This window comes from Microtus pennsylvanicus, unplaced genomic scaffold (assembly GCF_037038515.1).
Source record: "Microtus pennsylvanicus isolate mMicPen1 unplaced genomic scaffold, mMicPen1.hap1 Scaffold_48, whole genome shotgun sequence".
NCBI lineage: Eukaryota > Metazoa > Chordata > Mammalia > Rodentia > Cricetidae > Microtus > Microtus pennsylvanicus.
The window spans coordinates 1,601,349-1,673,437 of NW_027460982.1; positions in this window are offsets into that span (position 1 = coordinate 1,601,349).

Here is a 72,089-nt window from a genome sequence, read left to right on the forward strand (position 1 = left end):
TATATCTGTTTTATCAGCCAAAAGTCAGCATGATGCTCTTCCCATGTATCTTCTGAATAGAGAGAGAAAGGGTATTTAGCATCATTTAATTTGAATGTTAAAACAATAAATGTCCTTTCCTTCTTTGCTGTGGGAAGGTGTTCTAGGAGCCAAGGTCTGATGTCTCACATCTGGACAACAGCTTTTTAGTCAAGAAGAAAATGTTAGTGAGATTTGTTATCTAAGTAACATCTCATATAGACTCATATCTAATGTCTGTGGAGTGCTATCCCTTGTGTTGTTACCAATTCTCTTAGTCTTTGATTAAATTTTCTCCTTGAGTACTGAAGAACAATGCAGGTTGCCAAAATTAATCTTTCTTTCTCTGTTGTCAAGGCCAGTTGAGCAACTAGTCCTCAGAAGTCACTTGGGCTTGGAAGGGATCTCAGACTCTACAGGTCTCTCTTTTATCGTGTGTCCATAATTGTGAGAATAATGCAAAGGCTTTGCTTTATTACTGTGGCTTCCTTTGAAGCCTCGAGGAAATATTTCCCACCTTGATCCTCCATTTTAGACTTGATAATGTTTCAGATTTGTTGAGTGGGTTCTCCATGGCCTCCATGAACTGAACAATAAGCGATCAATGGCCCTTGTTCCTAGGGACCTCATTGACCTTGTATGGAAAGGGGAGGAATATTCCCCCTTTTGATCCCTCTGACCACATTAGAATGGCCTCTAAGAATGATTATTAAACACCCAGAAGATCAGTTTTACACCAGTTTTGTACTTTTAACTACTTTATAATATTTCAATATTATAAACTTAATAAACTTTGTTTGACATACATTTTAGCCAGTCCTTGAAATAATTGATATCTGATCTTTCCAACTTCAATAAATATATGATCTCTAAATCTCATCCTTTATATACCTTAAACAACTTACTCAGACCCTCATTTATTCTAGAGCCACTCAGTCATCATTATCTTCGTATAGTTCTTTTTTTTCACTAAGGGCATTTACACTTTTATGTTCTTCTAACATATTCTTTTATGTGCTGCTATTTTCTAGTATCATGAGAAATAGAAACATTGACAAATATTTTTATGATCTGTTGTGAGATATTTCTCCCCTGTGGAGGGGAGGAAGCAATGTCTTTCTCAAATGTAAGTCCCAGTGAAGATGCAAAGTACAATTTCACCAAAGTCCATCCTGAAGAACCAAGAATTTTGTTGAGTTTACTTACTGAACATGGGTGAAAAGATATAAAGATTTTAATACTGCAGTGATATTAGTCAAAATGACCTCAATGTCCCATACAGAGTAGCACTATTAGGAGGTGGCCTTGTTGGAGGAAGTATGTCATAGTCACTTTCTGCTATATGTTGATCTGAATGTAGAACTCTCAGTTCTTTCTCCAGTACCGTGTCTGCCTGTATCCACCATGTTTTCTGTCATGATGATAATGGACTAAACTCTCTGAAACTGTAAGCCAGCCTCAATAAAATATTTTTCTTTATAAGTTTTTGCTGTGGTCATGGTGTCTCTTCACAGCAAAAGCAGCTCCACAGGAATGTTTCCAGTGTGTACAATGGCTCTTCCATAGCTGCATATGTGGAGCTTATCTTCTCTCTACTCTTCCACTGCCCGTATACTCTCTATTATATTACTTTTCTCAGTGGATGTAGGAAGTAAGCCTGTTAGCACTCAAGTTAAATTAACACTTTTAAAGATGGCTTTCTCATAGGTTCATACACAGAATCTACATCCTCCCAAATCTTTCCCAGGCTGTGTACTCTAGCTCATCCCTAGAACCACAAGGTCACATATCATTGTATACAGTTGCCTGGAAAAGAGACTACATACTTGATGGAGGGTATACCTTCTTTCATGATAGAATATCAACAGTCAGCAAAAGTGTTGGTGGTCATCCTTTGTAAACAGGTATAGTAATAGGAGCAGCGGGGCTGCATCCCCAGCACCCCGGCCGCCTGCTAGCTTATGCCCCAAAATAACAACACACAAACTGTATTCATTTAACACTGGTTGGCCCATTTCTATCTAGCCTCTTCTCGGCTAACTCTCGCACCTGGACTAGCCCATTTCTTATAATCTGTGTAGTCCACGAGGTGGCTTACCAGGAAGATTCTAGCCTATGTCCATCCTGGGTTGGAGCTTCATCGCGTGCGTCTGGCCGGGTGAGCAGGGCATGGCGTCTCTGCTCCAGAGAGCAGAGCTGTCAAGTCTGAGCTCACTTCCTCTTCCTCCCAGCATTCTGTTCTGTTTACTCCACCCACCTATTTTCTAACCAATGAGGCCAAGCAGTTTCTTTATTACTTAACCAATGACCTTCCTCCATCAAACAGGCACAGCTGATCACAGGAAAGTACTGATTGTCTTAAGATAGTGCTGAGTAATAACAATTAAATGAAAGAAAGCTGAATCAAAACTAAAAGATAATGTGATAAATTAATATTTCTTAGGTACAAACTGTTCAAATAAGCCTTGGATAAAACACAAGACACTCTTTGTATGATACATGGCATCACTACTGTATCCATGCTTTTGGATTTTAATGTGAGTATGTAGTTGATACCAAGAAACAACAAATATATAACAAACATCATGGAATTGATGTTTACAACATCCAGTACAACACAACTAAGAAATCCCTCTTAAAACTAGTCATGCTCCAGCTTAATCTAGAGTGTCCTTTATACAGGGGGTTTCTCATTTGTTGTTCTCACTACAGATTTGTATACATAAAAGATAAACATTAACATTTTAGCATTCAAATCTCTAACAGTCCTCTTTAACATACTACTTGTCTTTGTGGTATTTCAGAGGCAGCCATCCCTCAGCCAAATTCTACTTTGTGTGACTTACTAATTATTGGCCAATCCTTTTTATCACCAATTTTACTCTTCTGTGTTGCAATTTAGTAGTGTAATACACAGTACATGAGATGCCATTTACAACTCCCACAAATTACCTCCAAATGGACCTTACACCTAAATGTCAAATGCTAAGTGCAGAACTTCTAGAAGATACTTGAAACTAGGCCTCTCTGAGTTTGGCAACCTGCCTTGGCTTTGGGAGGTTTCTCTAAGGCCCTCATGTATATAGCAATAACAGCTGTGTCTCTAATCTCGGGAATATGCTTGAGAGAGCTGGTAAAGATGGGGCCAGGGCCTTTGGACAATGGTTTTTCAGATCCTCAGAACCAATAACTTTTCATGGAAGGGTGAAAACTGGTTATCAGTCCCAACACCACTGTGGACTTTGTTTATAATGTTCTTGAGTTACCCAATGTTCCTCTTGTGCAACATTGTCTGATTATCCTCTTTCTGAATTTGTATACTTCCATTTAAAACCGAACCCATTGTTTTACATTAGCAAGACATTGATGTTAAATTTGGCACAAATCTCCAGCCAATCTGGGATATGTCTGTCTTTAGATTAACCCACCTGTTCTGTCACTCAGACCTCACTATCCAATCAGAGCCTCCAGCAGACCCACCAGTCAAATGGGAGGGTTCTTTCTGAAGTCAGGCTTCTGGTTTAGCTCTTCCAGAAGGAAAAAAATCACAGTCTCTCTCATGCACTGCACCTTAGACTCCCTTGTGGGAAGAGAGCCTGTCAGCTCGGCAGCTGCACCATGGAGAGTGAGTGGTTGTTCTCCACAGATGGGAGGAGCGGTGGGCCAAGGTGAGTGAGGGGCCAATGTCCCCATGTGCGGAGGAGTGGCCGGCCTTGGTATGTGAGGGGCCGTTCTCGCTGCTGGTGTGGTGGGACCTCCCCTGGCTGGGTGGGAGTCAGTGGACAGACACAGAGTTTAGTTTGTTTCTGCCTCATCCTAAGTAGTTCTAAGTGATCTCTGCTGGCAGCCTCTGAATAACTTCACTGTCTGGGCTGTGTCTGCACAGAGCAGAGCATAGGGAGCCTCAAGTGGTGGTGCCTGTAGTGCTTATATTGTCGCATGTGGAGAGATACCACCAGATTTGCCAAACTTGGAGACTGGTCTCTCCAGTATCTTCAGAAGTTCTGCACTTTTAACATTTAGGTTTAGAATCCATCTGTAGTTAATTTTATGGAGCTTGTAAATGGTTTCTCCTGTGTAGAGTATTACTCCACTGCTAAACTGTGATGTAGAAAAGTATAATTGATAATAGAATTAATGGTATAAGGATTTACCAGTTCTTAGGAGACATTAAGTCACACAAGGTAGAATTTAAGTAAGGGAGGACCACAAAAACCTCAAAGATAAGTAGTATGCTAACCATGCCTGTTAGAGATTAGTATGATGAGATGCAAATGTTTATTCACCAGTGTAGATTGCTGCGTGGAGCCGCACCTAATGGTGCTGGCTTCTGCCCTCCACGATCCCAAAAGCGAGTGCCCTCTATGATAATCAACTCCTATTATTGGATAAGGCCTGACTCATCCTATTGTCATGCAATGATTGTCAGCTGCTTGCATGTGCATGGACTTATGGGCAGTGCCCACCTGGCATTCCAGGGTTGGTGGCCCATGCCTTTTTCATGGCTGGGAGAGGTTTGCCTGGGGAGAGAGGGAGATATCTTCAATTGTCAAAAGGTCCTGAATAAACTGCTTGCAGGAAGAGCTCTGGTGTTGCATCTTCCCTGCTGTTCGAGGTGGGCGTGACAAATGGTGGCCCCTATGGGGAACCTCCAAACCTCTCTCCATGGAGCTCAGAACTTGCTGCAGTCAGGGGGTGCACCGGTAAGTCCTCAGGTAAGGCTGGGGATCCGCGACAAAAGCGGGTTTTCCGCTCTCGCCAGTAAGAAGGGAGAGCAGGGTAGTGAGAGCTGCGACTAAAGCGGGCGGGTCATGTCTGCATTCGTTTATGCTGCTACATTTCAACCCAGCCGCCTGCCCCTATTACTACAGGGTCAAAGTGAGAGCTGCGACTAAAGCGGACGGGTCAAAGTGAGAGCTTCGACTGAAGCACAAGGGTGAAAATGGGAGCTGCGACTAAAGCGCATGGGTGAAAATGGGAGCTGCGACTAAAGCGCACCTGTCAAAGTGAAACTAAAAGAAAGAATAGGATTTTAGAATGGGCACTTCAACATCACATAAGATGCTGGATAGGGGTTTATCAATCTTGTTGATTTTTCTCCAAGAACCAGCTTTTTGTTTCAATGATTCTTTGGATTGTTTTCTGTGTTTCTATTTTGTTGATTATTTCCAGTCTTCTACTCCTCCTAGGTGAGTCTGCTTCTTTTTTCTATAGCTTTCAGGTGGGCTGTTAAGTCTCCAATGTGTGCTTTCTCCATTTTCTTTAAGTGGGTACTTAGTGCTATGAACTTTCCTCTTAGTACTGCTTTCATAGTTTCCCATAGGTTTGAGTATGTTGAGTCTTTATTTACATTGAATTCAAGAAAGACTTTAATTTCTTTCTTTATTTCTTCCTTGATCCAGGTGTGATTCAGTATTTGACTGTCCAGTTTCTATGAGTTGTAGGTTTTCTGGGGATAGCACTGTTTTTGAATTCTAACTTTAATCCATGGTGATCTGATAAGACACAGATGGTTACTAATATTTTTTGTAACTGTGGAAGTTTCCTTTGTTACCGACTATGTGGTCAATTTTCCACATATTCTTTCCTGTTTGGGTGGAATGTTCTATAAATGTCTGTTAAGTCCATTTGATTCATTACCTCCATTAATTCTCTTATTTCTCTGTTAGGTTTCTGTCTGGTTTACCTGTCCATTGGTGAGAGAGGAGAGTTGAAGTCTCCTACTATTATTGAGTGTGGTTTAATGACTGCCTTGAGTTCTAGTAATGTTTCTTTTACATAATTGGGTGCTTTTTTATTAGGGGCATAGATATTCAGGATTGAGATTTCATCCTGACGAATTGTTTCTGTTATGAATATAAAATGTTCCTCCCCATCTCTTCTGATTGATTTGAGTTTGAAGTCAACTTTGTTAGAAATTAGTATGGCCACACCTGCTTGTTTCTTAGGTCCATTTGCTTGATAAACCTTTTTCCAACTGTTTACTCTGAGTAGATGTCTATCTTCATGGTTGAGGTGTGTTTCTTGTGAACAGCAGAATTTTGGATCCTGTTTTTGTATCCAATCTCTTACCCTGTGCCTTTTTATAGGTGAGTTGAGTCCATTGATATTAAGTGATATTAATGACCAGTGGTTGTTAACTTCAGTCATTTTTTTTTGGTAGTAGAGTTTGTGTGTTTCGCTTCTTCATGTTGTGCTGGTGAAGGATCATTAGATGTTTGAGTTACTGTGGGCATTGTTGGACTCCTTGGTTTGTGATTTTCCTTCTATTACTTTCTGTAAGGCTGGATTTATGGCTATGTATTATTTAAATTTTTTTTATCCTGAAAAATTTTGTTTTCTCCATTTATAGTGAATGAAAGCTTGGCTGGATATAGTAGTCTGGGCTTGCATCCATGGTCTCTCAGTTTCTGCAGTACATCTATCCAAGACCTTCTGGCTTTCAGGGTTTCCATAGAGAAGTCAGGTGTAAGTCTGATAGGTTTACCTTTATAAGTTACTTGAACTTTTTCCTTTGCAGCTCTTAATATTCTTTTTTTATTCTACATGTTATTAGACCATCAAGTGTTTTATACAGCCAAAGAATCACAACTTCACTGAGTTATACAATTGCAGCATAAACCAAAGCAACATGCCTTAAAATAGTATTTCTCAATACATATTACAACCAGGTTATAGGGTGTTGGGGGTTGAACTCAGGGCTTTGTGTAGAGTAAGTAAGCACTTATCAACTAAGCTACAACCCCAGCTAGAAAAAAATTTAAAGGAAGCCGGGCGGTGGTGGCACATGCCTTTAATCCCAGCACTAGGGAAGCAGAGGCAGGCGTATCTCTGTGAGTTCGAGACCAGCCTGGTCTACAAGAGCTAGTTCCAGGACAGGCTCCAAAACCACAGAGAAACCCTGTCTCGAAAAAAACCAAAAAAAATTTTTTTAAAGGAATAAAACTGGGGATAAAAATAGCTTTGAGTATGCTGCTTAGGATTAAAACCAAACTAAGATAGGAAAAACATATTCACAACTGACTGATAACATTTGTTTGTGATTTAATATGAATTTCAAGAGTGTGTTGGTCTCAATGGAAATATCTCCCATAGGCTAAGGCATGTGAATACTTGGTCTGCAGTTGTTGGCGCCGGGAGGGTTTACGAGATATGGTTTTGCTGGAGGAATGTTATAAGCCACACATTGGGGTGACACCTGTCATGTTTCAGCCTTGACAATGTTCACACATTCCAGGGTAGGGGCATGAGGATTAAAACTATTAAGCAAAAGGAACAGAGATATGAGAGAAATAAGAGACAGAGACACAGAATAGCACTGAGAGGGAAATTCAGTGAATATTAAATCTTCCACATTTATTTTCCACATGCTTATTATATACTCCACTCCAAAAGGGGAGAGGGAGGCAAGAGACTTCATTAACATGATATAAGGAATAGACCAGGTATCCTGCAGGCAGCCACTCCCTGTAACCTCCTGTCAAACCCCCACCCACTTAAGGAACAGGAATAGATTTGAATTCTCCAACCTTTGGTGAAGGTGGAGCAGGCCCACCTTTGTATTCAAACTAGTAATTAACCACACCCTTAGTCAGGACCTCTTATTTGGAGCCATACCTGTTGTCAACACCTTTGAGAGAACAAGAATAAGCTCAAACCCTATGACTCAAGGTGGAACTGGACTCACCTTTCTGGACCCTGGCAGAGGAAGTAAGTTTCTGGAGTGGGCCTTGAAAGCTTTGCCACTTCCAGTTCACTTTCTGTTTCCAGATTGCAGTTGAAGAGGAAAGTTCTCTGCGTCCTTCTGCCACCATGCCTGCTGCCTGTTGCTTCTGCCTTGCCATTATGAACCCTAACCCTCTGGAACTGGAAGCCAAAATAAGCTTTTGTTTGAATTGCTTTGGTCATTTTATCACAGGGAGAGACTAATTAACTAACTAACTAATACAAAGGGCTTTTTTTTTTTTTACTTAGTCATTTGTTCTGGATAAAACCATGCTTAAAAACAAATCACCAGCAACCTTTTCAATAATTCCTTCTTCCAGATGCCAAAATGTACTTTTATTTCATATTAGACATAGACGAACTTCTCCCTTCCTCCCTTTTCTCCTGCCCGACTCTGTCCTTCCTTCCTATCTGTGGTACTGGGAACTAAACCCAAAGCCTGTCTATGCTAGGTTAGGCTTCTACCTTGAGCTACATCTTTAGCTCCCTCCCAACTTTATGGATCATATATTTTAAAATCTTGATATTTTGGGTCACAGACTGAGAGATCTGTTTGTCAAGTGGTTTTATTCTACTAACAAAACCAAAGTTGGGGTATGTATCAGGCTTTTTCTTTTTTGGGCCACTAACCAGCTCCTGAATCATGACATAGAGGCTTCTTATTAGTTCTGAATGCTTGGCCTAGCTTAAGTTCATTTCTGACTAGTTCTGTTAACTTAATTAATCTGTTTCTCTTTATCTTTTGCCTCAGGGCCATTTACTTTTCCTTCCTTCTGTATATCTTACTTTCACTGCTTCCCACATCTGACTGGCTGGTACCTGCCTGACTGCTGGCCCTGGGTACCTCCCTCATTCTCCCCCTTCTTCTTGTTCCTCTTGTTCTCTCTCTCCCCTTTCTACCCCCACCTAGATTCTTCCTTCTATTCATTCTCTCTGGATGCCAGTCCCACCTCTCCTTTCTCTGACTAGCTGTAGGCCAGTTATTAGACCAATCAGGTGACTCAGACAGGCAAGGTGAAACAAATGAGACACATATTTATGTAGTTAAACACACTTCCTTACATCATTAAGTAAACGCAGCACAAACAAATGTAGCACACCTTTATATAGTTAAAGTAATATTCCACAGCATAAACAAATATTACATACCTTTACATAGTTAAAATAATATTTTACAACATGTAAAGTTTGTGCTTCAGGGATTCTGTGAACATACTAGAAAAATAGAAGTGGTATCTAATGTTATCTACCTATTCAAGCAATAGTCTAATGTCAAAGAAACTGCTTGGATTAATTCTAAAATAAAGTGGTTGTATATAGAAATATATCAAGGCTTTTTTCTGTGTGCTTTACTGTATCATTCTAGGTTATTTTAAGAATTTCTCACTGGGCTAGAGAGCTGGCTCACCAGTTAAGGGCACTTGTTATTGCAGAAGACCTGGGTTTGATTCTTGGTGTTTACATGGTAGTTCACAACCATCTTTTACTCAGTTGTAGAGATTCAGCATTCAGTACTCACTAAGTTGCTCTCTTGGTATTATCCCATGTCTCTGTGTTTCTTTCATATCTCTGTTCCTTCTACCTCTGGGAAATATGAGTCTCTAGAAACAAAAGTGAGTACCATAGCACTTTTCCATGGACTTGCACTTTTGGCATTATTAACCACAGTTTTGGAAAATAACATCTTTATTTATGTAACTATATATGTTGAGTGCTGTAAAGATTGAGTATGAAAGGATAGCAAGTTCTCCTTGAGGAAGCAACAAACGAGAAAATTGCTTCTCCTCACTCTGTTCCAATCTGGATATTTGCTATGGGGCAGGGACAGGAAAGTCTTCCTGAACTCTGTATGTCATTTCCCATTAACATTTAATGGAAAACACTTGGATTTATGATCATTAAAAGTTATGAAATTAAAAACTGTGCTTTGTTTCAAAAACTCAAGTCTACGGTTTCCAGGCCCTTCCACTAAGAAACAGTTACTTCATCACTTTTACTTCTTTCTGGGAGAAGTGCTTGGCACACAGTGAACAGAAATGAAAACATGAGATAGCAGATCTCCAAAATGCTTGCAGCCTAAAAGGTCTGTAGGCATCTTTTATGTAATAAGTAATGGAATAGCTGGAAAACTGCCTTTCAAAGTGTAAGCTTGAGGCCAAAAAAGTAAAGACATGACAAGGCCTTTGAGAAATAGAGTAACATGAGATGAAATTGGGAAATGTCAAGGCAAGGTTGTTGGTTGTTTTTTTAAATATAAAGCCACTTAGTGGAGTATTTAATGAAGTTTTATTTAAACAGATTATACCACTTGAACATTTGCATTAATCTTTCCTGGGCAATGTGGCCTTGAGGAGAATAAGAATGAGTAGGGTGCCAAAGACTGTTCTAAATTACATTGCTAGCCTGGGTGGCCCAAAAAAGAAGTGTGGAGAACAAATAATAGTTCTTTGCTTTGTGCCAAGATATTTCTACAAGTTTCTAGAAAATTCTTGTTGCAGATTGTCAGTGAAATTTTTGCATTCACTAGATAGTCTGTGATTATAAATTACATACTAAGAACAAAAAGGAGTCATATCTAATGTGAAAGAGGGAATATTTTGAGATTTAATTTCTTGAAGTGCCTGTAACTGAGAAATGGAAATGTATTTGAAATATTTCCCTCAATTTTTTATTCAAGTAAATGCTAGACTAAAGGTAGTTACAAAGCAGGATAGAGAAAATTCACAACCAAGAGAGAGATAAGGTCAACTTGCCAGCTTTCAGAAAGTGACCTAATTGCCAGACTGTCTATAGCAGGTGAACAATTAGCACATCAGACTGTGTTTCTGAGAAGGAGAAAATCCCAACAAGGGAAATCCTAGTTTTAAACATCTTACTGTAGAAATTCTACAATTTTGTGAAAGAGGAAAATCTGTTATGGTTCAATAAATTTTAAGTCATAAAGCAATCCAGATTAATTAGTCGTTGCCTCTTTTAAAGCCTACCTGCTCCCAATTTGTTTGCATCAGAACTGGAATGCAGGAACATACTGGGCAGTGAGGACTACTGAGAACTCAAGAACAATGGCAATGGGTTTTTGATCCTACTGCATGTACTGGCTTTGTGGGAGCCTAGGCAGTTTGGATGCTCACCTTACTAGACCTCGTTGGAGGTGGGTGGTCCTTGGACTCCCTACAGGGCAGGGAACCCTGACTGCTCTTCGGGTTGATGAGGGAGGGTGACTTGATTGGGGGAGGGGGAGGGAAATGGGAGGTGGTGGCGGGGAGGAGGCAGAAATCTTTAATAAATAAATAAATAAAATTTTAAAAAAAGATTTTACATTTATTTACTGCACTGTATGCCATGGCATGCATGCAGAGGGCAGAGGATAATTTGCAGGAATATATGCTTCCCTTCCACCATGTGGGTTCTGGCCATCGTACCTAGGCCATCAGACTTGGCAGCAAGTACCCTTACCTACTGAGTCATCTTGGATGCCCATGGAACAATTTTTCCCTCTACCTCCATGAGCTCTCAAGTTGTGGCCAGCGAGGTCTTGATCTGTATCATATTCATTAAATCTCTTATGAAAAGTGATTTGCTTCGATGGTATTGAAATTTGTGTTCCCACCCATTCCTGTTTCACGTGGTTCCAGGACTCCAGCTCTTTTGACATCCTACCTTAAAGGACAGTTTCCCCATCACCACTGAAGAGCCAGGTGCTGAATCATTAATTTCATGTCAGATTGGGGCCAAATGTCTTTGAGCTTCAATGTCAAAGTGAAATAACTAAATACGCTTTTATTGTGAACCACACACCGCTAAGGAAAAGATTTCTGCATGGTAGATGTTTGTCAGTCCATTTCTATGAGTTCAGATTGAACACTTGTAGAAGAGCCCAGGGGTTCTATTCTCTTCATGAACATCCCCAATGGTGGGACTGATTAATGCCTGTCAAATGGCAAGCTTTCAATAAATAGTTGATTAAATCGACCTTCCCCAAACCAATAATTTCTAGTCATTTATTCATTCAAAGTTACTGGAACTAGCGCGTTAGCAAATCTTCATAGCAATTGTGAAGAATTTTCCTCCCAAAGGATCTCTAAATAAAACAGTGCATGGGTCGTTTATAAAAAAATAAACATCACGTCTAAACCTAGTGATATGTTTTTGTATTTCTGCCCTAGGTTGGCCTCGGTTCCCCCTGGAGAGGCGGGATAAGGATGTGCTTGCTGCCCTTGAGTCTCCTTCCTTTGTAGTTTTTGGCTAGCCTGGTTACACTAGCCACTCCCCCCCCAGCTGCTGAGCACGCGTCCACGCCCGGGAGCACGCAGCTCCCGCTGCCTGGAGGGCGGGGCCCCCATGAAAGGTCCAGCCGCTCCTCAAGCCGCGCCGCCCTCTTCCTCACCACCTCCCTCTCCTTGCGGTTTGTGGTATCCCAAGAGTGGTAGAAGGAGTCCTCCCGGATCCAGGCTCTGCCAGGCGGCCGCGAGCTCGAATGCCCGCAAGCGTGCGCCCGTGGGAGGAGGCTGCGCTCTTCCCTCAGGGGCCCAGCGCTGCGTGAGGATCCCCGGTCAGCCTGGCCGCTCACTGGCCATGGACAGGTCCTGGCAGCGGGCGAGGTGGCGACGGGAACCCGGGACCCCAGGCCGCGCGACACAGCCCCGAGGCGCCTCGCCCACGCTCGCGCTCCATCCCATCCCCTCCACTTCCTCCATTTAGCGCTCCGGATAGCGAGTGCGGGCTGGACGCGAACCAGGGCAAGCCTTGGGCCTTTCAACTTAGTGGTTTCTGGCCCGCTGCCCGCGCGCTATTTGTGAGGCGTGGCCCGGCGAAGGAGGCACATAGGGGGCGTGGGGCTCCCCAGCTGGTGGCGGTGACGGAGAGGGTGAGCGGGACAATGAGCTGGGCATCTACGAGCTGCCACCACTTTTAGCTGGCTGAGCGGGCCCACCTGCAAGCACGGCCCGCGTGCTCGGGCCAGGTGTCCCAATGCTTTAAGGCCAAAGCGCCCAGATCATGGCGCACTGCGGCTGGGGCTGTGGGGACGTTCCTTCATTAATTTATTTAATGTGGAGAGCTTTCTCTGAGCAACCGCGATGGCCAGCACCAGGAGCATTGAGCTGGAGCATTTTGAAGAACAGGACAAAAGGCCGCTGCCAGGGTTGCGGAGAGGGGCTCCCAGCTCCTCAGAGGGCAGCATCATCTCTGGCCCCAAGGGCAATGGGCTCATCCCCCAGCCTGGATCACAGTGCACACTGCAACTTCTACCGCACGCGGACTTTGCAGGCCTTAAGCTTTGAGAAGAAGGCCAAGAAGGCATGCTTCTACTGGAATGGGGACTGCTACTTCAATGGCCTGGTCTTTGCCATCTGCAATGATAGCTTCAGTTCCTTTGATTCGCTTCTCACAGAGCTGACCCTGTGACAATGTGAACCTGCCTCAGGGCGTCCGCACAATCTACACCGTAGACTGCAGTCGGAAGGTCACCAGCTTGGATGAGCTGCTGGAAGGTAGGAGGGGTGGGCAAGGCTTGGCAGGTGCAGGCAATGCTTGGAAGGTGCAGTGACTGTGGGCTGGGTACTTCCCCACCTAGAGCAGGGCAGGTGCTTTCTAGGCAGCCAGGGGTATTAGAGCTACTCTGTAGTTTGTGTTGGGCCCGGGTGTACACATTCTCTGTCCTTCTCAAGAGATTTGCCTTTTTTTTTTGAAGAAAATTCTAATGAGTAGAGACAAATACAGACAATGGTACCTTTAAAATTAGCCAACTTTTTTTTGCTGGAAGGGCAAGCTGTTTGAAAGCATAGTCCTCCAGTGAGGCGCGGGGTCACCCTTGGTGGAGCTCAGCGCAGCACCTGTACCATCCCCCTGTTTGGGATTCCACTGTACCTTCTGTGCATGCCTGTGGTTCTGACTTGCTCCAGGTTGGCTTTTCTGATTTCACTTATGGCAAAAATCACTCGAAATCAAGAGGGGCGATCCAGCATAGCAGGTATCAATCCTGGCTTCATCGTGGACCATACTGGACACTTTGAAAAGTATAGGTGACTGGCCCCACCCACCCCTTAGATATGATGTGCATGGTTGGGGTGTGACTTGAGCGTTTAAAGTTTTGAAAGTTCCTCAGATGATTTCAGTGTGTAGACAAAATGGAAAAGTAGCTGTGCTTAAAGAATTTTCCACATGTGGTCGACAGCAGGGTGAATCAAGATGAATCTCTCCTGCCTTCTCCCTGAAGAGGATAACTAGGGTCAAGGGAAGCGACAGCAGAGGCCTATTAGAAATTAGTAGTTCTGGCACAACAACTACGCATCACTCAGAAAAACCACTTGGTACTATGTTGGGTCATTCTTGAGTTTCTGCAATATTTATTAGTTTTTGGGAAGGGATGGGTGGTTGGTAGTTATGAACCTGATTTTTAGTTCTAAACAGCACCCAGAAAGACCAGATACATCCCCTAGTGTGTATGGACTGAATGTATACATGTAGCTACCTCTCAGACATCTTTCGTAATGGAAATAGGGCATTCCATGTAGCCATAGCAATAAGAGGGAGGAAACTGATCTCTGAACTAGGTGGTTTTCTTATTTCAGCATAAACTTATATTCTAAAGTCATTTTCTCCATGTCACAGTTGATGAAACCTAAGCAGCATGCATGCCAGGGTTACTGATTTCTAACAGGCCTTAGTTGATCCTTTCTCTTTTACCATTCACCTCCAAAGGAAATGAGGTAGCTATTCTGAGGAGTCCTCAAAGTGCCTGAGTTTCTCCATTACTTTTAGCAAATGGTACCCTTGCTCTGTCTACAGGACAACATAATTAAAATTGTTTTCTATATAATTTAGCAGTAGAAGGGACTACCTCACACTTTGTCTTAGAAGTGAGATTTGGTTTTAAAGACTAAAAGAAGAGAGTAAGAAACCTGTAGGTGTGCCAGTAAAATGAAGAAAACATCGTTGAGAGGACCACATTACTTTGTAGAGACAAGGTCTCACTACGTAGCTTTGGCTGTCTTGGTACTCACTATGTAAACCAGGCTGGTCTTGAACTCACAGAGATCCACCTGTCTCCAGTTTTCTGAAAACTGATCATGATAATTTTTGTCTGATCCCCATGTCAGAGCACCAGCACAGTGCTCTGTTGTGCAAGCACGTGTCATTCACTGGTCCTCAGGTGATGTACCCACTCCACCTCCAGATGGTTAATAATGCTAGGGTCCTTCTCTGAAGTTATTTTGACAAGGTATTGTTAAGTTAAATTAAACTGCTTCAAAGGAGAGATAAGAGCATTTTCTGGGTTAATATAAAGACACATGCTATACATCTAGTCCTCGGAGATGGGTGGCCTTTTGAGTCACTTCTAGTCCAAATAGGTGGTTGGGAAATTTCCTTGAAGTCTTTCACTTGCTGATATTTGGAGAATGGTAGTTTGGGCAAACACTGACTACACATACAGTCCAAACAATCATACCACATTGTAAATAATGGTACAACAAATGGTTTCTGTGTCTTTGCTGACTTGGTTCAAGAGTTTTTGTAATATAAAATGACTGTAATAGAAAATTCAACTTTTTTGGTTACAGTAGAAATCTGTCTAATAGTGTCTTTCTCTATTAATTTCTTAGTTGAACAGGGTGACATATGCCTGTGATCCCAGAGCTCTGGAGGTACAGGCTGCTGGAGGATCATCAAAAATTTAAGGCTAGCTGATCTAAATAGTTAAGTTCCCAGCTGCCAGGAATATATAGAACTTGTCTTTAACATTGAGCCTTCTCACCACCCCCTTTTTAAAAAGAATGTTTGTTATGCAATGTGGGGAGCAGAATTTGGACCCCCAGAACCTACATAAATGCTGGTGGATATGGAGGCTTGCCTGTAATTTTAGCTTTGTGAGACAGAGTCAGGGATCCCCATAGCAGCTGACTACTGAGACTAGCTGTATCAGTAAGCTCTGGGGTTAATGGAGAGACATCCCTACCTTACTTAAGGTGAAAGAGTGATTGAGGACAAGTCCCAGCATCAACCCCAGCCTACCACATGCATGCACACAGTCATGTACATGCATATCCCCACGTGTGCCTGCACATATGCAAACATGCAAAGACACATATGAAGTTTCAGGTTTCAATTAAAATCATGTGCTCAAATGTTCAGATTTATCCCACTGAACCAGGGTGCTTTCTGATGTAACTTACCTCAGTGAGTACAGTGTTGGCCATGCTGTCAAACCACTCTACTTCATGTGAGTCAGCTGTTAAACAATGTTTCATTTTCTTTGCCTCTTCCATGCTAGCAAACATACTTTAGGAGGTGATTAAAATAAAACTAAAATTGTCTTCAATTAAGACTAGAGATCTGGGGCTGGAGAGATGGCTCAGAGGTTAAGAGCACTGCCTGCTCTTCCAAAGGTCCTGAGTTCAATTCCCAGCAACCACATGGTGGCTCACAACCATCTATAATGAGATCTGGTGCCCTCTTCTGGCCTGCAGGCACACACACTGACAGAATATTGTATCCATAATAAATAAATAAATAAATATTTAAAAAAAAGACTAGAGAACTTGATTCAAGATTACAAGGCTCCTTCCTAGCCACTGTCCCCTTGAGCTTATATGACAAAAGAAATTTGCATGGCCCAGTTTTTTTCTCCTATCCTTGACCTTGAAAGTCTCTGGAGACTCCAGCTGGTCTGGTGTAGGACAGTTTTCCTTCAGCATGGTTCCTAAACCAGCTAACTGGTTTATTCAGCTTTCTGGATTAGTATTGCCAAGTGGGCTGTGTGGCTTCCTGCAAATCTGTTTATTCTTAGAGACTCTTGTAGGACTCCATCTCCCAACAGTAAGTGTGGGGAAATCGGGTTGAGTCCGCTGAGCTTGGAGTATCTCTGAAGGTCCATTTGGAATGTCCAGATGAGGGCTTTTAGCACTTTTTCCCACTTGTCATCCCCTTTTGCCTAACATAAATTATATCACCTGGTTATAGGTATATAAAATGACATAGCATTTACTGAAAGTAAATCATGAAGAAATTTATTTTTTGTTTAACATTTGTTTTATTACATTTGTTTCTATGTATGTCTGTAAATGTGCATACCATTTTGAAAGACGAAATGGGAAGATACTGGTTTGTTAAGATCAATTTACGTGCTTTTGCTTACAGGGTAACACTTATTAACATTTTAAGCAAACACACTAAGGAACCTGGAGTCAAAAGCCGATGCAGAGGCCATGAAGGGTGCTGCTTAATAGCTTGCTCATCATGGCTTGCTCAGTCTGCTTTCTTATAGAACCCAGGACCAGCAGCTCAGGGATGGCACCACTCACAATGGACTGGATCCTCCCCCATCAACAGTTAGTTGAGAAAATAACCTACAGCTGAATATTGTGGAGGTTCCATCTTTCCGGGTAACTCTAGTTTGTGTGTCAACTTTGATGTAAGACCAGCCAGCACATCCTAATGCTTGTGCTGCAGCCACTTGACTGACGCAGCTGTCTCCATGGTCTGCTATTGGAATATGCATATCAGAATATACATTTAGAGCAATTTAGTTCATTGAGCTCTTCCTTAGACTATCTTTTACAAATTTAAGATTAATTTTGAAATAATGATAAAATTGTTTCTCAGTCATCAAGAGTCTCCTCCCCCATTTCCTTGCTCATCATCTTCATCTCTTAACAGTATTTTGCCTCACCTGAAGAAAGTCTTAAAAATGTATTGCTGGCTCTATGCATGTTCATTAAGCCCGTGTGAGTGAAAGAACCTGAAAAGTGGCTCAGTGGATATGTGTCTCCTTAGTTTAGTGATCAAAGTCAGTAGCTGGGAAGTTACACATGAATCTTATAGTGCATTTAAATACTTAGTAGTCTGGCTCCTAGAGATACTTGTGTCGTGGTCTTCAGAATCTTACAGCAAAATTATGCCTGACACCCACTGCCACCTCCAAGTGCTGCGATTAAAGGCATACACCACCATGCCTTGCCTACTTTATTTTTTTTTACTCTGAATAGACCATGTGGAGATTCATAAGGCTATGTCTTCCTCCTCCTCCTCTTTCCCCTTCTTCCCCTTTTCCTCCTCTTCCTTCTTCCAGCCCCTAACTCCCTTCTCCTCTTCCAGGTGCCCAGGCACTTTGACATCAGAGTTACATCTCAGGCCTGCCCTGCTTATTGTTTATCTGTCCTTCAGATATGACCCATTTCCCTCAAGTCTTCTCATTCTTGGAAGGCCTGTCTGTCTGTCTTTCATTTTTGGATGAACACTTGTTTTCTGAACTTTTGTTACTTGTGTGAGTGCTGAATCTAAGTCACAGTCGGTATTGCTTGCCATAACTTAGGGCTAAACTGTGCGGTTAGATCCATGGAAGATTAAGGATGCAGGAGAGGAGAATTGAAGGACCCCAGAGGCTGGAGAACCACTGCTTGGATGAGCCTGTTAGTGGGATGCTACACTCATTGTGCCCCAGTTTGTTTGCAGATGTCAACCGTCTTTCAGTTTGAAACCCTTCCACTAGCCTTATAGTTGCAGTTTATTTATTTGGACAAAAGTCTCATTGTTGTAGTTCTGGCTGACCTGGAACTAAGATACACCTTCTTCTGCCTCCCAAATATTCGGTTTGAGATGTATATGACCACTCTTGGCTATATTTGATTTTATTTGCTACATAGGAGTTATAGCTATGGGATATTGTGAGCTATCTCAATGCATGTACACAGTGTTAATGATCATGTCACGGTAACTGGTGTATCTATCACCTCGAATATTTTTTTGTTTGTGCTAGGAACTTTCAAAATCCTCTCTGCTATTGACTTGGAAACATTTCACTAAACTTTTGTTAACTGTAGTCATTGTACTACTGTGTGGAACAGTAGAAGTTGTTCCTCATAATCCCCTGAGATTACAAAACCTGAATGTTTTTGCCCCTGGAAATAAGAATAGGAGCCTGGTAGTGGTAGTGCATGCCTTTAATCCAAGCACTTGGGAGGCAGAGGCAGGTGGATCTCTGTGAGTAGGAGGCCAACCTGGTCTACAGAGCAAGTTCCAGGACAGGCAAAAAAAAAAATAAAGAAAGCCGGGCGATGGTGTTGCACGCCTTTAATTCCAGCACTCGGGAGGCAGAGGCAGTCTCTGTGAGTTCAAGACCAGCCTGGTCTACAAAGCTAGTTCCAGGATAGGCTCCAAAGCCACAGAGAAACCGTGTCTCGAAAAACCAAAAAAAAAAAAAAAAGAAAGAAAATAAGAATAAGTGCGGCAGGTGAGTGTAGCTCAGTGGTAGAGGGCTGCTTTACAAGATTCCAGCTTGTGGTTCAAAGCCCATGGGTCATGACCTCCTGGGGCTGAATGACCCTTTCACAGGGGACACATCTCAGATATCCCACATATCAGATATTTTCTTTACAATTCTTAACAGTAGCAAAATTGTAGTTATGAAGTAGCAATGATGTAAGCATGAATTCTAATTCTTATTAATAATAAAAACTGAGAGTCAGATACTGGGTGTTAATGCTGAAGATCAGAGAAGCAGAGTGCCAGCCACTAGAGAGTTTTTACTTCTACCAGTGCACAAACCAAGGGGCAATCCTATCTTCAGACTGCATCTCCAGACTGTATCTGTCTCCACTAAATCTTCAGACTGCAGTGCTCTTGACTCCTCCCTCTTTATAGTCCTGTCTAGTCCTATCTACCTCCCTAGTCCTGGGATTAAAGGTGTGAGCCCCCACTCCCTGGGTTCAAGTGGTTTACCTTTGAACTACGATCTTCAGACAAGCTTTGTTTGTTAAAACACAAACAAAATAACAGTACACAGTGAAATATGGTTTGGGGTCACCACAGCGTAAGGAACTACATTAAAGGGTCACAGCTTTAAGAAGGTGGAGATCCACTGCTCTAGAGCACCACCACCAATAGTGGTAAAACAATCTACATGAAAATCTAGCATACAAATGATAGAGATTGCTAACTGCATTGCAATTTAAAGATATTTATAAATATAAAGATGATATGCAAAGGTTCCATACTGCAATGCCATCCAAGCACAGTGGCTGTGAAAGAACTGGCCAACCTTCACGACCTGTGAAAATGTAAGTTATCAGGATAAAGCTGCAGGTAATGTTTGTACTAACTTAACTGCTATTCACGGATCCCTTCAGTGCTTAATGCTATGTTGGTTTTCAGAATTGATGCAATGCCCTTCAGAATGCCATGCACTGAGCCAGCTATATAGCTAACTGACTTCTATTCCTAGTAAGTGAATATTCTCTGCCCGTAACTTGCTGTGAGCATATCTTTAAATTAGGTATTATCTTATTTTCCCAACTAATTCCTGTCCAAGTTACATACCTTGCACCTAAAGAGTTAGAGCTTTTGGTGGGAGTTTGTGTGGCTGTGCTTCATTTAGAGGTAGTTATTTAGATGTATTTCACAATGGGGTGATGCATACATTTTATCATAAAAACCAACACAAAATTAAAATTCCCATTGTGAACTCTAAGGATATCTTACCCTTGACCAGGTGTGGGGAACTGAGGGCAGGCCATGGATCTGTTAGTTTACACTAGTGCATGAGAACTATTTTTGGTCTCATTAGTAGAATTTCTGTTTTCACATTTAGCTAATTTCTTAGGTCTTAAGACAAACTTCTGTAGTGTCATTTTATTTGTATTTTTAAAAATAAAGCTTGCCTGAAGCTTGGAAAAGTAAAACAGCCACACTGGCCAGTCTTACTGACTATGCAGCAAATGACACATACTTTAATCCCAGTAGTTACAATGACATCCACCTTAAATCCCAGTAGTTACAATGGCATACACCTTTAATCCCAGTAGCCACACTAGTTTACCATAGAAACCAAACAGTAGTGGTGCATGCCCTTAATCCCAGAATTAGAGATGATTATAAAATGGGAGGAGACAGCTCTCAGTCACAGTCTCATTCTGAGACTTCCTGGAGGTAGGATCACCATTTTCGGACTGAGGTTAAGGTCAGAGCCAGTGACTGACTGCTTTGCTTTTCTGGTCTTCTGGTTGAACCCTAATACCTGTCTCTGAGTTTTTATTAATCATGCTCCCACTCCTATATCTATATGTGGAAACCTCAGTATATAAACATACCTTTCTTCATATCTGCGTCCACCATAGCTTCTCTGCACTTTTCCTGGTGGAAAGCATCATAAACCCAACAGTTGGATGTATCTTCAGGAGAGAACTGTGCTTAGCTTTCAGATGTGTTGAAAATGTGGTCATAGAGGTCACCCACCTTATTTTGTGTCCACCGCAGATGGAAGTGACAGGGAAGCTCCTTGGGCCTGACACGGAGGTACAGTGCACATAGTACCCCAGCTGGAGCAGGAGATTTTGTGTTACCTTGATGATTCCCATAATTTTTACTTTAGCCAGTGCACAGTTTGGTTAGAAAACCCAATTAAATCGTTTGACACGGTAAACTAATAAAACAGTCTTACTTTTTCCCACTCTGTATTTTTCTTAGCAGCTATGTGGGGTACTCATCTTCTGATGGAAATGAGCACGTTTGACTACAATGCACTCAGAAGCTCACCCACGTTAGGCTTCACTAAGAGCACATATAACTGAATGTGGTTTTCCTCGGTTGCATTCTTTTTGGGAAATTTTTCCTTAGATTTGGAAATTAGGAAAGCATTGAAATTCTTAAGATTTACCAGTATTAAGCATTAAATGCCTTTCCATATTTTCTTCTGCATTCCCTTGTTTAAGTGTGATGAATGCATGTCTATCAATATGTCCGTCATTTTCTCCAGAAGTGAAGAGCCTGTGTTTCAGGCTTAATCAGGTTTTGTTTTTCTCATAATGTTGTCTGCTTGCTCCTTCTACAAGAATGAAGTAAAACCATGGGCTCCAGATTTCGTGTCACAGAATTTGATTTGAATGTCAGGATTATTTATAAATTAGTTAATGACCTAAATTATTAAATTTTAGCAAATGTGAGAATGATATTGACTTACACACAAGTAGTCTAATACTGCTGGTGTATGAATTTCCTACTTTGTAAATCATATGTAGCTCTCCCACAGTCAGCATCACTCTCAATAGTGGACAACTTCAAAGCTTCTAATTTAAAAGGAGGAGGAGAAACTCACACTCACCCCATAAGCAACTGAGGGCCCCAGGAAGAACAGATTTTTAGAAAGGCAAAGGTGTTGGAAGAAGTGTCTAGGTCAGAAGTTCTCAACTAGTGGGTTGTGATTCCTTTGGAAGTTGGACAACTCTTTTTCAGGGGTTGTCTAAGTGTCTACGACCACTGGAAAACACAAATAATTTACTTATGACTCATAACACTAGCAAAATCAGTTATGAAGTAGCAATGAAAATAATTTTATGGTTGGGAGTCAACACAGCATGAAGAACTATATTAAAGGGCCACAGCATTAGGAAAGTTGGGAACCACTCATCTATGTCCTAGATTATAACTAGGGTTTGTTTTCAAAGCAACTAGGGAAAGTAAAAACCTTACATATGCTTTCATAACCTGTCTACCAGTGACTGTTTCAGCTGGACCAGGGTGAGGCTTGGATCTGCTGAACGAACAAGATCACCTAATTTATATATATAAAAAAAACTTCTTAACTAACTAGAGAATGATGAGAAACCAATAGCTTGTAAGCTCAGTGTGCAGAAAACTGTATGTGCACATGCACACCATGGAAGTGTGAAGCTCTATTCTGTGGACACCTTGACTCAGAACTTTCCAAATTATAGAAGTGGTCTATATGTTTCTAGTAGGAACATTATGAAGGGAAAGGGGAGACAGGGAAGGATTTAACCACCTCTAACTGCACAATCACACGAAGGGCTTGCTCTTCTGCTTGTTTCTGTTCTTCCAACCCCATGCAGAGAATGAAATTAAAACAGGAGTTGAAAAGCGTGTGTCCTGGGTGGTTTGTCAGCTGTGCAAGGTCTGATTGATCAAAGGAGATGGACATAGAAAATCTGCTCATTTTCTTTTTACCTTGTTTTTTTATCTTTTAGAAGACTTTACCACTGACTTAATATATCCCTGTCTTAAGAAACAACTATCTTCTCTTGCTAAGGTTATTTTTATATAGTCTTCTATTACACATTTTGAGTCAGAACATTTATCAAGTTTTCATCAAAAATAAAAATGGCAAGAATTTTTTTGATATGACTTGTACTTTTTCTGTAAAATTCAATGATAGCACCATTATATTTTTCTCACTAATACATGTGCATTGCATGGCTTTATTAATTTTATAACTTTTTGAAATTCTGTACAATTTTCTTATGACCATACATACTATCAAATGGTTCTATGGGGATGACAACTTGGGTGGTGATGTTTGGGGAAGACTTCAGGGTGCTGCTGTAAGAGTGGTATTATAGTTTAGGATTGGTTCCCTGCATCTCCCAGGCAGAACCCTAACAATTCGTCTACACAGAAGACATGGCATGTCCTCAGAATGCCTTTCCACATCCCTGATCTGTCACTTGTGCAGGAGCCTTTGGGCATCTCTGAGGTTCTCTACTAATCAGGTCCTGGAGAACATTTTGATAATAGTCAATATTGACATTATTAGCTTATCCTCAGGCTTTCTTTTTCATTATTTTGGTTAAAACATTTATGACTCATCTGATATAATTACTATATCAAGAATGAATCTATTTGTACTAAGTATATGAAATTATGTGTTCTTTGTGATTATATCTCAGAGAAAATCTTAGCATGTAACCTTCCGTGTCAAAAAGTCGTGCTGCTGCAGTTATATCAACAACAGAATGTTGTGGTCTCCTGGAATTGGTCCTTGAAGATTTACACAAGGACTATATGTGTGAATTAGCCTTTAACAAGAAAGATGTAAGGGCCTCCCATTTTTCCAGCTATCTTAGAATCCTCATACTCCTCATTTTTTAGAAGGAAAGATGTCAATTTCCAAGAAAAAGGATAAGTTTAGTGGTGTCGTGTGCTAAACAGGAAGTTATCCAGAAATAATTATCAATTAGTGTTTAGTGGTTTGTGCCATGGGACAATGGTCTGTACCCTGTCACTTGTATTTTAAATAAATGCTGTTTGATCAGTAACCAGGCAGGAAGTATAGGCGGGGCAACCAGGCAGGAAGTAGAGGTGAAACAACAAGAATTCTGAGAAAAGGGAAGTTTCAGTCTGCAGTCTTCATCCAGACACAGAGGAAGCCAGACACAGCAAGCAAGATGTGATTGCCTTGTCAAGAAAGGTACCAAGCCACATGGCTAACACAGACAAGTCTTATGGGCTAATATAAGTTATAAGAGTTAATAAGAATCCTGAACTACTAGGCCAATCAGTTTATAATTAATGTAGGTCTCTATGTGTTTATTTTGAACTAAGTAGATGTGTGACCTGGTAGGACACAAACCTCAGTCAACAGAATGATGTGCCAATGTGGGGCTGACCAAATCCACTTTAAAGCCTTAAAGAGCTTGGGAAGTTATTCTAGATAGGAAAGAATAGAGTTAAACACAGCTGATAGCAGCACTTTCTCAGGTAGGCTCTGCTTGCTAGAGGCAAGCACTCTTGTTTAAGAGAGGCTTACTGGGGCTGGAGAGATGGCTCAGAGGTTAAGAGCATTGCCTGCTCTTCCAATGGTCCTAAGTTCAATTCCTAGCAAACACATGGTGGCTCACAACCATCTTTAATGGGGTTTGGTGCCCTCTTGTGGCCTTCAGGCATATACACAGACAGAATATTGTACACATAATAAATAAATATTTGACAAAAAAAAGAGAGGCTTCCTGACTCAGCTTTAGCTGCAAACCTTAAATGGTATTGATGAAAAGCTGACTGCATGCTTTTTGGTGGTGGTAGAGACCTTGAAATGCCATAGAGTTGTGGCAATAAACATGACTCCAGCCAGTACTTCTGCCATGAGGCAAGACTCTCAGAATAAAGCTAAGGAATAGGCTGGAACCAGCCATCAAAGCCACGGCTTTAATCCTAGCCATATTGCTGTACACGTGTTAAGGGCTGACCACTTGGGATTGGATAACCTATCTGGATGCTCATTCTTGGGAAAAACTGATTCGCCTTCTATCAGCCACAGTGAGTTGTGCTTAGCTTTTCTCTTCATCGAGGGGTGGGGCTTTGTCAAATTTCCCTCATGTGCATTGGCATGTCGACTGGTGGCATCACTATGCAAGTCTTGTTTAGGTAACTGTATTGTTGAGATTTCATAGGTACAGTTTTTCTGTCATGTCTAGAAGATACTAGCAACAAGTGTCCTGGGTCATCTGGTTCTTCCCATCTTCTTCCTCTTCCATGTTTTTTCTGGGCCTTAGGAGTAGGAGTTACATTGTAGGAAAACCAGTTGGGGCTGAGCACCTGTGGTCACATATTCTCTACATGTGGACCTGTTGGATATCTCTATAATGTTCTCTACTACAAAAGAAGGGTTTTCTTGTGGAGGGGTGAGAGTAACCCTTATCTTTGGGTATAAGAGTAAGCATTTAGAGTATTGTTAGAAAGTATATTGATTTTGGCAATTGCGGGTTCTCCCCTAGGGTCTCGAACCTCTCTATCCATAGATATTGGCTAAGTTTATAGTACTGGGTGTGCATTCCCTCCTATTGAGTAGACCTTAAGTTCTATTAGACAGATGTTGGTCATTCCCGGGATAAAGTGCCCTTGTGCTGTTATTGTACCATGGGGGTATCTTGTCAGAAAGGTATCACTGAGGTTCATAAGTTTTATAGCTGGGTAGGAATGTTGATTTCTCTTTTCCTTTGGCAGCTTGCATAGCATCTTCAGGTACTACTAGAGCTAGTCCTTGGGAAGGAGGCTTGCAGGTCAGTTCCAACTCTATTTCCCCGAGGTCTATGTCTGAAATGTGTAGTATGTTTAACAAAGGCACTGAAACTATATCAATAGCTATGTCAAAATGGAAAAGAATTTTCCAAGAATAAAAATATTGGGAAAGTTACAGTAAGTAAGGTTTTTTGGACTGTATAAACACTAAATTTCTGGATGTCAAGCAGCAGTTTTATGTTGAGGTATAGCAACTTAATATTAGCGGATCCTGGAAAAGTGACTAAAAGTTTGTACAGTTTGAAGCACAGACAAATGCAGTCACCTTTAAAATGTGTAAACTAGTGATGAAACATTTGAGTACTGAGACTGTGACTCAGTGTAGAGTATTTGTTTAGTATGAGTGAGACACGGGCTTTGTTTCTGATATCCCCCAACAGTCCTTCAGTCTTCCTTTTGGTGCTTAAATTGATTTTCTTTTAGGAAGAGAAATTTCTGTTGCATGAATAATAAAAACCTAGAGATAGATATTGGGGTTCAAGTTGAAGATCAGAAAAGCAAAGCAGTCAAGCAACTAGAGAGATCTTCTCTCTACCAACTCTCAGACGAACAAAAAATATTCTACTCTCTGCCCAGTCATATTGCTCCTGTCTTCACCTCTCTCCATTAAAGGTGTGTGATTCCCAAAAGCTGGGATTAAAGGTGTGAACCATCACCACCTGGATCTGTTTGTGGATTGATCTTGTGTAGCCCAGGGTAGCCTTGAACTCAAAGAGATCCATCTAACTCTGTCTTCTGAGTCCTGGGATTAAAGGTACGTGCCACCACTCCCTGGCCTGTAGGGCTGACTAGGGTGGCTGCTTTGCCTTCTGATCTCCAGTAAAACTTTATTTATTAGAACGCAAATACTATAACACTAAAAATGTCCAATGTTTTTGAGGATGCAGTGATTTGACCTTGTCAAAAGAGATAAAAGTGTACAATTTATTAGCTTTGAAAAGCAGTATGCAAATTTTTGTAACTCTCTCAAAGGTCTTACTGCTTGAACTCATAAATTCATTTTAGAAATTTGTCTTAAATAGCCTGAAAAACAAACATGAGAAACTGTGCATAGGGGCTGGAGGGATGGCTCAGAGGTTAAGAGCACTGATTGCTCTTCCAGAGGTCCTGAGTTCAATTCCCAGCAACCACATGGTGGCTCACAACCATTTGTAATGAGATCTGGTGCCCTCTTCTGGTTTGCAGCATATATGTAGGAAAAACACTGTATACATAATAAATAAATCTTAACAAAAAAAAAACTGTGCATAGCAACTTTAAGCCCAGCATGGAATCAGGAAATTGGATTGCTACCAGTTAAATACCGAATGTGAAAACATTCCATTTCTTCCTTCATACTGGACATTTCCATGTGTGTTTGGGGAAATCTAACAGTTGAGGAAAAGGCTAAAGGAAAAAAACAGTGAGCTCTGTGTGTTGTATTTTTTATTTTGCTCACAAGGATAGGAAAGACAACTTAAAAAGTAATGCAGCAGAAACAGTAGACTGGGGGCACAGAGGTGAGGGGGAGGGAATGGGAGGAGAGGAAGGAGGGGAAGCTGCGGTCGGGCTCTAAAATAAATAAATAAAAGTAATTCAGAGGTTGTCATTACCATCAGAAAACAAATGTTTGCTGTTGTGATCCTGCTGCATCATCCTGAAGTTAAACAGTCTGAAAGTGATCTTTGAAACCTTGGAAGATGGCTATAGAATGCTACAGGGATTACTCTGGTCACTTGTTGGTTAGTTGGTCTTTCTTCAGAGATAGGGTCTTACTGTGTGGCCCACGTTGGCTTGGAGTTGATACATTCACTTGCCTCTGCCTCCTAAGTTCTGTGATTGTAGACCTGCCCTACCCAGATATTTACATCTCCTGTTAGATCTTATTAACTTACATATTTTTCATGTGCAAAGAAAGTGATGTTTTCAAGCTTTGACATGATCCATTGTTTTTGAAAAAAAGTATAGATTTGACTTTTGTATACACAATTTTTGGATCCTACATTCTTGGCACCCAGGCCATTCTTGAGGAGTTGTGGTTATCTTTGTGATTTAAAATTTTGCTTTACCTTGCTATTTTCTGTTTGGTGTATGGTTTAAGGAGAAATAGAACAGTATCTCTTGCCTTAAAATGACAAGGAGTTGGGGCTAGAGGAGTGGTCAGCGGTTAAGAGCACTGGCTGCTCTTCCAGAGGTCCTGAGTTCAATTCCCAGCACCCACATGGTGGCTCACAACCATCTGTAATGGGAACTGATGCCCTCTTCTTTCGTGCAGGCACACATGCAAATAGAAGCACTCACACACATAAATAATTCTTCTAAAAATAGCAAGAAATTGGGCTATGTTTAAGATTAATGAAAACCTTAGTTAGGCAGTGTTCATTTTTACTTTATTTTTCCATAAAATTTCTTTATTCTCTGGATTGGTTAAACTAACTACTTGCTGCTGATGTTTTTTTTTTCCCTTTTGTACTTTTGAGACACGATTTCTATGTATCCCTGACTGTTCTGAAATTCTCTATGTTGACAAGGCTGGCCTTGAACTCAAAGAGATCTGCCTGCCTCTGCCTCTCAAGTGCTGAGATTAAAGGTGTGTGCGACTATGCCCAGGCCCAGGTCTAACTGCTTTCTTAAGATTCTTTATAGTGTGTGCATGTGTGTGTATGGTTTGTGTGGTTTAGTGTGGTATGTGTGGTGTAGTATGGTGTGTGTCATGTGTATGTATGTGTGTGTGGTGTATTATGATGTGTGTAGGTATGTGTGTGTGGTGTATTGTGATGTGTGTAGGTATGTGTGTGTGGTGTAGTGTGTTGGTATGTGTGATGTGGATGGTGTGTATATGTATGTGTGGTAGGTGTGATGTGTGTGTGGTATGTGTATGTATGTGTGGTGCGTGTGTGATGTGTGTGGTGTGTGTATGTGTGTGGTGTAGTGTGTGTGATATGTGTATGTATATGTGTTTGGTGTAGTATGGTGTGTGTAGTGTGTTTGTATTGTTTGTGTATGTGTTGGTTCAGTGTGTTTGATGTGTGTATTTTCATGACAGATTTCCTTTGAAGAGAAATGAGAAAGAAACTTAGACATATTAATGAACTGTCTTTATACAATTTTAGATTGTCTTAAGCATATTTTGTCCTAGTTCACTTACTACCTGAGGTTGTTTTATTTTAACATTAACTGGGTGTGTGTCACAAAGATAGAAATTGTCCTTTAGACAACTGGCCATAAGCCGTCACTGATCGCATCCTGAAATAGTGGACTTTTAGAGGTGTTGGTTTCTTTCATGGACCCGAAGGCTTTGAGATTGAAAACATTATGAGTATCATGTGATAGCAGCATTCATGTCCTTGTTATTACGCTTTGAATTTTTTCCTTCTTTAGAATGTTTACATTGCCTATTGGTATTGCCTCCATTTACAAGATTTGAATTTATTAGTAATATTAACTAATATATCTAAAGTCTTCATAAAATCACTTAGATCAACTTTTAGAATTTCATTTAAGTTAACTCATGGGTTCTAAACCAGCAGTGATTTTATTTAAGTCCTAGGAGACATAGAGCTATATCTGGACTCAGCTTTTAGTTGTCACATCTAGAAATGGGGATTTTGGTGATTGATCATTGGAAGGCAGAATCCTAAGATTCACAGGCAACTATAACATGGTTCTTTGGGCTCTATATATTAATAGTGCTGAGAATTTAAAGTCCTGGTTTAGTGTAACAACGTTATTCAAAAGTAAATACTCTTTACGTATTAACATTGTTAGTAGATATCATACTGAACTTTATTTTGGACCTTTATTTTTGACAGACAGGCTACAAGGACATCTGTGTTGTCTAATGGACACAAACTTTGGGAAGTTGTGGTTTATAATCTGCTGGCTTGGGTTTCAGCCTGTCTCTATTGTGCATGTTTAGGTAGTGCAGCTTCACAGATGTTTAAAGAAAGACATCATAAATGCTTTTGTAGGTATTTAAAGTTAGGTACCAAACATCATGATTTAATCGTAAGTTTTTAGTACTTAGAAGCATGGTGTAAGGGTTTAAATTAAGCATTGTCACACACGAAGGCTATCTGCTTGCTTGTTAACACATGGGGTTTGGAGAGGCAGGAACATGCCAGAGCCTCTAACCTCATCACTGGAGTAGCTGGTTGATGGGACAACAGTTTGGTTGGCTGTTTGGAGATGGAGCTTTGTGGGGGTATTTCTGTGAAGTGATGCCTTGCTCTGGCTTCTTAGCTCTCAGTTACTACTGTCTGTTGGCTGAGTAAGCAGCCTTCTCTGCTATGTTCTTCACCCACTACTTTTTTGTCTTGTCTGAGGCCCATACTGTAAAGCCATCTGATCATGGATCTCTAAAACCTTTAGTCATTTTAGGTTCCTGGAGGTATTTTGGTACAGGGATAAAAAACAAATAGCCATATTTTTTATTATCTTAAAAAAATTACAACCTTCACTCATGAGGCAGAGGCAGGGAGATCTCTGTGAGTTTGAGGCTAGCCTGGTCTACAGAGTGAGTTCTAGTACAGCCAGGGTTACACAGAGATACTCCACCTCAAAAACAATAATAACAAAAAATCCAAACAGACAAAACAACAACGACAAAAAAAACCCCAACAAAACAAAAAGGTTCAATCTTGAATTTGGGAGTAGCTCAGTAATAAACACCTGACTTGCATGGGAGTGGCCCCAAGTTCCAACCCAGCAAAAAGGAAAAAGAAAAACGATAAATGAAAATTCCTAATGTAAAACTCATATATTTATAAATGAGATGACTAAGAAAAATAATCTATAAAGAGGAATACAGGCCGTTTCATAATTTTGTTTAAACACACAGTGAACTTTGATTTTGTTTTGTTTTTTTTTTTTATGAAAAAAGCCTTGAACTTTTAAACACATGTATAGGGAAAGAAGGCCTTTTAAACATGTTTAAAGTTAGAAAGCCTTTCTTTTTTTAAATAAGCCACAGTGGCAAAGTTCTTTAAAAATGTCTCTTTTTTCTGGTACAGAACTGAAAGGTCCAAATATAACTTTTCCCACATATGTGAAGAGTTCTAGCTTTTAGCATTCCCAGAAACAGCAGAGTTTAACATGAAAAATCATTTTATAGAATTTTGGAACAAGTTGGTTCTTGTCATGGACAGAGGCAAAACAGACTTAGAAATTGCTTGCAGTTGGTGCTTTTAGGGTAAAACACTTCTAGACTTTAATTACATCATTTATGTCACCACTTTCTTGCCTCTAAGCTTTCCAGAAATTAGAAAAATGATGAATTTTGGTTTATCAAGGGTTGCTGTTTGCATGTGACCTAGGTTTGGCTTCAGAATATCTGAGCTATAAGGGAAAGGCTTTATTACATTGGTCAGTGACTCTGTAATGGAACACATACAAGTAACACCATATTTTGGAAAAGAACAGGAAGTGCTCTCAGAGACTGGAAGAGTTTTTACTAAAATGCCAATATTCCAGACCAGAACCCTGTGTTCCCCTAGGGTGGAATGGTAGAGCTGGGAAGGGCTGTGCTGGCTTAGTCATTTGATTTCTGCTCATCTAGTTGGGGAACTGCTTGAGGCTCAGCTGGGCAATTCTAGCTATTGAGGGATTCTGGGCAAGCCTAACAATCAAGAACACCAGTGGGTAGTAGATTGTGAGCAAATAGGGAGCCAATAAAGAGCCATGAGAGTTGTTTTTTTTTTCCCTAAATTGTATAGTTGATTTCTACCTCCAGTTCTTATCCCACCTTCCTCTGAAGAGGTAACACTAACTACCATTATGGAATTGTGGTAACTGCTATTGTCTTGAATCCCAGCTAGGTGGTCCTAGCTATTGATGGACTCTGGGTGGCAATAATGAGCCCCAGTAGTAGGAAGTTTACAGGTTCTTTCAGTGTGGCCCCATATTTCGATATGGCACAAAAGCCATTAGCCCGTCCTAGGTGATCACGTAGCTCTGCAGACAAGCTGTCTCTGCCCTGAACAAAAGCCAGGATGCCTGCTCCTAGCTTCTTTTGTTAAAATGTGGATTACCTGAGAAGAAATGTTTGACTGAAGCTGATGACTTAAGAGTTCAGACGTTTGGTGCTTCCTTTCTTTTGTAATTTGGAAGGTGTCTTATAGAGATGCTAATTCAGGGCCTACCTGACTGCTAGATGCGGATGTGACTTGGGCCCCGGCACCTAGTAAAAAATCTGCCCCCTAGAGCTCAGGAAGGCAGTCTAACAGTCAAAGAGCCTGTGTTCTACTCCTTGCTGTGCAGTGCAGCTTCAACTGAAAGAAAAAAGCCAGACTTAAATTAAAGTAGCCTCTGAGGTAAGCAGGTTAAAATGCTTTTTCATTTCACAATTTTGCCTTTTTGTTAATAGTCTGCTGTTTGTAGGCAAGTGAGTTCATATCCAAGGTGGATTGATTTCAGTGCTGTACCTCTAGTAAAGTTTAAAGTCAGAGATTGTGATGCATTCAGAAGTTCCTTGATTGTACAGGATTTTAAGATTTTTCAGGCTAGCCTGAGTTTTTGTCTTTTCTCACAAGGTTAAGGATTGTTTTTTCATCATCTGTGAAGAATTTTGTTACACGTTTAATGGGCATTTGCATTAGATCTGTAGATTGCTTTCAATAACATGGTCAATTTTGCTATGATTGGTGCTATCTTTACAAGAGAATAGGAAATCTTTCAATTTTCTGTTGGCTTAAATTTCTTCCTTCAGAGATTCAAAGTTCTTGTTATACAAGTTTTTCAATTTGTGTGATTAGAGTTACTCAAAAATATTTATGATATTTATGAGTATCTCGTTCATGATATATGTAGAGGAGATTCATTTGAGTTGTTTTCAGATTCTGTGTATGATAAAGTAATTCTGCTATGAACATGGTTAAGCACATGTCCTTGTTGTATGGTTGAGCATCTTTTGTATATAGGCCCAGAAGAGATAGCTGAGTTTTAAAGTGGTTTGTTGCCTAATTTTCTGAGAATTCAACAGCAGTGGAGGAGTTTCTCTTAAACATAAGTTGTGAGTTTTGATCTTGGTCATGTTACAGAGATAAGATGGAGTCTCAGAGTTGTTTTGATTTGCATTTTCCAATGGTTAAGCATATAATATTTGAGCAATTTTTGAATGTTTCCAGTCATTTTAAGTTCATATAAAGTTATGGTAAAGAAAATTATGAAATTATGAATAATTGAAGAGCTGGTACTGACCGGCTAAACATGCAATCAAGAATAATTCGGAGAGCTGGTATTGACCGGCTAATTATGAAATTATCAATAATTGGGAAAGCTGGTTTTGACCTGCCAAACATGAAATTATGAAAATTGGGAGAGCTGGTTTTGACCGGCTAAACATGAAGTTACGGTATTAGAAATCTATAGATCGGTATTGACTGATGATGTGGAAAAATCATGATTGTGAGTTGCAGCGATTGAGAGTTGGCTGAAAGAGAGATTGACTATGAATGTTGAGTTGATATGCAGGAGAAGAAATGTTTGACTGAAGCTGATGACTTGAGCCCTGGCACCTAGTTAAAAATCTGCCCGCCAGAGCTCAGAAAGGCAGTCTAACAGACCAAGAGCCTGTGTTCTACTCCCTGCTGTGCAGTGCAGCTTCAACTGAAAGAAAAAGCCAGATTTAAATTAAAGTAGCCTCTGAGGTAAGCAGGTTAAAATGCTTTTTCATTTCACAATTTTGCCTTTTTGTTAATAGTCTGCTGTTTGTAGGCAAGTGAATTTGTATCCAAGGTGGATTGATTTTAGTACTGTGCCTCTAGTAAAGTTTAAAGTCAGAGATTGTGATGCATTCAGAAGTTCCTTGATTGTACAGGATTTTAAGATTTTTCAGGCTAGCCTGAGTTTTTGTCTTTTCTCACAAGGTTAAGGATTGTTTTTTCAACATCCGTGAAGAATTTTGTTACAAGTTTAATGGGCATTTGCATTAGATCTGTAGATTGCTTTCAATAACATGGTCAATTTTGCTATGATTGGTGCTATCTTTACAAGAGAATAGGAAATCTTTCAATTTTCTGTTGGCTTAAATTTCTTCCTTCAGAGATTTAAAGTTCTTGTTATACAAGTTTTTCAATTTGTGTGATTAGAGTTACTCAAAAATATTTATGATATTTATGAGTATCTCGTTCATGATATATGTAGAGGAGATTCATTTGAGTTGTTTTCAGATTCTGTGTATGATAAAGTAATTCTGCTATGAACATGGTTAAGCACATGTCCTTGTTGTATGGTTGAGCATCTTTTGTATATAGGCCCAGAAGAGATAGCTGAGTTTTAAAATGGTTTGTTGCCTAATTTTGTGAGAATTAAACAGCAGTGGAGGAGTTTCCTTTAAACATAAGTTGTGAGTTTTTGATCTTGGTCATGTTACAGAGATAAGATGGAGTCTCAGAGTTGTTTTGATTTGCATTTTTCAATGGTTAAGCATATAATATTTGAGCAATTTTTGAATGTTTCCAGTCATTTTAAGTTCATATAAAGTTATGGTAAAGAAAATTATGAAATTATGAATAATTGAAGAGCTGGTACTGACCGGCTAAACATGCAATCAAGAATAATTCGGAGAGCTGGTATTGACCGGCTAATTATGAAATTATCAATAATTGGGAAAGCTGGTTTTGACCTGCCAAACATGAAATTATGAAAATTGGGAGAGCTGGTTTTGACCGGCTAAACATGAAGTTACGGTATTAGAAATCTATAGATCGGTATTGACTGATGATGTGGAAAAATCATGATTGTGAGTTGCAGCGATTGAGAGTTGGCTGAAAGAGAGATTGACTATGAATGTTGAGTTGATATGCAGGAGAAGAAATGTTTGACTGAAGCTGATGACTTGAGCCCTGGCACCTAGTTAAAAATCTGCCCGCCAGAGCTCAGGAAGGCAGTCTAACAGACCAAGAGCCTGTTCTACTCCCTGCTGTGCAGTGCAGCTTCAACTGAAAGAAAAAGCCAGATTTAAATTAAAGTAGCCTCTGAGGTAAGCAGGTTAAAATGCTTTTTCATTTCACAATTTTGCCTTTTTGTTAATAGTCTGCTGTTTGTAGGCAAGTGAATTTGTATCCAAGGTGGATTGATTTTAGTACTGTGCCTCTAGTAAAGTTTAAAGTCAGAGATTGTGATGCATTCAGAAGTTCCTTGATTGTACAGGATTTTAAGATTTTTCAGGCTAGCCTGAGTTTTTGTCTTTTCTCACAAGGTTAAGGATTGTTTTTTCAACATCCGTGAAGAATTTTGTTACAAGTTTAATGGGCATTTGCATTAGATCTGTAGATTGCTTTCAATAACATGGTCAATTTTGCTATGATTGGTGCTATCTTTACAAGAGAATAGGAAATCTTTCAATTTTCTGTTGGCTTAAATTTCTTCCTTCAGAGATTTAAAGTTCTTGTTATACAAGTTTTTCAATTTGTGTGATTAGAGTTACTCAAAAATATTTATGATATTTATGAGTATCTCGTTCATGATATATGTAGAGGAGATTCATTTGAGTTGTTTTCAGATTCTGTGTATGATAAAGTAATTCTGCTATGAACATGGTTAAGCACATGTCCTTGTTGTATGGTTGAGCATCTTTTGTATATAGGCCCAGAAGAGATAGCTGAGTTTTAAAATGGTTTGTTGCCTAATTTTGTGAGAATTAAACAGCAGTGGAGGAGTTTCCTTTAAACATAAGTTGTGAGTTTTTGATCTTGGTCATGTTACAGAGATAAGATGGAGTCTCAGAGTTGTTTTGATTTGCATTTTTCAATGGTTAAGCATATAATATTTGAGCAATTTTTGAATGTTTCCAGTCATTTTAAGTTCATATAAAGTTATGGTAAAGAAAATTATGAAATTATGAATAATTGGAGAGCTGGTACTGACCGGCCAAACATGCAATCAAGAATAATTCGGAGAGCTGGTATTGACCGGCTAATTATGAAATTATCAATAATTGGGAAAGCTGGTTTTGACCTGCCAAACATGAAATTATGAAAATTGGGAGAGCTGGTTTTGACCAGCTAAACATGAAGTTACGGTATTAGAAAACTAAAGAATGGTATTGACTGATGATGTGGAAAAATCATGATTGTGAGTTGGCAGCGATTGAGAGTTGGCTGAAAGAGAGATTGACTATGAATGTTGAGTTGATACGCATGCTGAGAAAGTAAACTCTGAATGATGTTTTCTACCAGCGGAGGAAACATTTTCAACTCAGGTGATTCTACTCTCCTTTAAGATAGGAGAATATAGTCTTTGGGAGCATAATTATACATAAAGCATTATGATGCATCCTAACAAGTAATGGCTGATACACAGGGCCTTAAAAGTTTATTTATCTCCACTAATCTCTTTACAGAGGTCGGCAGTCAATGACCGGTGTGAGGCTTCTCCCCAGATGCCTAAGACAGGGGCTTGCATAAAAGATGCCTGCTCTAATGACGGGAAAATTTGGGTAAATGAGGACTTTGCCCAAGTCAGGCGCGACATATCTGTCTTGTTGCAGAAGCGAAGGGTTTATTAAAATTAATAAGAGAGAGTGGATTGTGGGTCCATATTTCGATATGGCACAAAAGCCATTAGCCCGGTCCAAGCTGATCATTTAGCTATGCAGAAAAGCTGCCTCTGCCCTTAACAAAAGCCAGGATGCCTGCTCCTAGCTTCTTTTGTTAAAATGTGGATTACCTGAGAAGAAATGTTTGACTGAAGCTGATGACTTAAGATTTCAGACGTTTGGTGCTTCCTTTCTTTTGTAATTTGGAAGGTGTCTTATAGAGATGCTAATTCAGGGCCTACCTGACTGCTAGATGCAGTTGTGACTTGAGCCCTGGCACCTAGTTAAAAATCTGCCCGCCAGAGCTCAGGAAGGTAGTCTAACAGACCAAGAGCCTGTGTTCTACTCCCTACTGTGCAGTGCAGCTTCAACTGAAAGAAAAAGCCAGATTTAAATTAAAGTAGCCTCTGAGGTAAGCAGGTTAAAATGCTTTTTCATTTCACAATTTTGCCTTTTTGTTAATAGTCTGCTGTTTGTAGGCAAGTGAATTTGTATCCAAGGTGGATTGATTTTAGTACTGTGCCTCTAGTAAAGTTTAAAGTCAGAGATTGTGATGCATTCAGAAGTTCCTTGATTGTACAGGATTTTAAGATTTTTCAGGCTAGCCTGAGTTTTTGTCTTTTCTCACAAGGTTAAGGATTGTTTTTTCAACATCCGTGAAGAATTTTGTTACAAGTTTAATGGGCATTTGCATTAGATCTGTAGATTGCTTTCAATAACATGGTCAATTTTGCTATGATTGGTGCTATCTTTACAAGAGAATAGGAAATCTTTCAATTTTCTGTTGGCTTAAATTTCTTCCTTCAGAGATTTAAAGTTCTTGTTATACAAGTTTTTCAATTTGTGTGATTAGAGTTACTCAAAAATATTTATGATATTTATGAGTATCTCGTTCATGATATATGTAGAGGAGATTCATTTGAGTTGTTTTCAGATTCTGTGTATGATAAAGAAATTCTGCTATGAACATGGTAAAGCACATGTCCTTGTTGTATGGTTGAGCATCTTTTGTATATAGGCCCAGAAGAGATAGCTGAGTTTTAAAATGGTTTGTTGCCTAATTTTGTGAGAATTAAACAGCAGTGGAGGAGTTTCCTTTAAACATAAGTTGTGAATTTTTCATCTTGGTCACGTTACAGAGATAAGATGGAGTCTCAGAGTTGTTTTGATTTGCATTTCCCTAATGGTTAAGCATATTATATTTGAGCAATTTTTGAATGTTTCCAGTCATTTTAAGTTCATATAAAGTTATGGTAAAGAAAATTATGAAATTATGAATAATTGAAGAGCTGGTACTGACCGGCTAAACATGCAATCAAGAATAATTCGGAGAGCTGGTATTGACCGGCTAATTATGAAATTATCAATAATTGGGAAAGCTGGTTTTGACCTGCCAAACATGAAATTATGAAAATTGGGAGAGCTGGTTTTGACCGGCTAAACATGAAGTTACAGTATTAGAAAACTAAAGAACGGTATTGACTGATGATGTGGAAAAATCATGATTGTGAGTTGCTGCGGTTGAGATTTGGCTGAAATAGATTGACTAAATGTTGAGTTGATACGCATGCTGAGAAAGTAAACTCTGAATGATGTTCTGTACCAGCAGAGGAAACATTTTCAACTCAGGTGATTCTACTCTCCTTTAAGATAGGAGAATATAGTCTTTGGGAGCATAATTATACATAAAGCATTGTGATGCATCCTAACAAGTAATGGCTGATACACAGGGCCTTAAAAGTTTATTTATCTCCACTAATCTCTTTACAGAGGTCGGCAGTCAATGACGGGTGTGAGGCTTCTCCCCAGATGCCTAAGACAGGGGCTTGCATAAAAGATGCCTGCTCCAATGACGGGAAAATTTGGGTAAATGAGGACTTTGCCCAAGTCAGGCGCGACATATCTGTCTTGTTGCAGAAGCAAAGGGTTTATTAAAATTAATAAGAGAGAGTGGATTGTGGGCCCATATTTCGATATGGCACAAAAGCCATTAGCCCGGTCCAAGCTGATCATTTAGCTATGCAGAAAAGCTGCCTCTGCCCTTAACAAAAGCCAGGATGCCTGCTCCTAGGTTCTTTTGTTAAAATGTGGATTACCTGAGAAGAAATGTTTGACTGAAGCTGATGACTTAAGAGTTCAGAATGCTTTGCCCATTTAAAACATCTGGGTGATCCGAAAATTAAAACCAAACAGAAGCATTTCTTGTTTTCTGTGGGACCAGGCAGACCAGAAACAGGAAAAAGTGATAAGTAGGAGAGGGCTGTAAGGTCCACGCTCTCTTCATCATAGCTTGACTTTCAGTGGAGAGAGTCTTAGGTGGTGATAAGGCCTGAGTGAACAGTCTCTCTTTTAGCCTTATCACCTGGCTACAGGCTTCCTGGGATGCAGTTCCTCTCATTGTCCTATGGACTTCTATAGTGTTTGTTCCCTGAATGTAGCGGTTTTGCCTAGTCACTGGCGCATCCGATAGTGTTTGTTCCCTGAATGCCTAGTCACTGGTGGAGGAAGAGCCATTGTTAAATGTGTGGTGGAGAGGGCCTTTTCTCTTAGATGACGTGATTGTACCAAACTCACTTTGTTGTGCTTTTTGGGATACATTTAAAGTGACTGTTTACAAAAGCTTTTACCTGATATTTTGAGTCCAACTATTTTAGTCTTCTCAGACTCCTACTTCTTTATGAGTCTCTTGCCGGGCGACAGTATAGTTGACGCGTGCTGCCACCATGTGGCTAAATAGTGCAATGACACATTTTACAGTTCTGGAAGGTTGGCTGTCAGGTCTTGAAGCTCAGCAATATACTCTTGAGCTCAGTGAAGCTTAGGGCAGTAATTGGCAGAGTTTTATCTGAATAGTACCCATAGAATTCCTGAATAATCTTACGATTTTCATGTATAAGTTCTCTGCTGGTGCTGGTGCTGTCCTGATAGGTCCATAGCATTGATTCAACTGCCACAGACTCTGCCTTCCTCCCTGTAAAAGTTAATTATACTGTTGAAGAGATGGCCTGTCTCCCTGCAGGGCAATTATTCAAACTGTCTTTCCCCTCTTTGTCATCAGGAAGGCTCAAAAGAGCCTGGGGAAATAATAAGAAAACACAAGGCTCTCTGCCACAGTTATCCTGTTCACTGGGTACAATGGGGGCATGGGCAGAGTTAGATTTGTTTCAGTTCTAACTTTTCAAAAACCCTTTCTGCTTTCTTTGCACCGCTAGCTAGCTATTCGTTTTTTGGAGGCAGTCTGTGATCAAAGTCTTTTCATGCTTGTTTTCCAGATCTTTCTCCCAAGCTAATGGTTTAAGCAATGAATCCTTTGAACAACTTAAAGTAAAACTTGATCTGTGTTACAAAGGTGACGCATAAATCCAACTACACTTAATCAATAAAAACCAGGGGACAGATATGGGAGTAAAAACCTGGAAGACCAGAGAACTGGGAGCAGTCACCATTTGCTTTCTATGCATCTCCTTTCTGCATTTAAAAGGGTGAGATTCTGTCTCTACCCAATCACCACCACTACCACCACCACTGGGCTCCTATGGTCAACTAGTGGTTAGCTCCACCCTGGATCTCCAGGCCAGTTTTATTTGTCAGAACACAAACAAAATGCTACACAACACATATGGAAGGATTTTCATGAGCCTTTTGGAGGGGTGTTCCTCACTTGATCAGACAACAGAGCTGATTGATTAGATCAATCAAATCATTCCTGATTTGTAGACCTATTATGTCAGGAGGCTGCATTCTAAAAGTCAGCTGAGGAGCTACCATGTGTGTGTGTGTGTGTGTGTGTGTGTGTGTGTGTGTGTGTGTTACACCCAGGCATTGAGCTGAGACTGCTGTCTCAGAGGAGTTTCCAGATTCGAGGTAGGATGCTTAGGTGTAGCTCACAGACTTGAGAGAGACAAAGAGTAGGAAACACTACATTATGAAAAGAGGAGCCATCTGATGTCTTATTATCTTAACTCTGATCTTGATTACCACAAGACAGCACCTCCCTGTGTCTTAACTTGTGGATGTTTATTGTCTGTTGGAAGTGTATGTGAACCCAAGAAGCAGAAACCTTTCTCCTTGCCTTCTTTATTGTTTAGGGTCAGAATGAATGAACTTAGGACATTTTTAAAAACTTGTTATGTCTGGTGCTTACTATGGAATCACGTGGCCAGACTTCAATTTGGCTCAGGACTGATGGAGTTCAAGATCGTTTGGCACTGGTGGTGGAGAAGCAGCACTCATCACACTCTGAGTTTGTTCAGTGACAGAAAGTAAAGGATCCTAGGAGGATAAGCATAGAACAGTAGATCCTAGCCTAGCACGGGACATTTGATTCAGACTTCTGTTTGTTTACCAGAAAACTGACAATCAGAAAGGTGACAAGGTGTTTGCTCGAGGTCACTGGAAATTTTGTAGCAGTGAAGCTCATAATCTAGGGTTTCAGTCCTTTATCATGTTCTTTTAGAGACAGGGTTTCATACAACCTAAGGTGGCCTGGTATTAAAGCAGAATACTGCTTTAGTATTCGAGATGCTGAGATTGCAAGTGTGAGTCTTTGTACCTAGTTCTGACTCTTCAGGCATAACTTCAAAAACTTATTTATTATGTGTGCATGTGTGTGCATTTTTGTGGGCATACATGCGCTCATGCACCATAGCATACATGTTGAAGACAGAAGACAGCTTGTGGGAGTTGGTTCTACCTTGTGGTTTCTGGGGATTAAAATTAGGTCCTCACCTCTCTGCCTTCCTGACTTCAGGCATATAGCAACCCCCCAAAATTTGAGCTTGTACAAAGCCATACATTGCCTTAGATCACCCACCCTCTCTAGAAACCTATAGGTTATAACCTATAGTAAAGAACTCTCTTTAGTTGGGATTCAGAACAAACCCCTATTGCAGTGACTGATGTAACTAAGCTCTCCTTTCTACCTGAAATAAATATCAGCTCCTATTTATACCAACCTGTAACAGAATCCTTTGCTCATTTAAAACATCTGGGTGATCAGAAAATTAAAACCAAACAGAAGCATTTCTTGTTTTCTGTGGGACCAGGCAGATCAGAAACAGGAAAAAGTGATAAGTAGGAGAGGGCTGTAAGGTCCACGCTCTCTTCATCATAGCTTAGACTTTCAGTCGAGAGAGTCTTAGGTGGTGATAAGGCCTGAGTGAACAGTCTCTCTTTTAGCCTTATCACCTGGCTACAGGCTTCCTGGGATGCAGTTCCTCTCATTGTCCTATGGACTTCTATAGTGTTTGTTCCCTGAATGTAGCATTTTTGCCTAGTCACTATTTCTTTTAGTCTTCTCAGACTCCTACTTCTTTATGAGTCTCTTGCCGGGCGACAGTATAGTAGACGCGTGCTGCCACCATGTGGCTAAATAGTGCAACGACACATTTTACAGTTCTGGATGGCTGGCTGTCAGGTCTTGAAGCTCAGCAATATACTCTTCAGCTCAGTGAAGCTTAGGGCAGTAATTGTCAGAGTTTTATCTGAATCGTACCCATGGAATTCCTGAATAATCTTACGATTTTCATGTATAAGTTCTCTGGTGCTGAGCTACGAGAGCCAGTGTGGTTCATCTTCCCCTGGCTATGTGGTAGTTAGTGATCAGATGCAGATTTCTTTATATTCTTGCCTGGTCCTGCATCATCCAGTGTGCTCCAGCATGATCTGAGTGGTCCTCCATGTTCTTTGTATCTCTTGGGCCGACTGGCACTCTCCTGACTGCATCTGTGCAGAGCACAGGGAGCGGGACTGTGCTTTGAAATATCCTTTATGAAATCAGCCCCATGTAACACAGATTTGCCAAGGTCGGAGAGCCCTGGTCCCTCTAGTATCTTCCAGAAGTTTTGCACTTTGAACATTTAACATTTAGGTTTACTATCCATCTGTAGTTAATTCTGTGGAGCTTGTAAACAGTAGTTCCTTTATAGAGTAGCACTCCACTGTTACTGTGATAAGACTAGGATTGATGGTATAAATTCTTAGAAAATATTACGTCACAAAGTAGAATTTATATAAGGGAGAGTTGCATCCCAAATCCTCCAAAGGTTAATGGTATGCTAACTGCACATGTTAGAGATTAGTATAAGACATAAATGTTTGTTCCCTAGGATTAACCAGCTGCATTCCCAAAACAAAGGCGACAGCCCTGTTTTACAAACAGCAGAAACACCCATTCCTCCATTAAAAAACCATCCTTTTAATGCTGCTCAAGAGACCATGCCAGTGTCACAACCCCATTAAGTCCTGTTGTGCCATAAAGGTATATTAATTCTAGAACATTGGCATTTCTAGTCTTTATGAAAAGAAATTTTGAGTCAAGGTCTCCTATGTTGATTGAAGTATATTTGAACCCTGTCTGTAGCCCCACAAGGCATTGCCCTTCTTGTCTTCTTGCCTAAACACTCTAAACCTTGGATTGCATGTCTGCAGCACCACAGCATTCTGAAATTGCCAGTTTGAGTACATAGTGGACTGTCCATTGCAGAACAGAGAAAGGATTTGTTTATGGAGCCTGTCTTCTCCATTCAGACCAGAAGCGGAGGAACACTGCTCTGAGAAAACAGATAATAGCCAGGTCACAGACTGAACTTGAAGGCAGTGAGCTGCAGGGGTCTTCATTTTAAAGAAGGACTGACTGATGGGGCATGATGAGTGACTTTCTCTATAATTTCCCTGCATGTATTAATTCCTTCCATGTGAGTGAAGACAGACAGAATTCGTGGGTGTGCAATTTAGGGAGGGTAGCTTGAACTACTGAGTATTCAGTTTCCAATGAGCAGATCTATGCAGATATGTACAATCCTGACTGGATAAAGTTAAGTCAGCTGAGATGTTTGAGAAACAGACAATTGAATGCAACTCCATGTGTTAGATTACAGCACTCAGTGACTAACATTTTACATGGAAGCTGAGCAACCTCTTCCATTGCTGGTCTGGGTCCTCAGAACCCAAGACTTTTCACAGAAGGGTGAAAACTATGGTTATCAGTTCCAACACCACTGTGGACTTTGTTTATAATGTTCTTGGTTTACCCAATGTTTCTCTTGTGCAACATTGTCTGATTAGCCCCTTTCTGAATTTGTATACTTCCTTTTAAAACCCAACCCATTGATTTACATTAGCAAGAGACTTGCTGTTGAATTTGACTTAGTTCTGCAGTCAATCTGGGATAGGTCTGATTAGCAGCCATTGCTGGGACCTTCTGCTCACCTGATTCTGACACTCAGACCTCACTAACCAATCAGAGCCTCCACCAGTCAAATGGATGGGTTCTTCAGGGAGCAAGGACTCCCGGTTTATCGCTTCCTGAAGAAATCATAGTCTCTCTTGTGCACTGTGTCTTGGGTTCCCTTGTGGGGAGAGAGTTTGTCAGCTGTACCATGGTGAATGAGTGGTTGCTCTCCACAGATTGGAGGAGTGATGGGCCAAGGTGAGTAAGGGGCCAATGTCCCCAGGTGGGAGGAGTGGCTGGGCTTAATGCACGTGGCTGCTCTTCCCACGTTTAGAGTGGCTGTGCTTGGCGGGTCAGGGGCCACTGTCCATAAACTAGCCTGCTGAGGAGTGCGGCTGATCTGTACAGTCCTCCCCTGATTGGTTGGGAGCCAGTGGACAAAGAGTTTAGTGTGTTCCTGCCTTATCCTAAGTAAGTAGTCCTAAGTGATCCTTGCAACTCTCCATGGCAGTCTCTGAATAACTTCACTGCCTGGGCTCTGTCTGCACTGAGCAGAGCATTGGCAGCTGCAAATGGTGGTGGCTGTAGTGCTTATTTTGCCGCATGTGGAGAGATATCACCATATTTTCCAAACTCGGAGACCACAGTATCTTCAGAAGTTCTTCACTTTTAACATTTATGTTTAGGATCCATTTGTAGTTAATTTTGTGGAGCTTGTAAACGGTTTCTCCTGTGTAGAGTAGTACTCCACTGCTAAATTGAAGTAGAGCATAATTGATAGTAGCATTAATGGTATAAGGATTTACCAGTTCTTAGGAGACATTAAGTCACACAGTAGAATTTAAGTAAGGGAGGGGTGCATCCCAAATTCCCCAAAGATAAGTAGTATGCTAACCATGCCTGTTAGATATTAGTATCATGAGATGCAAATGTTTGTTCACCAAGATTAATAAGCCATTAAGGTACATTCCTATAACAAATGAGACAACCATGATTTACAACCAGCCAAAAGACCCACTTCTCAGTCAAAGACCTCTAACATGGTGCTCAAGGGGCCATTATAGGCTCACAACCTGTGTGCCATGAAAGTATAATAATTCTAGAACAGCTGCATTTTTCAGTTTTTAGAAATGCTGAGTTAACTTTTAAATTAAGGGATGTACATGACTTTTTTATTGTGCATTGTCCCATACCCTGTCTTGACATGCAAAACTGTCAGTATCAAGGGATTACAGAACTTCAATAAAGAACACCAGAAATTGGCAGACAGAAACAATAGGCTAAATGCAAACCCTAGTTTCACTGAAAAACCCTGTTATTGGAAATGGTAACAACAAACAAAGCAATTAGTACCTGAGCTTTACCTCAAGGTTATAAAAATTCTTTTGTTCATGCATAATGCTTGCTTCTTGCTATAAATAGGGTAGTTTGTAAATCTCCCATCACCACTGATATAGAAATCCAATCTCAGGTGGTGATCAGATATAACTGATAAGCTTTGTGTGCCCCATGGAGGTTTTTTCCTTTTTTTCTGGAATCAACTTTGCTTCTGGTTTAATAGATTTTAGTGGTCTGCCCCCTCCTCAATAATTGCATGCCACCTGGACACAACAATAGAAAGCAAAATGTTGTCTAAGTGACCCTAACAGACATCCTATTCTTTATCATAATAGAATGATATCCTTTTATTTTTTTCTTTATTTTTATTTTTTATTTTTTGGTTTTTCGAGACAAGGCTTCTCTGTGGCTTTGGAGCCTGTCCTGGAACTAGCTCTGTAGACCAGACTGGTCTCAAACTCACAGAGAACTACCTGCCTCTGTGAGTGCAGGGATTAAAGGCGTGCCCCACCATTGCCTGGCTGAATGATATCCTTTTAGTAGTCACAATATCTTCTACAAAATTAAAACCTCAGAAGGCTTCAAGTGAATCTCTCCAAAGAATGTGGTGTACTGGATGAGTTATCGTCATTGATTTCTGGTAGTTTGATTTTGATTAGAATCCTGTCATTTCTGTTTAAGAAATTATAGTCTATATTTGTAGGCTATGTCTTTATGTCTCATTTTTTGAGTGCTGCAATCTATATTGTTAGTTTTATTATCATCCGATTGTTCCTCTGGAAAATGATCGGCCTTCAACAATTTTGTATCTAGAAAATTTCATGTTAAAAGTTCCTTATGTTTTCGTTGGTTTGATAAGTTTCTGTGGAGAGTTGGTTTTAGTTTTTTTTTATTTATTGTTCTTAGAGGCCTTCCTCTTTCCATTCCCTGACATTTCTGTGTTTTCCAGTTGCTGTTTGGGCTTTGGCTGTTTAAGTGATTGGATGTGATTAATACATTTACTTTCGATCTTTAAAACCTCCTTGTATATTATTGCCTTTTTCCTAATTAGCCTCACCTGTCAACATGACATTGCCTAGGGTTATCTGAAGAAGCATCAGTTGAGGGTGTGCATAGATGAGAACATCTAATTGCTGCATCTGAGAGAAATTGTATTGATTTAAAGTGTGGGAAGGCTCTTCCACTGAGTTGACAATATCTCTAAGCAAGTGGACCTGCAGAAGAGAACTAGCTTAGACAAACGAGAAAGGTAGGAAGCAATGTTTCCCCATGTATTGTCTTCATTTATTAGCTTGAGTTTCCACCCTAAGCTCCCACAAGGATGGACTATGATCTAGGGATATCAACCAGATAAATCTCATTATCTAAGTTGCTTTTGGATAGAGTTTAATCACAACAATGGAGAAGAAAATTGGAACAAAAATGGTACCTCAAATGTACTTTTATTACTGCAAAGGACTTGAAATTTTTAGGTCTGCCCTTGCTATCCTGAATGGAATTGTTTTATTGTTAGCAGCTTTCCTCCCAGCCTCTGTATGCTGGAGTTACATGTCATGTACTCCCATTGACAAAGAGCCAAATATTTGAATTTTTTATACGTGGTCATTACTTGTGCAGCTGGCACTACTTTATCTTTTGACACTGTGGCTAGTTATTTTCATTTGCTTTTCTTTGAAAATAGTAAAGCTCATAAACCCTATAAGACCAGAAATAGACAAGTACTTTCTCACCCTATCTCAGAGCCTTTTCAACATTAGCTTTAATTCTTTACCAAGTATCTATATCTTAGGTGCCTTCTATACCAAATAATTTTTAAGGCTTCATTATTTCCACACACATTTCTAAATCAGAAAGAGAAATGTGAACCCTATGAGTTTTTATTGAATGCTTTAGGATAGCAAGGTACAGAGAGGATTTGGCTTGTCCCATTACCCTGTAATGAAGATTACTTATCTGGTTTATAATTTAAATCCCTTCCTAACTTTTACTCTTTATGGTCCCTGTTCTGGTACCACCTTTCAACATCTACTGCATTGTGGTCCCTTGGTATGGTTGTCTTGTAAATCAGTACACAGTGATGCATAGTATGAACAACTGCACAATAAGATTTATTTACTATGGCGTTTTATACATACTAAAAAGTGATACCTCAACTCTGAAACCTCTGTACTCATGTACATGTGTACTCTTGCTTCTCCTTCCTAGAAACAATACCTCAATTAATCAGTAATAAAAGTGGAAATAAGTACAAAGATACAATGCAAAAAGTATACAGAAGCAAAGCACTCCTTTTTAACTAGTACAGTGTGTGCAACTGCGCTCAAAAACAAATTCTTTATCCATGGTATAGATTCTGAGAGAACATTTGAGAAATAGGCAGTTTGCTTTCATCTATGCTTGTTCTCTCATGCAACCATTTCCCAAGTTTGTCTCATCTGTGCCACAAGGAGCCTGCACTCTAAGCTAGTTTTGTGCCTCCATATTTTCCTCCTTTTAGATTTTTAAGTTAATTGAGTTTTATTCATAAAGTATGTAAATATTCTGCATTTGGTTGAAAGAAACTCTTACATAATCAAAAATAGAAAAGAATAACAATTATTACAATAAGCATACCACCAGATGTATGAGGAATACTTTGTATGAATCCCATAGCATCTAATTTGTCCAAATTGTCCTGTCACTTTGTTATCAAAAATTTGTGCAATAGTTGAGGCATCTGAATCAGGAAATGATTAGGAAAAGTAAGTTCTATAACATCATGTAAATGATCAAGGAGCAGCATTGTCGAAAAGATAAATATGAATAACCTTCCATTCATGTAAAAATTCACTAAGCTTAATCAGTAATGCCAAAAGCAGTCGAATTCCAATCACAAATGTTTTTGCACAGATAAATATTTCTTTCCCAACCATCCCACAGATTTCTTAAGCACATCAATCTCTGTCTGTGGTTTAGTATCTATTTTAGCTTGCTGAGTCCAGTCCCTGAGAATCTTTATACCATTGCCCACCTGACACAGAAGCATTAGCAGCAACAGCAATAAGGTTATGAATTTCCTCTATTACAAAATCTAACATGCACTTTGTTCTTTTCAATATTTAGATAAAGAATTCTACATTAATATCCAGAGGATTTTGAGCCCAACACTGACCTAGGTTTACAGACAGCCAAATGTGTGTAGGTTGCTGTAGTATCATAAGTAATGATGAAGATTAAACCTAACAGATAAATTAATACATGAATCCAATTGAAAATCATAACTACTAATTCCAGTATTGAAATTGGTTCTTCTAACTAAAAATACATATGTTAGAGGTACATAGGTAGTAACATTAGTATTCCTGAGTAAGGTAAATATATAAGTAGAGGCGGGTACTGCTGTTCCAACGACTGAGCCTTTAAATACCTGAACAGGTTTTAAGGCAGCTGTGATCTTCCTAATATGGATCTATATTGCCTTATGGGCTGTGTGCAAGGCAATCAATGTCAGAAAATGGCTTCCTGTTAACTTTTTATTCTTGGCTTGATTCATCCTGGTAACACTAAGCAAATCACAGGTGGTGATATTTCAGAACAATTCTTACTAAGCTAACCATATGGGCTCCAATTGAGCCATTTATATTGAAGTATTTTGCCCAATTTGTTTAACAATTTTATAAAGGATGGCTGATGTTTGAAATTATGATATGTATAATCTGTACATACAGGTTATGCTGTTTCTCAATTTTCAGTACCATTATCCCAGGTATGATTAATGGAATATGCTGAGAGTCTTTGATGACAAGTACGATATGTGCCTACTTTAATATTTCATAGGTTGTTCATGCGTATTTTTCTTTAAATTTATTTGTATCATTGATTACATTAATGCATTTATGAAATTTGTACCATCCCTGCATCTTTTTGATGAAGCTGAATTGTTAATGAAGGTTTTCAAAATGTATTCCTGGATTCGGTTTTCCATCATTTTATTCAGTATTTTTGTGTTCATGTTCATTATTGAGATTGTTAATTTTCTTTCTCGGGTGAGTCTTTGTGTGGTTGTCATCAATCTTAATGTAGTCTCAAAGAGGTCTGGCTATGTGCAACACTTAGAGGAGTATAGCAATTCTTCATTAAAACCATTTGTCCCTTGGATATATTGTTTGCTTTTTATGAGTTTCTATTTCATTAAAAAGTATATGCCTATTTAAACTGCTCACCTAGGCTTTATTAGATTTAGGTAAATGGTACCTAGCCAGAAAATTGTCCATTTCTTTTAGGTTTCCCAATTTTGTGTAGTACAGGTTTCTGTTGTTTGCTGTAAGTATTTTGTGGATTTCATTAGTGTTTGTTGTCATGTATTCCTTTTTATTTCTGATTGTGTTAGTTTGGATCTTCTCTCTTGTCTTTTTTATTAGCTTGCTTAAGGGTTTGTCTATCTTTTATTTACTCAAGTAACCTGCTCTTTGTCTCATTGATTCATTGCATTTTTTGTTTCTAAATAATTTATTTGAGCCCTCAATTTGATTAGTTTCTGTTTTCTACTCCTTCTGGGCATGTCTGCTTTTTTTGTTCTAGAGCATTCATATGTGCTGTTAAGTCACTGAGCTTTCTGTATTAGCTATGAACTTTCCTCTTAGCACTGATTTCATAGTGTTCCACAGGTTTGGGTACAATGTTCCTTCATATTTTTTTTTAAATAAGACTATTTATTTATTTATTTATTATGCAGTGTACTGCCTGCATGTATCCCTGAAGGCCAGAAGAGGGCAACATATCTTTTTTTTGAGGGCACCATATCTTATTATGGATGGTTGTAAGCTACCCATGTTGTTGCTGGGAATTGAACTCAAGACCTGGAAGAGTAGCCAGTGCTCTTAACCACTGAGCCATCTCTCCAGCCCAGCAGTGGTTATTCCTAGGGCCCATGTGCATACACTGGTAAAGAAAGAAAATGACGATACACATATCAACTACCTTTTCCCCCCTTTTGAAAGCATCTCTTAAACTGGCGCTTTCTGTCCTAAAAGCACCTGCCATTTGCCTGCCGGCTTCACATAATTGAAGACTGTTTAGTTAGAGCAAGGAATGACATTCTGATAATGCCAGAACATAGACGAGTCTAAAAAGCAGTTTGCACAGTAGAGGCTAAATGCTGAATGGTTCCACTATGGGAGCCTCCACAGTGCTAAATGTACAGATGAGCAGTTGCTGGGGACTGGGGGAGGCAAGAGACCCTACTGGGTATTTGTTCTCCCTGAGGATCATAAAGATGATTTGGAACTCCGAGGAGGTAATGGTTGTGCACATGAACATGGGAGGGAGGGATCCATCTACATCAGAGCAGTTTACAGTGGGCACCCGGACCTTGAATTCCTCCAGAGCAGCTCTCTCCCAGACTAGGTGCTAGGAGAGGCACAGCAGTGACTCAGTGCATGCCAGTGGCAGGTGGAGAATTCAGGCCCCTGGTTTGGAGGAGGGCTTGGCTGTAGAGTTTTCCTCAGCTTACACCAGCTGCCAGTACCACCTCTAGGGCAGAAGCCCCATGGCACAGTGACCCCACTCCTGTGACAGAGGAAATTTGGTCACTATAAATACCTGACTTTGGATGAAACCCCACAAACAGGCTGAGCAGACTTTAAGGAAAGATCTGGCAAGGAGGGGGCAGGGCTCACACACATGCTAGGTGGCTGGGGAATCCATGACATGGTCCTACATGGTCCTGCTCAGAGATTTTACTAGCCAGGGCTGCAGTTATAGACTGAAGTTTAAGACGCAGTGATGAAGGTTCTGGGGAGGGAAGAGCTGGAGTGTTTCCCGAGTCTCTGGGGCCAGCTTTTCCTCTTTCTGTCTTGGCTTCAGTGAGATCTCCCCATGGTCCATGAAGAGCTGGGTACCTGTCTACTTAGCTCGGGCAGTGCACAGACCTGTCTCCCTGCCTGCTTTCAGCAACACACTGAACCTGGATGGGGCACACTGCCACATGACAGGAGTGGCTGGATCAGGTTTTCCCCAGCCTTGGCTCCCATCGCCCTCTGTGGTTCTCACCTCCTCCTGGGCCTGAGTCCTTGTGTTAACCTGGCCGTGGGACACTTGCCCTCCCACTGCATTCATGGCAGTCCAGCAGCTGGAATCCTTCATATTTGTAGAATTTTAGTATTTAATTTATTTTACCTTGACCCATGGGTGGTTCAGTGGTTTGCTGAATTTCCTTTGTTTTGTAGGATTTATGAGATTACTATTTTTTTCAGGTTCTAATTTTAAATCGTGGTGATTTGATAGTACACAGTATTACTCCATTTTTTTTTTTGTTTGCTGTGTTACACAGTGTGTGGTCAGTTTTGTGGAAGTTTTCATGAGGTGCTGAGAAGATGGTATGTTCTTTTTTGTTTGGGTGGAATATTCTATAGATATCTGTTATGCCCATTTCATTCATTACATCTCTTATAAATTTTTGTCTGGTTGACCTGTTCATTGTCGAATGCGGAATACTGAGATATCCTGCCATTAGTGTGTAGGTTTTGATGAGTAATTTGAGTTTTAATACTGTTCCTTTTACATGTGTGAATGCAGTTGTATTATGGGTATAAATGACAATGATTGAGACTTCATCTAGACAGATATAACTTGTTATATATATATAGTGTCATTGTATATAGTGTCATTCTCCAATTCTTCTGACACCTTTATTTTGAAATCTAATGTTAGATATTAGGATAGCCACACTTGCTTGTTTCTTGGGTCCTTTTCCATATTTTTTACTCTGAGGTACTGTCTTTTTTTGAGTTTGAGGTAAGTTTCCTGTGTATAACAGATGGCTTATTCTTGTTTTCTTATCTATTCCCATAGCCTGTGTCATATTTGAAATTAGCGCATGTATATTAAGAGATATTAATGACTAGTTTTGACAATTACTGTTATTTTTCTCTACTGAAATGATCATATGGTTTCATTTTCTTTCAGTGTATTTATATGATAGATTTGATTGGATTTCCATGTGTTGAACTGGCCCAGTATCTCTGTGATAAAGCCTCCTATTTTTTTGAATCAGGTTTTTTAGAATCTTATTGGGAATTTTTTCGTCTGTTCATGAGCGAGATTGTTCTTTAATTGTCTATCTTGGTGGCTTTTTATTTTTTCGTTCAGTGTCATGGTACCACTGTTGCTTAATATAAAGCTTCTGTTTCTGTTATGTGACACACGTTAAGGAGTTTGGGTATCAGCTCTTTGAATTTCTGGTAAAATTATGTAGTAAAACTAATTGGTGCTGTGTTTTTCTTGGTATGTAGGTTTTTTTTGGCTGCTTATATTTCCTCACCACTTCACGATCTATTTACATTGTTCCCTTGGTCTTATTGAAATTTGGTATATGTTATTTATCCAAAAACAAGTCCATTTATTTTACATTCTCCAACTTTGGCATATAGGCCTTTGTGTTAAGATATAATTATTTCTGAATATCTTCAGTGTCTGTTATGTCCCTCATTTCATTACTTATCCTGTTAATTTGCGTGTTCTCTTTCTCTAACTTTTTATTACATTGGATAGCCATTTGTGAATATTGTTTTTACTCAAATAACCAGTTCTTTGTTTCATTGACTTCTTTGGATTGTTTTCTGTGTTTATATTTTGTTTGTTTGAGTCCTCCATTTGATAATTTCCAGCCTTCTACTCCTGGGTAAGAATGTGTTTTTTCTATAGCTCTCAGCTGTGCTTTTAGGTGTCTAATGTGAGCTTAGCGCTGCTTTTGGTTTGTTTATGTTGTGTCTTTGTTTTCGTTGAATTCAGGGAAGACTTTAATTTCTTTTATTTCTTCTATGACCCAGGCGTGGTTTAATAGTTGACTGTTCAGTTTCCATGAGTTTGTCTGCTTTCTGGTGTTATATGCCAGACATCATTACAGATGGTTGTCAGCCACCATGTGATTACTGGGAATTGAACTCACGACATGGAAGAGCAGGCAATGTTTTTAACCACTAAGCCATCTAAACAGCCCCGTCCCTTTTTTCTTAATTTTTTTTTTTTGATTTTTGAGACAGGGTTTCTCTGTAGCTTTTGTTTCCTAACCTGGAAGTAGCTGTTCTATACCAGGCCTGACTCTAACTCACAGAGATCCTCATGCCTACGCAAAATTTTTTTTGTGGCATATTAGCTTTACTTTGTTATCAAGTATGTGGTCAATTTTCTAGAAGTTTCTGTAGATGCTGAGGGTATATTTTTTAATATTTGGGTTGATCTACAGATATCAAGTCCATTTAATTATGTCGATTATTTCTCTTATTTCTCTGTTATGTTTCTGTCTGGTTGACCTATCCATTGTTGAGATAGTGCTGCAGTCTCCAACTATTAGTGTGGTTTGAGGTGTAAATTTATTTCTGGTAATGTGGGTGCGTTTATATTACTGAAATTTATATTTGGTATTCATACTTCATCCCTTGAAATATACCTGCTATGAGTTTAAAGTTTCCATCTTATTCTCTTTTGATTGGTTTAAGTTAGAAGTCATTTTTGTTTCTACAAGTTAGTATTAGACCTTTTTCCTTTGCTTCTCTTAATATTCTTTCTTAATACTGTATCATTTGTGTTTTACGATGTGGTGAGGGTTTCTTCAACTCTATCCATTACCGGTTTGATTCGCTTCTTCTTGGTTTCCTTTCCTAGGGTATCTTTGGATTTTTCATTTCTTCAAAGTTGTTGTTATTCTTCTTCCATTTGTTTACAGTTGTTTTTCACATTCTGTTTGATGGACCCTATCTCTTTTCTAATTTTAATTTTAAGGTCTATTTTTTCTTCCTCGGGATTAGGGTGTTCAAATTTTCCTGTTGTATATTCACTGGATTCTCATACTATCATGTTGTCTTTCACATTTTTGGAGGTATTCTGACATGACAGCATGCACATTTGTACCAATCCTGTTAGGAGAGTCTTGGCTGCTTGGTACGCTCTTTGCTGTGGCTAGGTGTGTGCTTGTGTTTTTTTCTTGGTCTGCCTTCTCTTAGTTCTCTTAGCCCTGGAGTCTCTTTTATCCACTCCACCCTGGAGTAGGCTGTGGTGGTGGACCTCAACACCCTGCATGTAGATAGGAGTCCTTGGTGGAAAGCTTGGATGGGATAAAGCCACTTGCTGGCAAGGGACATCACAGACAAAAGGGCGTGCTTGCTTGGGTACATGCTCAGTGTGATTAAGAAACTACTGCAACAGTTGCCCTCACTACTTTGTCCCCTATGCCCCAGTCCCCTTCCATTTTGTATTCTGGAGTTCCTATTTCCTTATTTTGCAGCAGACTTGTTGGCAATCATAAATCATAAGAATGAGAATATAAAAATGTTGGTTCTAGAAATGGAAAAGTAAAAGTGAAGAAATGTGTTTTTAACATTAGGAGAAAGAAAGCAGAATGTTAGCAGCTTTCTCTTCAGCTTAAGGTGATATGAGAGTCCCATCTGTCTGTGCTGTGAATATGGTTGCTTAATAACAAATCTGTTTCAGATAGTGTTTGAGCCAGTCAGGAAATTGAAAGTCAATGTTGATAGAAAGAAGGCAGAGTCAGAGAGAAGCAATATAGCTAGTTTGGAGACAGATGATGGAATTTTACAAGGGAAGACAATATACAGATTAAAGGAGATTGCTTTAATTTATGATATGAGTTACCCATAAATACGCTTAAGCTATTGTCCAATGAGTATTCCAAGTAATATGGTTTCTGTCTTATTATTTAGTTCTGAGCATCCGGAGCAAACAAGCAGCCTCCCAACCATATCCATTCGGTCCTCAGGAGGTAAGACATTTTCATCTTTTGATGTCTAATTTATTGAGCTCTTTATTTATTTTGGAGATTACTTTGGACATTAGTTTTTTGCATGTTGATAGATATTTATCTAGTTTCATTCCTCTACATGTTGACATACAGTTATGCCAGCACCATTTGTTGAAGATGAGATCTTTATTTCATTGTATAATTTTAGCTTCTTGGTCAAAAGTCAGCTGAACTTCTGTGTTGATTACTATCTGTGTCTTTGATTTGATTCCAGTGGTCTGTTTTCATGCCAATACCAAGCTGTTTCCAATACTTTATCTCTGTAATGGAGGTTGATGGATTGTCATGCCTCTGGAACTTACTTTCCTGTACAGGATTATGTTGTCCATCATTGGTTTTTTGATATTGATTATTGCTCTTTAAACTGACATTAAGAATTTGTTGTTGTTTTGGTATGGATTCCATTTAATCTACAGATTGCTTTTGGACAGATTGCCATATTTATTATGTTTATTTTCTCTATCTAAGAACATGGGGAGATCTTTCCATTTCCTGGTGTATTTTCAATTTCTCTCACCAAAAGCTAAAAGTTACTTTTGTAGCATGGATGCCTTAGTGATCTTCTGGGAGGGCTTTTGATCATCATTTTGGAACCACTGTTATGACTGTTAGGTACGGTAAGTCCGACGTAGATAAGCGGCAGTACCTTACTGTGCGCTTCAGTCTCTTGTAGATAAAAGGCGCCCACAGATACTTTCATTTTCGGATACTTTCGTTTTCGCCGCACTTGTAAGACGGACGTAGATAAGCCGCGGGTGCCTGCTTGTCATCAAGGGCTCCTAGCAGTCCATTATCACAGCACTAGAGTCGGTGTTAAAACAAAGACATAAATATTGCCCATCAGAAGCTGAAAAAGAGATTCATCGAGTGGCTCACTGGCATGCTTGCTCCGGTAAGGGGCAGCACCTTACCGTGCGCTTCAGTCTCTTGTAGATAAAAGAGGCGCGCACAGATACTTTCTTTTTCGCAGTACTTGTAAGACGGACGTAGATAAGCCGGGGGTGCCTGCTTGTCATCAAGGGCTCCTAGAAGTCCGTTATCACATACTAGAGTCGGTGTTAAAACAAAGACATAAAATTGCCCATCAGACCATGAAAAACTTTGAAAAAGATTCATCGAGTGGCTCACTGGTATGCTTGCTCCGGTAAGGGGCAGCACCTTACTGTGGGCTTCAGTCTCTTGTAGATAAAAGAGCTGCACACAGATACTTTCGTTTTTGCAGCACTTGTAAGACAGACGTAGATAAGTCGCGGGTGCCTGCTTGTCATCAAGGGCTCCTAGGAGTCTGTTATCACAGCACTAGAGTCGGTGTTAAAACAAAGACATAAAAATTGCCCATCAGATGCTGAAAAACTTCGAAAAAGACATTCATCGAGTGGCTCACTGGTATGCTTGCTCCGGTAAGGGGCAGGACCTTACTGTGCCCTTCAGTCTCTTGTAGATAAAAGAGCCGAGCACAGATACTTTAGTTTTCAGGGCACTTGTAAGACGGACGTAGATAAGCCGCGGGTGTCTGCTTGTCATCATGGGCTACTCGGAGTTCGTTATCACAGTACTAGAGTCGGTGTTAAAACAAAGACATAAAAATTGCCCATCAGACGCTGAAAAACTTCGAAAAAGACATTCATCGAGTGGCTCACTGGTATGCTTGCTCCGGTAAGGGGCATCACCTTACTGTGCCCTTCAGTCTCTTGTAGATAAAAGAGGCGCGCACAGATACTTTGGTTTCCGCAGCACTTGTAAGACAGACGTAGATAAGCCGCGGGTGCCTGCTTGTCATCAAGGGCTCCTAGCAGTCCGTTATCACAGCACTAGAGTCAGTGTTAAAACAAAGACATAAAAATTGCCCATCAGACGCTGAAAAACTTCGAAATAGAGATTCATCGAGTTGCTCACTGGTATGCTTGCTACGGTAAGTGGCAGGACCTTACTGTGGGCTTCAGTCTCTTGTAGATAAAAGAGGCGCGCACAGATACTTTCTTTTTCGCAGCACTTGTAAGACGGACGTAGATAAGCCGCGGGTGCCTGCTTGTCATCAAGGGCTCCTAGCAGTCCGTTATCACAGTACTAGAGTCGGTGTTAAAACAAAGAAATAAAAATTGCCCATCAGACGCTGAAAAACTTTCGAAAAAGACATTCATCGAGTGGCTCACTGGTATGCTTGCTCCGGTAAGGGGCAGGACCTTACTGTGCCCTTCAGTCTCTTGTAGATAAAAGAGCCGAGCACAGATACTTTAGTTTTCAGGGCACTTGTAAGACGGACATAGATAAGCCGCGGGTGACTGCTTGTCATCATGGGCTACTCGCAGTTCGTTATCACAGCACTAGAGTCGGTGTTAAAACAAAGACATAAAAATTGCCCATCAGACGCTGAAAAACTTCGAAAAAAGACATTCATCGAGTGGCTCACTGGTATGCTTGCTCCGGTAAGGGGCATCACCTTACTGTGCGCTTCAGTCTCTTGTAGATAAAAGAGGCGCGCACAGATACTTTGGTTTTCGCAGCACTTGTAAGACAGACGTAGATAAGCCGCGGGTGCCTGCTTGTCATCAAGGGCTCCTAGCAGTCCGTTATCACAGTACTAGAGTCGGTGTAAAAACAAAGACATAAAAATTGCCCATCAGACTCTGAAAAACTTCCAAAAAGATTCATCGAGTGGCTCACTGGTATGCTTGCTCCGGTAAGGGGCAGTACGTTCCTGTCTGCTTCAGTCTCTTGTACATAAAAGAGGCATGCACAGATACTTTCTTTTTCGCAGTACTTGTAAGACGGACGTAGATAAGCCGCGGGTGCCTGCTTGTCATCAAGGGCTCCTAGAAGTCCGTTATCACAGTACTAGAGTCGGTGTTAAATCAAAGACATAAAAATTGCCCATCAGACTGAAAAACTTCGTAAAAGAGATTGATCTAGTGGCTCACTGGTATGTTTGCTCCGGATCGTTGATTCTACTCGTGGAAACGTCCTAGAAGAAGTCCAGGACAGTATGTCAGAAACTGAACGTACTGAGAGGTTGGGCGCGCACAGGAAGAAGGCCTCCCTGGTAAGTCTAAGGATGAGGGGATGAATACTTCGGACCCTTATGGTCCACAATGCACCATGATAACGAAAAGTAAGGAGAATGGCACATTAATCTCTATTCTCTTAGACAGTGTCATTATATGTGGATTGAGTGCATGTATAGTAAGACATTAATGACTAATAGATGATAATTTCTGTTATTTTTCAGTGAGAGTGGTTGTTAGAGTTTTGCTGATGTGAGTTTTTTTTGCTTGAGAATTAGTGTGTGAAGTTTTCATTCTTGCGTTGGTGTTTTCCTTTTAGTAACGCTGGGACCTTTTTAATCTACTTTATTTGTTGTTCCTTATGCTTCTTACACCTCTTTCTTAAGGTAATATATATTCTTTTATGTTTTGAAAGTTTCCTTTTGCAATTTTCTTGATTATATTTTCTGTGCCTTCTATCCCTCACTTTCTTAGGTTTTGTTTTCTGTTTTCCCAGATTTAATGTATGTTTTGTTAAAAATTTGTTAGGTTTCATGTTTTTATTTCATTACCTGATCTAGCATTCTTCAAACCTGCGATTCTCTCTTCCATCTCTTTTATTCTGTTTGTTGTACTTCCCTCTGTAGTTTCTGTTCATTTTTCCCTGGATTTCATATCTGGGGTTTCTATTGTTTTCTTTATGGCTTATATTTCAGTCTTTGGTCTCAAATCGTTTTCATCAGCAGTCTGGTTTTTTCCCCCTTCATTATCTTGCTTCTTTTGTGTGATTTTTAATTTTTTTCATATTTCAGCTGTTGCTTTTTTTCTTCGTTTTTTTAGTTAGATTTTCATTTCACTTTATGTCTTTATCATCTCAATAAACTTATCTTCTTACATAAGTATAGTCCTTTTTCCTTTGTTTTGAAATGTGCCTGGTCTGTGATCACGTGATTCTGATGTTTCAATGTGACCTCTTAGAATGTTGTATAAATTATTGCATTATAGTCGACCAACTTCTTCTTTTCATTTTACCTTGGCAGTGTCTTGCATCTTGTTCAAATTGTTACAGTGGCTGTCTGAGTCTTTGGGAAGTGTTCTTGGTCTGCACTGTGGTTTGGGGGTCTCATTTCTCCTGCTCTTTTTCTTCCTTTTTACTTTATTGCTCCTTTGGTTTGCAAAACAATATTTTCCCAGCGTCATGTCATCTGCCCCAGGAGGAGCCTGCACTTTGAGCCAGTTCTGTGTCTCCACAATTTCATTGTTTTTATTTTTATTTGAATTCAAATGGTGTTTTAACCATAAAGTATGCAATTATTATGTTTAGTCAAATATAAAACTGATACATAATCAAACATAAAAAAGTATTAGCATGATTACGATAATCATACCACTGGAGGTATGAATAATGATTTGTAAGAATCCCTTAAGATCTAAACCTGCCAAGTTGTCATCAAAAATTTGTTCAATGTTTGAGGGTTATGATTTAACAAAAGTCCTATGTAAGTGATCATTGAAATATTGAGCAGAGGCATTTCCCAGAAGATAAGCTGGAATATTATTCCATTCCCGTAAAAAATCTTTATAATCCAAATTATTAATGCAAATAGTGGTTGAATTCCAATCACAACAAACACAAAGTAATTTAATTAGTTCCTTCAAGCAACGATACAGGTTTTTTTTTTGCTTTGGTACATCAATTTCTGTTCAAAGTCGAGCATATAATTAAACCTGCTGAAACCAGCTTATGAAAATATGCCATTGCTCTACAAAGTCTTTTGTCTGCAAGGATGTATGTAAAGCGATACTAGCCACATTAGCAGTATCAACAACAGCAACAAGGTCAGGAATTACAGCTCTTACTGAACCTAACATGAACTTTGTTCTTTTCAATATATTGAAGAATTCAACAAAAATATCATCTATAGGATTTTGATATCAAGCATGACCTTAGTTTATAGGCAGCTAAATTTGTGTATGTTGCTCTAATATCATAAGTGATGATGATAAAACTGAATAGAGGAATTAATGCATGACTACAATTTCTAATCATTAAAACTAATTCCAGTAGGACAATTGATTCTTTCAAAAAAATACATATGATAGCGGCACTGAAGCAGTAACATTACTTCTAAATAAGGTAAATACATAAGTAGAAGTGGATACTGGTGTTCCAAATAATGATCCATTTAAAACCTGAACAGGTTTAACGGTAGCTACTATTTGCCAATTATGCATCTGTTTGGCAGCTTTCACTCTGAATAAGGCAATAAGATCATCACTGATTCTTCCATCTCCCCATGCAGACAACAGCTTCCATTTACCGTTTTATTACTGGTTTGATTCATCATTGTACCAATAATCAAATCAGAAGAGGTAATATTCCTTTCAGAACAAGTGTTAATAAAGTCACTATATGTACGACAATTGATCCATTTATTTTGAATTTTTTCCAAATTTTCCGAAAGAAATTTTCCATATAAATGGCTTATATTTTAACATATAATATTTAAAATATGGATATAGGGGATATGCAAATTCATAATTTTCAGTATTATTATCCAAGGTCTCAGTCATGGACTGTGCTCAGAGTCTTTGAGGATGATTGCTAGATTTTCCTATTTTAATAATAGGTTGTTACCACTGCTGAAATCCCATTGAAAACCAAGCGCCATTTCCAAATAGTATTGGCTCCCTTTTATCCATATAAGTAAAACTATATGGAGTCCCATCAAAATCATTCAGATGAGTTAAATTATTCCAAGGAGGAGTAAGGATACTGGGATTGTTATACACTAACACATCAGTATCTACCCAAAAGACAGGCTGAAACATTGTTGGGTTAGGGACATAAGCCCATTAACTTACATCTGATCCCCGAACTGAAGAGACAGATAGCAGAGCCATCAGGGCCGGAAAATGATGTTCATCCATAACAGCTATTCTGGACTGCTGTATAATAATCTGAACCTAAGATGGCAAGAGATTTCACCCGACCCCATGATGGTTAGGATGAGGACCTATGTCATCAAGGTCGCTTCCATAGAGAGAATTGCCATAGAGAGAATTTGTCTTCTTTGACAGAAGGGCCATCATGAGTCCATTGGAAACCTGTCTTTATTTTCTGCTCTTTTCTTAGTTCTGATCCATAACTGATGCACATCTTGCAGAGTAACAAGACTATCTTCTCCCTTTCAGCATTATCAATTCCAGCTGCCATTCATTACCTTGCATTTTTGTCCCCTATTTATTAATTTCGGCATTTGTGGTGTTTATAAAACGTTTCTTTGCGGATTAAGTTATGCGCATGCAGCGTATTTAGGAAATTTTATATAAACAACGCTTGCTGTAAATTGGCTCTCCCATTATTCTAAAAAACACATTAATTCAAAACTTCCTTTTTCCTCTTTTTGATTTTTTTAAATTTGTTTTATTGACTCATGGACACATTTAACAATAGCTTGTTCTTGTGGATTATATTAAATACTTGTAACAAGAGCAATGATATATGATTCACAGAACCTAGGAAATTCTTTAGAATTATATAAGTATGTCCATTATCTGTTTTAGTAAAAGAGGTAACACAGGTGATGGAAAAGGTGTTGTATAACGTGTGTGTTCTCCAGCTAACGGAGTAGCCCATATAAATGAACAAAGAGTATCTATGGTTACTTAGGGGAATGATAAACGTTCAAATTCTGTAATGAGTAATAACCATTTGCAAAATTTCATTTGATTGAGATCCTTGATGATTAGCCCACTGAGTAATGAAATGGATATGTAACAGATGACAAATTGAAGAATTTAAAATAATTTATTTAGCTTGTTGAAATGGAATTTTATGTTTGACATGTACATTATTATCATTAGTATGTAAATGTTCATGTTCTCCCTGAACAAAGGAAAAGGTACTAATTTATAACGTGAGGATTTTCAAATTTAATATATCCATGCAAATTTGTGTTTTCGTGCATGAGTAAGAGACTTTATTTTGATTTAAGAGCTAAAATGAATTTAAACAAAGTTAACAGAATGCTTACTGGAACGAAGTACGGCATTAAATGTATTTTTAACAATTACTACAATATAAGCTCAATCACCTACGATATTTAATTCTTGAGTTAAATCTTGCTTGGCTTTTACAACAGCATACAATTAATTTTGTTGTATGGACGAGTAATCTGTAAGTACTACCCAGTACTTATATTCTGTCCAATAATCACTTAGTTTTTCAACCATCATTAAAAATAGTTAATGCATCAGGTGAAGGATTGAAAGCTAAAATTTTTTTTGAAGATTTATTTATTAATTATGTATGCAGCATTCTGGCTTGCTCGATGTATGCCCGCACACCAGAAAAGGGCGCCAGATCTCAGTACAGATGGTTGTGAGCCACCATGTGGTTGCTGGGAATTGAACTCAGGAGCTCTGGAAGAGCAGCCAGGGCTCTTCACCTGAGCCATCTCTCCAGCCCCTGAAAGCTACAATATTATTCATTAAAAATGTAAGTACTCCCACAATTTTCTGTGGGTAAATGATATTCAAAGTTCCAGTAATAGAAACTGCATGAATTTGTAAAGCTTCTTTAATCTAAAACATGTATTCTACTTATTCTTTTGGAAATGCAAAAATGATAGTAGAAAAGTTTAGACCTGTGAAAGTCAGACATCGTGGTTGAATTCCATAGACTACCATTTGTTTATAACTCATTGTTTTTGAAAATATATGCTTTTTGTTAATCCATTCAATGGGAAATATATTTTCAGCCGAAGAGCCTGCAGGATATTGATAAGTATCCAATAATAATATTTTAAATGGATTGTTTTTTCAAAAAATCCATTTTCTTAGGATCATGGGCCAAGTTAGGTTCTATGAGCAAATTTAAAAGGAGATCGATGGCAATATAATTCCTGATCCCATTGACAAAGAGGCCATATATTTGATTTTTTTTTATGCATGGTCATTACTTGTGCTGCTGGCACTACTTTCTGTTTTGACACAGTGACCAGTTATTTTCATTTGCTTTTCTTTGAGGATAGTAAAACTCAAATTATATAGACCAGAAACAGATACTTTCTCACCCTATCTCATAGCTTTTTCAGCATTAGCTTTAATTCTTTACCAAGTAGGTGCCTTCTGGATACCAAAGAATTATAAGGCTTTATTATTTCCACACACATTTCTAAATCAGAAAAATAAACGTGAACCCCATGAGTTTTTATTGAATGATTTAGCGTTGCTAGGTACAGAGAAGATTTGGCTTGTCCCGTAACCCTGTAATGAGGATTACTTATCTGGTAATATTTTACACTTCCTAACTTTTACTCTTTATGGTCCCTGTTCCGGTGACACTTATCAACATTTACTGCATTGTAGACCCTTGATATGGTTGTCTTGTAAATCAGTACACTGGGATGCAGAGTATAAACAACTGCACAATAAGATTTCTTTATTATGGCTTTTTATACATACTCAAAAGCACAACCTCAACTCTGAAACCCCTCTGTACTCACGAACATGGTCATGATCAACTCTTTCCTCTCCTTGCCAGAACAATACCTCAATTAATATCAGTAATAAAAATGAAAATAAGTACATAGAAACAAGGCAACACGTATACAGAAGCAAAGCACTCCTTTGTGACTGGTAGAGTGTGAACACCTGAGCTCAAATGTCAACTCTATCCATGGTATAGATTCTGAGAGAACATTTGAGAAATAGGCAGAGTTTGCTTTCATCTATGCTTGTTTTCTCATGCAACCGTTTCCCGACTTTGTCTCATTTATACCACGAGTAGCCTGCACTCTAAGGTAGTTTGGTGCATTCATTATTTTCCTTTTCTTTGATTTTTATTTGTGGTAAAAGGAGTATTAACCATAAAGTATGAAAATTTTCCGCATTTGAAACAAACATCATCAAAAATAGAAAGGCATAAGAATGATTGCAATAAGCATACTAACAGAGGTATGATTAATACCTTGTGTGAATCCCTTAGGGTCTAATTTTCCATATTATCCTGTCAATTCATCATCATAAATGTGTGCAATGGTAGAAGAATCTGAATCAGGATATGATTAGGAAAAGCAAGTCCTATATCATCACGCAAGTGCTCAATGAGAGATTGAAAAGCAGCATTGCCCAAAAGATAAGGTTGAATAACCTTCTATTCATGTTAAAAATCATTATGAGCTTTATCAGTAATGCCAATAGTTATTGAATTCCAAATACAAGGCAAAGTAATAAGTTCTTGCACAGATAAATATTTCTTTCCCAACCATCCTACAGTTTGCTTAAGTCCATCAATCTCTGTCTGAAGTAGAGCATGTATTTGAGCTTGTTGAGTCCAGTTCTTGATAAACTTTATACTGTTGCCCTACAAAATGCTTTGTTTGCAGGGATGTATGTAAAGCAATACCAGTCACAGAATCATTAGCAGCAACAGCGATAAGGCTAGGAATTACAGCTATTACTAAATCTAACATGCAATTTGTTCTTTTCAATATCTTATTTAGGAATTCTACAACATGATGATCTAGAGAACTTAGAGCCCAAGAATGACCTAGGTTTACAGGCAGCCAAATATGTGTATGTTGCTGTAGTGTCATAAGTGATGAGGATTAAATTTAACAAAGGGATTAATACATGAATATCATAGAAAATCTTTAGTACTAATTCCAGTAGTGAAATTGACTCTTCCAGGTTAAAATACATATGTAAGTAACTAGCACATAGGTAGTAACATTAGTATTACTGAATAAGGTAATTTTACAGTTAGAACCAGATACTGCTGTTCCAACAAATGTGCCCTTAAAGAGCTGAACAGGTTTTAAGGCAGCTATCTGTATTGCATTATGGGCTGTGTGGAAGGCAATCAATGCCAGAAAATGGCCTCCTGTTAACTTTTTATTATTGGCTTGATTCATCCTGGTAACACTAAGCAAATCACAAGTTGTGATATTGCAGAACAATCGTTACAAAGTTAACCATATGGGCCCCAATTGACCCATTTGTATTGAAGTATTTTTCCAAATATGCTCAACATTTTTCCAAAAGATGGCTGATGTTTGAAATTGTAATGTGTATAATCTATACATACAGGTTATGCTGTTTCTTAATTTTCAGTGCCAATATCCCATGTATGATTAATGGGCTATGCTGAGAGCCTCATGTATTTTTTTTAAGTTTATTTATATCATGGATTGTGTTACTGCATTTATGACTGTTGTATCATCCCTGCATCTCTGGGATGAGGCTGAATTTATTATGTAGGTTTTTAAAATATATTCCTGGATCTGGTTTGCCATCGTTTTATTGAGTATTTTGTTGTTCATGCTCATTACTGAGATTAGTTTTTAATTCTTTTCCTCCGTTGATTCTTTGTATGATTTCGCATCAATCTTACTTCATACTCATAAAACGAGTTCTGGCAATGTTCCTTCTGGTTATATTTTTTGCAACATTTGGAGGAGTACAGGAAGTTCTGATGGAATTCTTCATTAAAACCATTTGGCCCTGGAATATTTGGTTAGCTTTTGATGAGAGCTTCGATTTCCTTTAAGAGTATATGCCTAGGGGGCTGGAGAGATGCCTCAGTGGTTAAGAGCATTTCCTGCTCTTCCAAAGGTCCTGAGTTCAATTCCCAGCAACCACATGGTGGCTCACAACCATTTGTAAAGAGGTCTGGCGCCCTCTTCTGGCCTTCAGGCATACAGACAGAATATTGTATACATAATAAATAAATAAATTTAAAAAATTAAAAAAAAGAGTATATGCCTATTTAAATTGCTCATCTAAGCCTTATTTTATTTTAGGTAAATGGTGACTAGCCAGAAAATTGTTCATTTCATTTATGTTTCACAATTTTGTGTAGTACAGGTTTCTGTGGTATGATCTATATTTTTTATAATTTTATAAATTTTATAATTTTTTATAATTTTATGTTTAAAATCTATTTCTTTCTCTGGATTAGGGTGTTCAAATTCTCCTGTTGTAAATTCCCTGGCTTCTCATACTATCATGTTGTCTTTCAAATTGTTGGAGGTATTCTTACATAAATGCATGCACATTTGTACCAATCCTGTTAGGAGAGTCTTGCCTGCTTGGTATGGTCTTTGCTGCGGCTACCTCTGTGCTTGTGGATTTTTCTTGGTCTGTCTTCTCTTAGTTTCCTTAGCTCTGGAGTCACTTATATCTATTCCACCCTGGAGTAGACTGTGGTGATGGACATCAACACACTCCAGATGGATAGGATTCCTTGGTGGCAAGCTAGGATGGGATAGAGTATTTTTGCATTCATGTTCATAATTGAGATTAGTTTTGTCTTCCCTTCCTCTTTTGAGTCTTTTTGTTTTCGCATCAATCTTACTGCATAGTCATAAAAAGAGCTCTGGCAATGTTCCTGGTTATGCTAGCCCCCCCTCCCCCACAGCTGCTGAGCATGAGTCCACGCCCGGGAGCACACAGCTCCCGCTGCCTGGAGGGCGGGGCCCCCATGAAAGGTCCAGCTGCTCCTCAAGCCACGATGCCCTCTTCCTCACCACCTCCCTCTCCTTGCGGTTTGTGGTATCCCAAGAGTGGTAGAAGGAGTCCTCCGGGATCCAGGCTCTGCCAGGCGGCCGCGAGCTCGAATGCCCATAAGCGTGCGCCCCTGGGAGGAGGCTGCGCGGCTTGAGGATCCCTGTCAGCTTTGCCGCTCATTGGACATAGACCATTCACGGCAGCAGGCGAGGTGGCGACGGGAACCCGGGACCCCAGGCCGCGTGACACAGCCCGGAGGCTCTTCGCCCACGCCCACGCTCGCGCTCCATCCCATCCCCTCCGCTTCCTCCATTTAGCGCGCCGGATAGCGAGCTGGACGCGAACCAGGGCAAGCCTTGGGCCTTTCAACTTAGTGGTTTCTGGCCTACTGCCCGCGCGCTACTTGTGAGGCATGGCCTGGCAAAGGAGGCACTTAGGGGGCTTGGGGCTCCCCAGCTGGCGGCGGTGAAGGAGAGGGTGCACAGAACAATGAGCTGGGCAGCTGCAAGCCTAGACAGCTTTTAGCTGGCTGAGCGGGCCCACCTGCAAGCATGGCCCCTGTGCTCGGGCCAGGTTTCCCAATGCTTTAAGGCCAGAGCGCCCAGATCATGGCGCACTGCGGCTGGGGCTGTGGGGACGTTCCTTCATTAATTTATTTATTTGTGGAGAGCTTTCTCTGAGCAACCTTGTTGGCCAGCACCAGGAGCATTGAGCTGTAGCATTTTGAAGAACGGGACAAAAGGCCGCTGCCAGGGTCACGGAGAGGGCTTCCCAGCTCCTCAGGGGGCAGCAGCATCTCTGGCCCCAAGGGCAATGGGCTCATCCTCCAGCCTGGAGCACAGTGCACACTGCAGCTTCTACCGCAGGCGGACTTTGCAGGCCTTAAGCTTTGAGAAGAAGGCCAAGAAGGCATGCTTCTACTGGAATGGGGACTGCTACTTCAATGGCCTGGTCTTTGCCATCTGCAATGATAGCTTCAGTTCCTTTGATTCGCTTCTCACAGAGCTGACCCTCTCATTTTCTGACAATGTGAACCTGCCTCAGTGCGTCCACACAATCTACACCATAGACTGCAGTCGGAGGTCACCAGCTTGGATGAGCTGCTGGAAGGTAGGAGGGGTGGGCAAGGCCTGGCAGGTGCAGGCAATGCTTGGAAGGTGCAGTGACTGTGGACTGGGTACTTCCCTGCCTAGAGCGTGGCAGGTGCTTTCTAGGCAGCCAGGGGGATTAGAGCTACTCAGTAGTTTGTGTTGGGTCCGGGTGTACACATTCTCTGTCCTTCTAAAGAGATTTACCTTTTTTTTTTGGAGAAAATTCTAATGAGTAGAGACAAATACAGACAATGGTACCTTTAAAATTAGCCAACTTATTTTTGCTGGAAGGGCAAGCTGTTTGAAAGCATGGTCCTCCAGTGAGGTGCGGGGTAACCCTTGGTGGAGCTCAGCACAGCACCTGTACCATCCCCCTGTTTGGGATCCCACTGTACCTTCTGTGCATGGCTGTGGTTCTGACTTGCTCCAGGTTGGCTTTTCTGATTTCACTTACGGCAAAAATCACTCGAAATCAAGAGGGGCGATTCATCATAGCAGGTATCAATCTTGGCTTCATCTTGGACCATATTGGACACTTTGAAAAGTATAGGTGACTGGCCCCACCCACCCCTTAGATATGATGTGCATGGTTGGGGTGTGACTTGAGCGTTTAAAGTTTTGAATGTTCCTCAGATGATTTCAGTGTGTAGACAAAATGGAAAAGTAGCTGTGTTTAAAGAATTTTCCACATTTGGTTGACAACAGGGTGAATCAAGATGAATCTCACCTGCCTTCTCCCTGAAGAGGATAACTAGGGTCAAGGGAAGTGACAGCAGAAGCCTATTAGAAATTAGTGCCTGAGTTTCTCCATTACTTTTAGCAAATGGTACCCTTGCTCTGTCTACAGGACAACATAATTAAAATTGTCTTCTATATAATTTAGCAGTAGAAGGGACTACCTCACACTTTGTCTTAGAAGTGAGATTTGGTTTTAAATACTAATAGAAGAGAGTAAGAAATCTGTAGGTGTGCCAGTAAAATGAAGAAAACATCATTGAGAGGACCACATTACTTTCATATGCATATCAGAATATACATTAAGAGCAATTTAGTTCATTGAGCTCTTTCTTCCTTAAAATATCTTTTACAAATTTAAGATTAATTTTGAAATAATGATAAAATTGTTTCTCAGTCAGCGAGTCTCCTCCCCCATTTCCTTGCTCATCATCTTCATCTCTTAACAGTATTTTGCCTCACCTGAAGAAAGTCTTAAAAATGCATTGCTGGCTCTATGCATGTTCATTAAGCCCGTGTGATGGAAAGAACCTGAAAAGTGGCTCAGTGGATATGTGTCTCCTTAGTTTAGTGATCAAAGTCAGTAGCTGGGAAGTTACACATGAATCTTATAGTGCACTTAAATACTTAGTAGCCTGGCTCCTAGAGATACTTGTGTCATGGTCTTCAGAATCTTCCAGCAAAATTATGCCTGACACCCACTGCCACCTCCAAGTGCTGCGATTAAAGGCATACACTACCATGCCTTGCCTACTTTATTTTTTTGACTCTGAATAGACCATGTGGAGATTCATAAGGCTATGTCTTCCTCCTCCTCCTCTTTCCCCTTCTTCCCGTTTTCCTCCTCTTCCTTCCCCCAGCCCCTAACTCCCTTCGCCTCTTCCAGGTGCCCAGGCACTTTGACATCAGAGTTACATCTCAGGACTGCCCTGCTTATTGTTTATCTGTCCTTCAGATATGACCCATTTCCCTCAAGTCTTCTCATTCTTGGAAGGCCTGTCTGTCTGTCTTTCATTTTTGGACGAACACTTGTTTTCTGAACTTTCGTTACTTGTGTGAGTGCTGAATCTAAGTCACTGTCGTTATTGCTTGCCTAAACTTAGGGCTAAACTGTGCTGTTATATCCATGGAAGATTAAGGATGCAGGAGAGGAGAATTGAAGTACCCCAGAGGCTGGGGAACCACTGCTTGGATGAGCCTGTTAATGGTATGCTACACTCATTGTGCCCCAGTTTGTTTGCAGATGTCAACCGTCTTTCAGTTTGAAACCATTCCACTTGTCTTATACTTGCAGTTTATTTATTTGGACAAGAGTCTCATTGTTGTAGTTCTGGCTGACCTGGAACTAAGATACACCTTCTTCTGCCTCCCAAATATTCGGTTTGAGATATATATGACCACTCTTGGCTATATTTGATTTTATTTGCTACATAGGAGTTATAGCATGGGGTATTGTGAGCTATCTCAATGCATGTACACAGTGTTAATGATCATGTCACGGTAACTGGTGTATCTATCACCTCCAATATTTTTTTGTTTGTGCCAGGAACTTTCAAAATCCTCTCTGCTATTGACTTGGAAACATTTCACTAAATTTTTGTTAACTGTAGTCATTGTACTACTGTGTGGAACAGTAGAAGTTGTTCCTCATAATCCCCTGATATTACAAAACCTGAATGTTTGTGCCCCTGGAAATAAGAATAGGAGCCTGGTAGTGGTAGTGCATCCCTTTAATCCAAGCACTTGGGAGGCAGAGGCAGGTGGATCTCAGTGAGTTTGAGGCCAACCTGGTCTACAGAGCAAGTTCCAGGACAGGCAAAAAAAAAAATAAAGAAACCTGGGCGATGCCTTTAATTCCAGCACTCGGGAGGCAGAGGCAGTCTCTGTGAGTTCAAGACCAGCCTGGTCTACAAAGCTAGTTCCAGGATAGGCTCCAAAGCCACAGAGAAACCGTGTCTCGAAAAACCAAAAAAAAAAAAAAAAAGAAAGAAAATAAGAATAAGTGCGGCAGGTGAGTGTAGCTCAGTGGTAGAGGGCTGCTTTACAAGATTCCAGCTTGTGGTTCAAAGCCCATGGGTCATGACCTCCTGGGGCTGAATGACCCTTTCACAGGGGACACATATCAGATATCCCGCATATCAGATATTTTCTTCACAATCCTTAACAGTAGCAAAATTGTAGTTATGAAGTAGCAATGATGTAAGCATGAATTCTAATTCTTATTAATAATAAAAACTGAGAGTCAGATACTGGGTGTTAATGCTGAAGATCAGAGAAGCAGAGTGCCAGCCACTAAAGAGTTTTTACTTCTACCAGTGCACAAACCAAGGGGCAATCCTGTCTTCAGACTGCATCTCCAGACTGTATCTGTCTCCACTAAACCTTCAGACTGCAGTGCTCTTGACTCCTCCCTCTTTATAGTCCTGTCTAGTTCTATCTACCTCCCTAGTGCTGGGATTAAAGGTGTGAGCCCCCACTCCCTGGGTTTTAGTGATTTAGCTTTGCACTACGATCTTCAGACAAGCTTTGTTTGTTAAAACACAAACAATAACCGCACACAGTGAAATATGGTTTGGGGTCACCACAGCGTAAGGAACTACATTAAAGGGTCACAGCTTTAAGAAGGTGGAGATCCACTGCTCTAGAGCACCACCACCAATAGTGGTAAAACAATCTACATAAAAATCTAGCATACAAATGATAGAGATTGCTAACTGCATTGCAATTTAAAGATATTTATAAATATAAAGATGATATGCAAAGGTTCCATACTGCAATGCCATCCAAGCACAGTGGCTGTGAAGGAACTGGCCGACCTTCACGACCTGTGAAAATGTAAGTTATCAGGATAAAGCTGCAGGCAATGTTTGTACTAACTTAACTGCTATTCAAGGATCCCTTCAGTGCTTAATGCTATGTTGGTGTGCAGAATTGATGCAATGCCCTTCAGAATGCCATGCACTGAGCCAGCTATATAGCTAACTGACTTCTATTCCTAGTAAGTGAATATTCTCTGCCCGTAACTTGCTGTGAGCATATCTTTAAATTAGGTATTATCTTATTTTCCCAACTAATTCCTGTCCAAGTAACATACCTTGCACCTAAAGAGTTAGAGCTTTTGGTGGGAGTTTGTGTGGCTGTGCTTCATTTAGAGGTAGTTATTTAGATGTATTTCACAATGGGGTGATGCATACATTTTATCATAAAAACCAATACAAAATTAAAATTCCCATTGTGAACTCTAAGGGTATCTTACCCTTGACCAGGTGTGGAGAACTGAGGGCAGGCCACGGATCTCTTAGTTTACACTAGTGCATGAGAACTATTTTTGGTCTCCTCATTAGTAGAATTTCTGTTTTCACATTTAGCTAATTTCTTAGGTCTTAAGACAAACTTCTGTAGTGTCGTTTTATTAGTATTTTTAAATATAAAGCTTGGAAAAGTAAAACAGCCACACTGTCCAGTCTTACTGACTATGCAGCAAATGACACATACTTTAATCCCAGTAGTTACAATGGCATACACCTTTAATCCCAGTAGCCACACTAGTTTACCATAGAAACCAAACAGTAGTGGTGCATGCCCTTAATCCCAGAATTAGAGATGATTATAAAATGGGAGGAGACAGCTCACAGTCACAGTCTCATTCTGAGACTTTCTGGCGGCAGGATCACTATTTTCGGACTGAGGTTAAGGTCAGAGCCAGTGACTGACTGCTTTCCTTTTCTGGTCTTCTGGTTGAACCCTAATACCTGTCTCTGAGTTTTTATTAATCATGCTCCCACTCCTATATCTATATGTTGAAACCTCAGTATATAGACATACCTTTCTTCATATCTGCGTCCACAGTAGCTTCTCTGCACTTTTCCTGGTGGCAAGCATCATAAACCCAACAGTTGGATGTATCTTCAGGAGAGAACTGTGCTTAGCTTTCAGATGTGTTGAAAATGTCGTCATAGAGGTCACCCACCTTATTTTGTGTCCACCGCAGATGGAAGTGACAGGGAAGCTCCTTGGGCCTGACACAGGGGTACAGTGCACATAGTACCCCAGCTGGAGCAGGAGATTTTGTGTTACCTTGATGATTCCCATAATTTTTACTTTAGCCAGTGCACCGTTTGGTTAGAAAACCCAATTAAAACGTTTGACACAGTAAACTAATAAAACAGTCTTACTTTTCCCCACTCCGTATTTTTCTAAGCAGCTATGAGGGGTACTCATCTTCTCATGGAAATGAGCACGTTCGTCTACAATGCACTCTGAAGCTCACCCACATTAGGTTTCACTAAGAGCACATATAACTGAATGTGGTTTTTCTCGGTTGCATTCTTTTTGGGAAAATTTTCCTTAGATTTTGAAATTAGGAAATCATTGAAATTCCTAAGATTTACCAGTATTA